At 37.8% G+C, this 72089-nt stretch overlaps 1 long non-coding RNA gene across 1 annotated transcript; it reads right to left on the minus strand.

Annotated features, from left to right (window-relative positions):
• Window positions 1-14825: 14825 nt before the first annotated feature.
• LOC139356076 (uncharacterized) lies at window positions 14826-39726 on the minus strand. The gene is made up of 4 exons (XR_011607455.1): window positions 39632-39726; window positions 36059-36161; window positions 17759-17831; window positions 14826-15071 (listed from the first exon to the last, which is right to left on the minus strand). It is a non-coding gene; the product is annotated as an uncharacterized lncRNA (long non-coding RNA).
• Between the last annotated feature and the right edge of the window lie 32363 nt (window positions 39727-72089).

The raw sequence follows: 72089 nt of genomic DNA on the forward strand, positions 1-72089 counted from the left end.
AGAAAGAGTCTTGCCCTATGGTCATCACTGCTGATAATGTGCTGAGTCTCATATGAAGCCAGCAAGTCTCAGAGGCTTACCAACGCTCTTGATGTAATACCTGGGTATTGCTGTTGATTATTCAGAGTCTGAGGGCTCTTTAGTTAGCAGATGATTAATGCAAGCAGAATTGGGTCCTTTCCTTCAAGGCAAGCAGATTCCTTTCTATCGCAGGGTGTGCCTAGAAATGTCATCTGGAAGCTAGGGCCTGAAATAGGGGCTTCATAACTCTGACCAGTGCCCTATCTTTATGTGACTGAGAGGGTATCCAAGACGCAAGACAAAGTTCTCCCCACTCTTCCCTCTTCAAGCAGAAGGAAGAGTTCTCTTTTGGAGCCATTAGCTGCACATCCTGAGGTTATTGAGGGGGGTGATGCCAGCACTCCCTTTGCTTCCCCAGCTGGTGTCTCAGTATGCTGCATGCCCGATTAGTCCACTGTCGCTGAGCCTAGTTCAGCCCTAGGACGTGCCTAAGAGTTGCAGTCCTTATACCCTAGACTGTCTTTCAAGTTTACTTAGAGATGAGAGCACTTTGGCTCTCGGTGGCGAGGTTTGCAGGCACTCAAGTTTGGATTGCTGGTATGGAAGATTCCCCTCTGGCTAGGGCTGGTTTAAATTCTCCCTCTGTGGGTGGGCATCAGCTGAATTTGATCCAGTTTTCCTTCCTGCTCTAACAGGACAGCACTGAGTTCAATGTCTCACAATTGCTGTGTACTCCTTGGCCCCATTGCCCAGAGATGCTCTCTGTATCTTGCTGCACAGCTGACGGGGAGTGGGGTAGGAGTGGTGGTTGGCAATTCAGGACTGTCTTTCCTGTCTCTTTAGTGCCTCTTTCAGTGATATGAAGTTAAAACGAGATACTAGGAATGTTTACCTGATTTTTGGTGCTTATGAAGATGTTTTTGCTGTGTAGATAGTTGATAACTTGGTGTCCTTGCTAGGGGGGACGATGGCTAGAGTTTTCTATTCTGTCATCTTGCTCCACCTCCCCAGAGTTGTTCTTTTTAAAAATAGTTTTTGTTTATTTGTCTATTTGCTTATTTCTTTATTTTTGTAGCTAAGCTGACATAATACCTAAATGCAACGTGGAATGCCGGATTGAGTCCTGAAACAAACAAAAGGGACATTATTTAAACATTCTGGAGAAATCTAAATAAAGTCTACAGTTTAGATAATAATGTTATACCAATGTTAATTTATTAGTTTGATAAATGGCTACATAAGATATTAATAAAGTCATATAAAATAGGTGATTCGTAATAGGAAATTCTTATCATTTATGCAACTCTTCTGTGAATTTTAAATTGTATCAAAATAATAAGATTTAAGAAACAATATTATATACTTAAAAGGCAGAGATTGGATCCAACTTTAGTAATTTAAATGTGGTACAAATTGTGGTCCCCATGATAGTCCCATTCAATTCAGTATCTTGCACTAACAAAAATCAGATTGATTGTTCCAGTTAATGATGCACTACTCTAAACATAACTAAATAGTAGCTCCAATTACAACTACTTTGCCAAACATGATGTCTTTACTAGAACTGATTAACACAATCACAGGTACATGGTATGTAGCCCTTGATTCAGGAAATGCATTAAATTTCCAACCTTTTGAGAATGAAGAATAAGAAGTAATTCATACCAATGTGGGATGAAAATAGTGTACCTTACAGTCTTGTCCTAAGTTATATATTAACTTTTCCACTTTCTGCCAAAAAATATTCTAGAGGGACACATTAATTAAATGCCTCAGTAGGAAAATCATAGTTAGACTTCCATGAAAGTTCCTGCCTTGCAGTGGGAAACTAGACACCATTTGACAAGCTGCTACTAATTTGCTGCTGCATTGTGATAGCGGATCTGGCCATGGACATTATTTGATCATCTGGCCATAGCTTCAGTTTTTTAAACTCATGAAATCATAGGTTGGGCCACTTCAACAATTCATTGTAATGTAGAAGTGGTAAGTCCAAGTATAACATAAGTATGGTGGCATAGCTGCATAAGCAGATAGCCCAGACCTCCACATCATTTATTAATGTTGTGTTGGTACCTTTCCCTCAGTTCACACCTATGGGGGGATTCCTTTTGACTAGCTGATAGAGGAGGAAAAGGCTAAGTTTCAGACATAGGGCTAATCCACTTTGTGTGAAAGGAGAAGCACTACAATATAAGAATGCAAATGGACAAATAAGCAATGGCAAATGATTGGCTGGCTTTCTGTGGGCCTAGAAACAGAATAGTTAAAACATTAATGATAAAGGGATATGGAAAAGATAAATATGGATACACCAATGGAATGTGTATTACTCTGTTCTTACACTGCTATAAAGAACTACCTGAAACTGGGTAATTTATAAAGAAAAGAAGTTTAATTGATCCACAATTCCACAGGCAGTACAGGAAGCATGGTTGGGGAGGCATCAGGAAACAATCATGGAGGAAGTTGAAGGGGAAGGAGGCACGTCTTCGCATGGCAGCAGGAGAGAGAGAGAGGAAAGGGGCCATGCTACACACTTTTAAACAATCAGATCTCTTGAGAACTCACTCACTAGCATGAGAACAGCAAAGGGGAAATCCGCCTCGATGAGCCATTCACCTCCCACCAGGTCCCTCCCCCAGCATTGGGGATTACAATTAAACATAAGATTTGGGTGGGGACACAGAGCCAAATCATATTAGAAATAGTCACAAAGTTTGAAGACTAATGTATATTAATGCCTATCAGAAAGCATGAACAATATAATGAATATTGAAATACACAGTAGTCCAAGTAACTCATTATTTGGCATCAGTCAACCTTTATGTTCTACCACCCATTTCTAATACGATGAACTCAGAAATGCAGTAGCTATGGTGTCAGAGATGGAAGCTGAGCATGGTCCCTAAAGCATGTGTTTCCATTCACTAAGACTGATCTAGCTACCACTTCTGCTGAAGGTCAGACTTGCCACAACACAAACTAACACTATATACTCCAAGAATGTTATTCACCAGAAATGGCAATCTTACTACATTAGATCTCTTCTACCTTAGAAAGCAGCTCTTCATCTTGACTGGAATTAACATATATTCTGCATATGAATTTTCCTTTCTTGCCCATAGGGCCTTGGCTAGCACACTTCTAAGAATATTCAGAATATTTGAGGTATCTGCATCAACAATAAATTGTCTATAACAACACAGCAGACCAAGGGATTAAATTTTACCAAAGGAGAGGTGTTGGTGGACATATGATCATGGGTGTCATATTACATATGATGCTATCCCAAAACTGCTGTCCTAATGCAGCAAGAGATAGCCTCTTAAAGAAACAGGTCAGGTACCAGCTTGGAAATGGTAGCATGTAAAATCTCTAGTAGGTGGAATAAATACATCCAGAAACTACAGAGATAGAAATGGTAGCAGCTTGTAATTATGGTTAATCCCAATAACCTAGCTAGGAAATTTGTGCTTCCATTCTCTACTACCTTAAGACTCTGGAGATCTAGAGATTCTTGTTCGCAGAGGAGTAACACTTCTGCCAGGGCCCAGAGATAGAATCTTCTTTAATTTTATTTTCAGGCTTTTTCTTGCTCAATTCAAGTTCTTTGTGCTAAGAGACCAGAGACAAAGAAAGAAGTAAACATTTGGCCTGGGGTGATTCACCCGGATCATCACTAGGTACTAGGGCTGACAGGAGTAGGAATGAATAAATTCAGTGCCCAGATGATCCATTTAGGAGTCTTTTGGTAATTCTTTACCCAATGTTTATGGTAACTGAACAAGTATAGCAAAGCCTAAAGTTTTCATTTTCTAAGTTACCCAAGGAAAAGTGATTCTGGAAGAACCTTTCTTAGATGAATGCGCTCACTACACAAACTCGAGTGACCCATGTTGTGGATGATAGTGTATGTCATATTCCACTGCCCTAATCTCTCCTTTCATGACTGAGATACTCATTCCTCTAGCTTCTGGGACTGCTGCCTACTAATGGCTCACAGCTGAGTACCTCCCTGGACATTACCTTTTGCTGAAGGAAACCACCTTCACCAAGGATACATCTAGTATTTTGATGATTAAACTGGCTGTTCAAAAGTAAGCCCTTATGTAAATGTTCTACCACGGCCTATTTTAAGGTATGAATAGTTTAACAACCAGATAGCAAAATTTGGGGTATTTAACAATTGGCTCTCTTGAGCCAGTATAAACAGGTTCCAGTACTCCACTGATGTACAGGCTTACATTACTCTCTTTGGGAGCAGTCTGTATCCAGTGACTCCTCAATTCAGGGGTAGTGGAACAAATATGAAGGTCTAATCCAGCTCTAGAACCCCTCTGCTACATTCCTTCAGTTTAATCTATTCTCTGCCCAGTCTTCCTTCCCTGCCTCTTACAAGTAATTTTGTGGAAAATCTTTATAAATGTATTGAGCATAAATCTTCATCTCTGAGTGGGTGTTCAGGTTCCCAGACCTAGGACACATAGTAACCACTGAATAAATCCCCACGATCTTCTCTTATTAAACATTTATTTCTAGCAATTAAATTTACATTTTAGGAAGCAAAAAGTGAATAATTGTAATAGATTTTCCACATGCTGAAAGTACCAGTAAAGAGTCAAACGGAATTAATTAAAAAGGCAACAGACAAAAATTTTATCCATGCAAATGCGCTGTGCCCATTTAGTAGACATGTACTCATTTAAAACTTGGGATGTGATATGGTTTGGCTCTGTGTCTCCACCCAAATCTCATCTAGAACTGTAATGGCCACAAAATCCAAGTGTTGAGGGAGGGACCTCGTAGGAGGTGATTGGATCCTCGGGGCAATTTCCCCCATGCTGTTCTCATGATAGTGCATGAGTTCTCACAAGATCTGATGGTCTTGTAAGTGTTTGACAGTTCCTCCTTCACACGCTCTTCTCTTTCCTGTCTCCATGTAAAGAAGGTCCTTGCTTCCCCTCTGCTTTCCATCATGATTGCAAGTTTCCTGAGGCCTCCCCAGCCATGCAGAACGGTGAGTCAATTAAACTTCTTTTCTTTATAAATTACCCAGTCTCAGGAAGTATCTTTATAGCAGTGTAGGAACAGACTAATACAGGATATTACCCTGACAAAGTTACATTTCCTTTTCTATGTGGGCTTACATAAAAATATATTTAAAAATGTATTTTGAACCTACAATTTTGGAAATGCAAGCAGCATAGTCTAAAATGGAATTTTTGATCTGGTCAGTATGTTTATTTCACAACAATGTAATAAACAGTTTCATAGATTCTTCATTCCAAAATTCTTAGGGAGTCAAACAAAATAGATAATTTTCCTGTGTTCTGTATCCATCAATAATAGCCTAATTTTTCAAGTATACTATGAAATAAGAGATTGTTAAGTCTTTTTCAAAGCATTTCACTGTCAAGTAAGGAAGAATATTGTCAAATGCTCGATTACTAATCTCAAATTTCAGCTACATAGTATTTCTAAATGTGACATTAAATAATTTCTGAGGAAAATACATTTTATACTCATTGGCTTTGAATAGATACTTTCTAACTTCTCATTATTTAAAAATATCCCCAGGATGTTATATTCAGAAAAAAATGTACTGTTGAAAAAATTTTCACAACATCCAGATATATAAAATAAGTTTTGAAAAACATGAAAAACACTAAAAGTAAAATTTAAATTATTCTTAAATTATAGCCCCTACTATGCCCATTCCTCACAAATATTTCTTGCATATACAGTAAATCCCCACTTAGCATTGTTCATACATCCTTGGATCCTGCATCTGTGGCTAAACGATGTATAATGGAACCAATTTATTTCTCATCAGTATTATAACAAAAAACAATTTTGAATGAAACAATATTAGAGAATCTGCTATAGTCATTTTGCTTAAACCTGCATTTTCCAAGAACCTATGAATGATGTTAAGTGCAGACTTACTGTAATTCTAAAGGCATAGGTGCATATTTTGATAAAATGATTTTACGGACCTTAGAAAACTGATTTTGTAATGCAGTAATTTGAAGAGAAAGGAATATGTCTTTAAAAATACGATAAACCTAGTTTTAAAATATTCTGAAAAATTTTTAACACTTCATAATGCTTATACAAGAATCTGAGATTCTTTCTTGTCAATGAGAATGAAAACCTAGAACTACTGCAAGTAGGGAATAAGGAAGAGGAAAAATAACACCAATTGAGACTCTATTACGTTGCAGACATCATATTGTATACATTACTGATGCGACTTCATTAATTTTCACCCATATCAGTGTAGGCTGCTCTTATCTCTAGTTGATGGACTGGGAAACTAAATGCCAGTAATTTGCCAAAGTCTTACAGTTGTATCTTCTCTTCCCCCACCTCCTCATACTTAAACACAGGCAGGCCATGGCTGTAAGTTTACTGACACCATGCTTCTCTATGTTCATTCATGCTCTAGAAGGTCACCCCAGACCAATGACTTTAAATATATTGCTTTAGTTTTCTATTGCTAAATAACAAATTGCCCAAAATTTAGCAGCTTAAACAAAATAAATAACGTATGTATTACGCCTTCTCTGAGGGTTAGGAATCCAGGAACAGATTAGCTGAGTAAATTTATTCTGGCTCTCTCATGTGGTTATAATCAAACTCTTGACTACAGCTGAAATCACCTGAAGGCTGCACTGGTATGAAGGACTTGCTTCCAAGATGACTCAGTTATGTGGCAGAAAACTGTTCCTTACCACAGGCACCTCTCCACAGGGCTGCCTGAGTATCCCCATGACATGCCAGCAGTCTTCTCCCAAAATAAATATTCCAAGAAACAGCAAGAATGAAGCCATATGTCTTCTAAAATTGACATGGATAGCTTTATGTGTCAGCTTAGCTGGACCACAATGTCCAGATATTTGGCCACCTGTTTTTCTGGATTTTTCTGTAAGAGTGTTTTTGGACAAGATTAACATTTTAATCTGTGAACTCTGAGTAAAGTAAACTGCCCTCTATTATATGACTTGATCTCATCCAATAAGTTGAAGACTTGAAGACAACAAAAAGACAGACCTGCCCTGAACAAGAACAAATTTTACCAACAAATGGCTTTTGGACATGATTCTTTCTGGGTCTCCATACTGATGGCCTACACTGCAGATCTTGGACTTTCCAGCCTCCATAATTGCATAAGCCAATTCCTTAAAATAAATATCTCTCTCTTTCTGTATGCTCACGCATGTGTGTGCACACGTGTGTGCGTGCACACACACACACGCATACGTCTTTTTGACTTTGTTTCTCTTGAGAACCCTGATGATACAATAACCTAATCTTGGAAGTGGCATGGCATCTCTCTCGGTATTTTCTATTAGTCACATGTACCAACTCGAGAAAATGAATGAGAAGACCAAACAAGGCTGTGAATATAAGTAAGCAGGAAACATTTGAGACCATTCTGGAGGCTATCACATCTACAATCTAATAATACCCAAATTTATGTCTTCAATTCCAACTTCTTTCTAAAAATATAGATTCCTAAATACAACTACCTACCTGACATCTAGACTTAGGTGTACATAAGCAATGCTAGCTTAATGAAACTCCCGAATCACTGCCCATCACCACCTGTCTATTAACCTGCTAGTGTTCTCACTTACAGTTACTAAGAGTACTGATTGTTCCATTCCTCAGGACAAACCTTGATTTTGATCATGGTTTATCACTCTATCTGTCACACACCCCACCTCTGACCCACGAGCCTCTCAACTCTATTTACAAAAATATCCTGGTCCCAGTGACTTTTTACTTTTCACAGCCTTCATAACTATCATTCTAGTTCAAGTCGCTATCATCACAGGCAAATGAAACATAGAAAAGAAAATATTTTTTTTCTGCTATCATCAGCTAAGATCTAAAATTTCCAGTATGCTTTGGAAGGCTTTTTTTCTTAAAATTAAAAAAAAATATTGACTATGACTACATATACAGAATGCATAAGGCCTGGCGTCCGGTTTTGCATGAAATACTAATTTTTGTACTTTAACAAAAATTTCCTCCAAGTATGACTTTAGTATGATCTGATAGGGGATCAAAATATTCACACAGATATTTTCCTTTTGTTTGTTTCAGTCCCTATTGAACTCTTTGTCAACTACTACTTGGCATTTTGAATGGGAAGGTATCGCCGTTCATCAAATTAAAATGCACATACAAATGCATTTTAATGTGCAACGTACATTAAAAAGCCTTCCCCAGAAATTATATGATCCAACTTTACAATGTAATTTTAGCATTAAGGCATTTTATCACAATAGAATTACCAGCTCTAATTTGTTTATTTCTTTTCCCCCTATGAATTAGTCTTCTGCCAGACCAGCAAGTACTTTTTCTTTTATTAATGGCACAATGGAAGAATAACTACTAAGATGGGCATGGTTTGGGCCTCTGAGTTTTCAATAAATAAAGAAAATGGGGTGGAAAAGTGCTTCTTAGGTGCCCATCTCAAGCTCTGTATGGGGCATGGGTAAAGACCCCCACAGCGGGTGTTTACATAACTCAGCTTGATAAAGGCCCCTTCTAAGAAGTGAATGTTCACACTTTATGTTATAGACTAAATATATCAAGAAGATTAAAGGTTAAAAATCAGAAAGAAGATTGCCTTATGTCAGCTCTTGCTCTATAGTTCCTTCTCTGGATAACTGAGGTCAGTATATTACTTATCTACAGATGTGCAAAAATTTATCCAAAACATAGCATTTTAAGACATTTATTATCTCTTTCTTCCTCTAGGGCAGGAGAAGTCCAAGAGTAGCCTAGATGGGTGGTTCTGGCTCAGGGTCTCTCACAAGGTTATAGTCAAGCTCTTGGCCAGGCTTGCGGTTATTCAGAACTGGAGGATGAGTTTCAAGCTCACTCAAGTGGTCATAGGCAGGCTTCAGCTCCTCAACTGGCTCTGGTTGAATACCTCAGTTTCTTGCCATGTAGGCCTCTCCATAGTGCAGTTCACAAAATGGCAGCTTTATTTCTTCAGAGGAAGCGATCAGGACAGAGATGGTATCCAAGACATAAGCCATGTCGTTCTGTAGGTTACGCTCACAGGTGACGACAGCAGATGTGCTGCATTCTATTCACTAGAAGTGAGTCACCAAGTCCAGCCGACACTCAAACTGAGGACAGTAAGGCTCAACCTCTTCAAGGGAAAAGTACCAAATAATCTGTGGTAATACAGTTAAAACCACCATGGGCAGATAATCAGACACTTTAGGTCATCCCTGGCCCAGATCTAGTACCAGTTCTGACTTGTTCGCCAAGTTTCCTCTAGGGACTGGCAGGCACCTCTCCCCTCTGGATATGGTGTCCATACATAATTGCAAACATAATATCATTCTGAAGCAACAATAAACTCACAGAAATAAAATGAACTGCAGACCTTATCTCATAGTCATTTTCGAGTGGTTTGGAGTGCAAACTCTAGCACCAGACTCTCTAGTTTGAATACTGGCTCTGCCATTCATTTGCTTTGAAACTTTGAAAAACGATTCAAACTGTGCATTCCTTAAATTTCTTATCTGTAAAATGCAGATGAAAACACCTACCTGGTAACTCTACTGAGATGATGAAATATTTTATTATATATAAAATGCTTAGGATATTGCCTGTGATGCAGTAAATCTTTATTAATTAATATCATTATCTTTATTATTATTATTATTTTTACAGAAGTCATGCCCACTCACTAGTCCCAATCATGGTATGGAATGTATTCCATAGATACAAGAAAACCATAATGAGTGGAGCTGTCTTAGACATTGGACACTGAATAGTGAACAAAGCTGTTGAAAACCTTGCCCTTCAGGAACATCTGTATTTATGAGTTTTGCTCACATCATTCACGATTTTCCCCATAGCTTTACTAAGAAAGATGAAATGAAGACAACTGAGTAGTCTTGATAGCAAAGCTGAACACAGAGAGGAGGTTCTGCCTGGAGTGTGTCTTAGTGATCAGAAGAGTATCCTGTTCACGGCTAGGTTCAGTGGCTCACACCTGTAATCCCAGCACTTTGGGAAGCCAAGGAGGGCAGATTGCCTGAGCCCAGGAATTCCAGACCAGCCTGGGCAACATGGTGAAACCCTGTCTCTACAAAAACTACTAAAGTAAGCTGGGCTTGGTGGTGTGTGCCTGTAGTCCCAGCTACTTAGGAGGCTAAGGTGGGAGGATCACTTGAGCCCAGGAGTTGGAGATTGCAGTAAACTGAGATCACACTCCTGCACTCCAGCCTGGGTAAACCAACCAGACCCTACATTAAAAAAAAAAAAAACAGAAAAAAAAAAAAAAAAGAGTATCCTGTTCCCTAGCTCTGTCTGTTCCCAAGAACAAAGGAGAACAAGTTGCAGCTTTGCCACTGACCTGATGTGTTCTGTTCATGTGAGCAAGTCATTTAATCTTTCTCAGGGTGTTTCTCATTTGCAAAATGAGAAGTGTAGGTATTACATTACATTCTTGTTTGATTTTTTAAAAAATTGTATTCTAGAAAAGATTGGAATTCCTCCGGAATTCTTCTCTGATTCTGTAAACGTTTTATTGGAATTTTACGTTATTTATTTATAAATACTTTATTTTCTAAAAAGTCAATAAAAAGCACATACCATAAAATGGACTATTTAGTACACTAAATGTTAATATATTAGAGACTATATGGGTTAAGATTTGTCCTTAATAATTTATTTAATTATAAGAAAAAAATGCCATACAGCTGAACTTACAAAATAGATACTAAGTTTTACTTTGCTCTGTTTCATACAATGCAGTTCCACATAAAAGTGGAAAATAGAGTCCCATAAAATGACTTTGCAATAGTATTTCATTTTAATATAAAAGTTTATAGTATTTAATTTTAATATAAAATCAATTATATGATGTTGGCATTCATATCTTACAGACAGAATGTAAAGAAACTGAGGTTAGAAAGGTACAGTAACTTGCTAAGGTCATCTGACTTATAATAGCAGATCCAAAATTTAAACTGAGATCTACAAATATATGCTTTTACTACCACACTAATTATTTGTAGGAGCTCTTATTAAGATAACCACTATATTAATCTCTTTTCATCTGTCGTATGTCACACTACCTCTTATTATTGAAGGGTGTCAGCTGAGAAGTTTGATGGTTGAATTCCAATGTAAATGACTTCTCAAGAGACAGGTCAAATAAACTGCCATGATTTTAAATAAAAATTTATTCATCTCTTCCTGTTTCAGGTCAATAATCAGTTGCAAAAACTACATTGCTTGTTGGATTCATCCACCTCCAATGATATGTTAGATGATCAATGGCCAGTCACTTTCTAGATCTCAGGCTCAGTCTGTCTCACATGGTGAGTTACCACACTGACCCCTCCTGACCTTGGAAAGAAATGTAGTATGAAGATGAAAGATCATGATATTTGAAAGGCTTGGAGAGGTGGTATCTAACACATGCCTTTCATGACATCTGGGGACTAACTTGGTTGCTCTCCCACCCTCCCTCACGTCACTCTTACACATTATAGCTTCAAGAAGATAAAGAATGCAGGACCTTGGGTTGGACCACAGACTGCTTGAGTCATCTCCCAGATCATTTATGATCGTGCTATCAGGACCATCTAAATGACTCAAGAGGTCCTGTTCTAGCTATAGGAGACAACTATTATTGGTAATTAATAAAATAATGATGCCATTATTGTCATGTAAGGCAACCCTGCATTGCCTCTATGCTAGTGATTGTACTTTCTGCTCTTCTTCCTCACAGTCACTACACACTCTATACTTTCGATGCAGTCCTGCACATTCTATACGTCTGCTCCTCTTGAACTAGGCCCCTCTCACAGATAAGCAATCATTTGCATTGTGACCACAATGACATTTCTAAAGAATAGACATGCTCTGCCACTCTCCTGGGGAATTTCTGCAGTGACTCCTTCTACATCTACATTCCTCAACCTTGCATTCAAGGTCTTCATAATCTAGTTCCAGTCTACTGTTCTAGAAAATTTTACCATTATACTGTTTGTATCTTAAATTCCAGTCTTGATTTAAAACTTAAGCACACAATTCTAAAATTACCATTTTTATACTCCATGGTGCCTAAAACAGTGCCTGATGTGGCATAAGCACAGATACTTAAGTGTTGACGAAAATGGTCGATGAATAGGTATGGTCATTGTTAACAGTAAATACCAATTCTTATTTAAACTTTTAAAACATTAAACTGTAGTAGAAAAACAGAACATGGAGTTATAGTGCCATAATAAATCTCAGTCTCAAACCTCCTTAGAATTTTACTTGATTGATATAACAATAAGTAAATATTCAGTAGATCAGGAGACTTAAAGGAATTTGGTAAATATTCTCAGGTCCAATATTTAAGCTGTGAATTCATGCCTGGAAATTTGAGAAAAGTGGCTTCCTAAATCGTAAATGCCACATTTGTTGTTTTCTGCAGCTTGATCAGCTTGCGGTTGAGCAGCACAATTAATAGCTACTATTTTCATAGTGCATGTGAAAAGTAATATTTTGTCTCGCTCTGTGGGTGGCATTAAGCTAGGAAAACACTCTACTTGGCATTATCCTGACACCAGTCAATGAAGTCATCAGGCAAATGAAACTACTTTTGTGATAAACAGCACAGTAATCGAAAATTGTCATTCTTTCTTTTCCCCAGGAAAACCTGAAACTTTCATTTCAACCTTTTTTATATCCCCAGGAAGAAATGAATATTTATAAAACAAGAAAAGGGCACCATCCAGGTGTCATTTTTCTCAATGAATTATACACAATGAAGGATAATAAAACAGTTTCAATGTAAACTCTAGTTGCTGCCATTTAGCACTAATTGTTTAGGCATTTATTCAGTTCTACAGGCAAATGTATAGGCAATAATGTCAGAGAGAAACGTATCTTGGTACATTTGGAGGCAATAAACTGGGCAAGTAAGAGCTTTCTTTTCATTAGAGTCCAGCAGTTAGTGGATAAAGATGATGACTGAGTGATCCAGGTTTGTGGGCTGGACCAAAGGGCTGGAATCACCAATCAATCGAGGATAAATCTGTGATACAAAGCAGGATTCATTTTACCCTAAAGGAGTTGAAAGCAGAACTCCAGATCAACATGGTCAAGTGAACATACAAGTTTAATGCTCTCTCGTAGAATCACACTGGATCACAAAAAAGTTAATGTGAAAAAGACAAAAAACAAAACAAAACAAAAAACCACATACACAACTGTGTCAAAAACAGAAAAAGATATCTGTGGAAGACCGCAACGGAAAATAACAAATTTCTAGATGATAGAAATTAAATAATATGTGATTAATGAAGAAACTCATCAAGGATCAATTGATATTAAAGAAAAACATCAATAAAAGAGAAGGACTGGCCGGGCGTGGTGGCTCACGCCTGTAATCCCAGCGCTTTGGGAGGCCGAGGCGGGAGGATCATGACGTCAGGAGATGGAGACCATCCTGGGTAACACGGTAAAACCCCGTCTCTACTAAAAATACAAAAAACTAGCCAGGCGTGATGGCAGGTGCCTGTAGTCCCAGCTACTCGGGAGGCTGAGGCAGGAGAATGGTGTGAGCCTGGGAGGCTGGACACTGCATTCCAGCCTGTGCGACAGAGCAAGGCTCCGTCTCAAAAAAAAAAAAAAAAAAAAAAATGAGAAGGACCAAAATGAACAAACTATCACCTGACACTGGAGGATACAAGAAATTCCCATAAGCTCAAATAGAATTTTAAATATTTCTAATTAGTATCATCAGAAAATTTACAAAGAGTATTATATTCACAAAATGCAATGATACTCTGTAAAGAAAAGTAAGTACTGATTGATTCAAAAAGCAAAAATTACAGTTCCTAAAATTTACAAAATATATACAAATTTTATATCAAAATATACAATTTTTAAATCAATAAAAGGATGAAATAATAGATTGAAAGTAAATATGTATCAGATCAAATTAGTATTTTAATATATAAATGTAGGAAAATTTTTACAATATGGATAAAAAATATATGAGAAAATATTAGAGATCTGGAAAACAGATCCAGAGTAGACTATTTATATTCTAGGCTAGAGTCCTATATTCAATTTGTTTTTACTTTAACAGGCAACGTGATGAAGATTAAATTTGTCAGTTTTGGTTTTTAGTTTTGGAATAGATTTTCTTTCTGAGCCAGTGAAATTCTCCTTTTGAATTCATGTATTAATTTTATTTTATTTTATGGTCAGATAATAATCTGTGAATATTTGCAATGTATATTCTGTTTTGTAGATATACACTTGGCTGATAGGTAGACAGAAAGATAAAACAAAACTCATGCTGTTTTATTAAAAAAAATTTATCAATTTTGAGAGTGTACTGTGTTTTGTTTAGGATAAGCTAGGATATGCTGAGGTAAAAACTTTTCAACATTTTCTCTCTCCTTTGTATCCCCTGTCTAATATGCTCTGTGTATAGGAAGGAACATGTCTAAGCTCCACCATAGCCACTCAAGACCCTGATGCAGAGGCCTGCCTTCTTGTGGCCACACCATGTGGAACGTGTGGCCCTCACAGTTGATGGGACTGGTAAGATGTTGCTGAAGGATGATGTGCCAGCTTCTTCCATACTTCAGCCTGGAGGTAAGGTCCCACATTTCTGCCTACTGGCAATTTGCCAAAACTAGTTATATGATCCTACTTAAGTTAAAAGGCATCTAAGAAAGGTGAAAAAATTGAAGGAAGATTTGTGATTTACACTCTCTACCATGGTGTTTTGAAGGGTTATGCTATGACTGGAGCACCACACAGTGGTTAAGACATCAGGTTCTGCAGTCACACTCCCTGGGTTTCATTTACTGTGTTAGCCAGCTTGGACTGCCATAACAGAATACCCTAGAATGGGCTGCTTAAACAACATAAATTTATTTTCTCATACTTCTGAAGGCTGAAAAGTCCAGAATCAAGGTGCCAGCAAATTCAGTCTCTGGTGAGTCCTCTCTTCCTGGCTTGCAGACAGCCACCTCTTTAGAGGCCTTATTTCCTACCTGCAAATACAGTCATATTGAGGTTTAGAGCTTCAGTATTTAAATTTTCAGGTGACACAATTCAGTAAATAGCACTTACATTACCTTCTCTATGCTGTAGCTACAGAATAGAAATAAGTGAGATACCTACTTTATGTGGTTGTTATAAGAACAAAATATTTTAATACAAATGTAGCACTTAGAATAGGGCCTAGCACTTAGTAAGTACCCAATAAATATTATCTATTAGCAAATTGTCATTTTTATGCATATGACATTTTAGACCTTCCATATTGTTGCAGTATGTTATTATTTACATGAAGTTTCCTAACCGTCATATTATTGGTGTGGATCATTAAAATAGCGATTTTAAATAAATCCCTTACATATTACTTGAACTGAGGGAGGAGAATGCCAGATAAATGCCTATGTGAATGAAAGAGTGAAGAGTTTGTTAAGAAACAACTTTAGCTAACAGTGGCAGGAGTAAGAGCCAGGCATGATAAGGCTGACACCATAACTAAGCCACAGGAGTAGACAGGAATTCTGCGTAGAGCATAACAATTCCCTTAGCTTTGCTTCTCACTAAGCTCCCCCAGATTTATGTACCAACCTTATGTATAAGGGTGATTTATTTTAACTTAAATATTAAAGTACTGGTTTAATAAATGTCTAATCTTGTGGTGCAATACCACTAAATATTTCCAAATACAGCACACACAAAATAGGGCATCAGATTACAAAACACCATAACCCAGTTTTGGGCTCTTGTTCCTTAGGAGACATTCCCAGTAGGGTACCATGGACCCCTCACAGAAACTTGCTGGATAGTGAAAAGGTTTTGTGTATTTACATCTCTTTGTCTGCTAAGTTACTTCTCTTGCAATTTTTTTTCTTTGGCTCTAATTTTTTACTGAAAACAATAATAAAAAAATCAGCATTTAGCATCATTTGGGTGCCGGGCATCTGGCTTGACATTCTTTATATGTGGCATCATTTTCAGACACTTTCATTCTACTCTATAAACTACTTTTTTTTTTTTTTTGAGATGGAGTTTTGCTCTTGTTGCCCAGACTGGAGTGCAATGGTGCGATCTTGGCTCGCTGCAACCTCTGCCTCCTGGGTTCAAGCAATTCGCCTGCCTCAGCCTCCTGAGTAGCTGGGATTATAGGCACTTGCCACCATGCCCAGCTAATTTTTGTATTTTTAGTAGAGACGGGTTTTTGCCATGTTGGTTAGGCTGGTCTCGAACTCCCGACCTCAGATGATCCACCTGTCTCGGCCTCTCAAAGTGCTGGGATTACAGGCATGAGCCACCGTGCCCGGCCTCTATAACGTAATTCTATTTCCATTTTAAGGATAAGAACGCCACTGAAACTTGGTTTTACTTTACTACACATTTTAGACTATGATTTGGACTAAGAACTGACCCCAAAGTCCATATCTTCCCCACTGGACTCCTGCCCCAGGTATATTCAGATAGCATATTAGTAAACAATAAGGTACAGTATATGAACAAAGTATTTTAATGTTTTGAACTCTGCTTATGAAATGCATTTTTTATAATTTTACTTGTTCTTAAGGGCTAAGTTAAAGTTTCAGGCCACTGAAAAAGGTTTCTAAACATTCAAGTCAGAAAACGAAATAAAACATGACTTAGATTATCTTGGTTGCATTGAATTTAGGGAAAATTCTCCTCGGAGCCATACCTATATTCAATCTATCTAGATTTCCTCAGTTAAATATCAATAAAAGTCCTCCCTGGTTTTCTTATTCTGGGTGATTTTCTTTGAGATTATGTTTCACCTTTGTTGGCAGCAAGCTGAACATTCCCACATTATCATACTGTTTATTTTACTTTGTTTGCTAATGCACTGTCACTGCTAGGAAAACTTCACAGCTTTGAATATGAATGTAACATCTGGTTTCGTTTCAATAACATTTCATGCTGCAAATGCAAATATGATTTTTTTTGTGTACTTCAACAAAAAAGTCTCATATAGTCATTCTAATTGAAGGCTGATTTCCACATTCCGGTTCCTGAATGCCATGGCTTTGCCCTACTTTTTTCTCTCGTTTTTTTTTTTTTTTTTTTCTTGAACATAGATGGAAGTATAAACATGTGCTCTAAATATGTCCCATATTGCTCCTTCCATTTTGTCAGAACTTTAATCTGTAAACGTGCCATGTCCTTCGTTTGTCAGATTTTGGGGACTCTGGGCAACAAGTAAAATATCTCTTTCTCTATGCTATCTGAGTTTATACATTAACACAATTTGTGACATATTATGGTATATGATTCCTCTCTCATCCAGAAAATCAAAATTACATATTCTGATAAAAGTCATACCGTGAAGACTTTTGATCACTCTTCTACACTATAAGATTTTAGCAGGCAGAGATTTTAAAGACACATCCTGTTATGATATTTACTGGAGCAAGTGTGGAAGGCAGAGTTGCTGTCCACATATGCAATTCATAGGTTATAGATTTCTGTTTTTAGGTAATGATGCCTGGATTCATAGAAATATCCCTCACACACAGCTACAAGTTTAAGATAGTGAGGTTCCATTTAAAATAAACTTCTCCAAAAACTTTTCATGTCTGTTATAAAATAAGCCATGTGAACCACTAAAGATGCATAAACACAAACTTTTCTTCCTTCTATGAGATTTGCTTAGTTAGGAGAATTAAAACTATGTACTTACAAAGAAGAAAAATGAAAACTGAAGTCAATATATGAGGGCTAATTAGTGAGATCTTTGCCAGTACTGTGGAAATCTAGAAAATAAATAAGTATATTTGGTTAAGTATTTAGGAAGAAACACAAAAGAATAAAAATTGGAGTTTAGCAATGGATATTACATTTGTAACTCATGAGTAGAGAGAAGCATTCTAGGCAAAGGGAATGGATTCATAAAATGTCTGAGGGGGAGAAATTCAAGGTGTTCAAGGATGCAGTCTTCTATCCAGCATGCTTCAGCATCCTGGCAGCCTGAGACTGGCTCACAATTGTGCCCAGATGCTGTTTAGCTACACTTGGGCATGGCCTAGGGTTTTCCGGCCCTAGGGCCCATAAGAAAACGGAGCTTTGTACATTGATTCTAAAGAGCCTTGGCTATTAGCTCTGCTCTATTTTCTAAGTATGCTGTGATTTGAATAATACTTTGAATAATGTTGAAGCTGTATCTAGGTCATTCTAACTAGATTAGAGATTCAAAAAAATAGAGAGCTTTCAAAGATGGAGTCAGTTCTTGTTGCACATGATGTATACACACACATTTATGTTAATACATATAAACACATTATGCATACACATACATACATACACTCATTTTATCCTCAGAGCAAGCCTATTGGGTAGCAGAGTACAAGCTATTTTCTCTTTTAGCAGCTATGAAATTGTTGATGAGGATTGAGCTGCTGGTAAGTAGCAGAATCTACATCAACTTCTCTAATTCTCCTTGCAAGGCAAGGAAATGCAACACCACCACCAACAAAAAAGCTTTATAATTACATAGACTTTCTCGACATGTCATTTCTGGAACCTTCTAGTGGTGAGCATGGGAACTCCAAACTCTTAGCCAAGACAGGTAAATACCAAGCGTGGCTTTAATGCAAATTAGGAAATTAAAAACTCAATTATAAAAAAGGTTTATTTTATTTATCTTTTCATATATCTATATTTAAACACACACATACTAACTATTTTAACAAACTATTCTTGGTCATCTTCATTTCTCTCTCTCAAATGCACAGGATTCACAAACTTTTTTTTTTTTTTTTTTTTTTTTTTTGAGAGAGAGGAGCTTGCTGTGCTGTCCAGGCTGGAGTGCAGTGTCACGATCACAGCTCACTGCAACTTTCACCTCCTGTGCTCAAGCCATCCTCCCACTTCAGCCTCCCAAGCAGCTGGGACTACAGGTACACACCACCACACCTGGATGATTTTTGCATGTTTTTAATAGAGACCAGGTTTTGCTGTTTCCCAGGTTGGTCTCAAACTTCCAGGCTCAAGAAGTCCTCCCACGTCAGCTTCCCAAAGTGCTGGGATTAAAGGCATGCTCCATCACACCTGGCCAAAACCTGCTTTTTAAAAGGGCTTCTTCTTTATGTTTTGGTATTTAAAAAAAAATACCTTGAATCTGGAAACATTTCTAATAATGTATTCTACCTCTCGCAATCAATTGTAAATATACTTTTTAAAACCTCTGTCATAAATTACAACAAACTGCTTGATATTGGAATATTTGAATGTTTGACATTTTGCATTTCTGTGCAAATTGACTACATTTCACTCTTATAGACTTTTTTTTGAAAAAAAGAATTTAAGGTTTACAATGTTAAAAGAAAACCTTAGCCAATTAAATTTAACAGTATTTAATTGAGCAAAGAACGATTTGTAAATCAGGCAGACTCCAGAGCCAGAGTCGGGCTCCAATGTAGTCCTGTAGTGGAAGGTTTATGGACAGAAAAAGGAAAGTGCTGTGCAGAAAATGGAAGTGAGATACAGAAACAGCCAGATTGGTTACAGCGTGGCACGCCTTATTTCAACAGGATTTGGACAGTTAGCCCCCTTTGATTGGCCAACCTCAGTGATTGGCACAAGAGTAGGTTGTAGTCTGTTTACATCTTTATTTAGGTTATAGTTCACTATGTACAGAGAAACCTTTAGGCTGAACTTAAAATATATAAGGAACAACTTTAGGCTAAACTTGATTAAACAACAGAAAAATTGAAAAGGTAGTACAGACAGTTTTCATATTCCCTGTACCCAGTTTCTCCTATTTTAACATCTTACTTTAGTATGGTGTGTGTCTTAGAGTTAATACACCAGTATTGATACTTTATTGTTAACTAAAATGTCTTTTATTTGTATTTCTTTTGTTTTTACCTAATGCCTTTCTTCTACTCCAGGACCCCATCCAAGACATCACATTATTAATACATTTACTTTTCATGTCTCTTTAGATTTCTCTAAATTGTGACAGTTTCCAGACTTTCTTTGTTCTAAATAAACTTGAAAATTTTGAGAAAATACTGGTAGGTATTGTGTAGAATGTCCTTCTCTTGGTATTTGTCTGATTCTCCTCTCATTATTAGATGAGGGTGGTGGTTTATCGTGAGAAAGAACACAGAGGTAAAGTTCCATTTTCATCACATTATATCTAGAGTACATATCAACATGGCTTATTGATATTGATGTGAACCTTGATTGCTTAGCTTGAGATAGTGTTTGTCAGTTTTATTCATTGTAAAGTCACTTTCTTTTTCCTCCCCTCTGTCTTGTACTCTTTGGAAGAATGTCACTACCACAGCCCACACTGAGGAGGGGGAAGTTAGGCTCCATTTTCTGGAGAATGCAGTATCTTAATAAATTATTTGGAATTCTCTTGCATGAAAAATTTGTCTTTTTTCTTTTCTTTTTAACCCACCCAAGCACTTATTTATAGCAATATGGACTCATAGATAAGTATTTTATACTTTGGGTTGTATCCAATACTACTTTCTAATTTTGTTGTTCAAATTGCTCTAGCTTTTCTATTGGGAGATCCATAATTTATCTTCTGTGTCCTTTTGAAAAATTATCATTATCATGGATTGTTATTTTCTCCTTGAAGACTTTCTTACTTTCTGGCACTATAAAATACTCAATATTCATCTTGTGTATTTCCTGCCCCAATGCCAGAATCAGCCATTTATCTAATGATCTTTGGATCCCTTTACTGAAAAACTGTATTAGAAGCCAAGATACGGGCATCAAGTATGTTTATTGCTATTGAGGTGCCATTTTATCTAAGTTCCCTCTATTGATAAAGCAAGGGAATATATATATGTATACTAACATGTTTATATATATATACACATACACACACACAGAGTATATGTAACCATCTGTATCTGTATTAAGTTTGAAGAAAATTAAAATATTTTACCCCAAAAGGTATTTCTATAACATTTCAAAATGGCTGGTGCTTGGCTAGCAGGCAGAAGTGGTCTTGCAAAGCTGTCTTAACTGGGGAAAATTTGAATCTGTAGAAAATCTCTAATGCAGCCACGAACCCTCTTTTTACTATGACTTTCCACAGATACAGGAGAAATTGACAGTCTGATACCTTTAAAAGTCTGAAAAGAAACATATACCACCTATTCTCTTTGAGGGAGTCTTCATGCACACAACATGGTCATCTTTGCTAGCCAAGCCTCTTTTCCTCCTTCCATAACCCATTTTACCAAACCTAAGACCTTATTCCTTCTGTAACTTCAAAATGATATATGCATTTCTGTAACTCATTGGGAAGTTGGGTTTTCATTATGAAGGCTCCTGAGTATACAAGTTAAGTAAATTTGATATTTTTTCTCCTATTAAATCAATCTGCCCCACGTCAGTGACTCTTTAGTGAACTTTTAGGGGGCCAAGAGCCTATAGCGCCCACAGGTTAAACATGAGTTCATACTGATCTTTGTAACTTTAACCTGTTACCACTTTGTAAACCAAAAATTCTAACCCTCCCAACCAACTGAATGGAACCCCGTTCCAGCCAAGAGTACCCAAAGAAACCTGAGAAATCAGTTCAGGTCATGACAGGAGGAAAGAAGTTTGGCATGTCTCATTATACTCTCCTCCTTTTGGAGTTCAGGTACAACTGACTAGCATTATTAACATTACTGGGAAATGGTGCTGCAAAGCTCTCTTCTGTGGAGAAAATTTACAGTCTATAAAGAATATCCTTACCTTTCCAGGTTTTCTCCCGATACAGGAGAGATTTAACTAAAAGTCTAACATCTTTTAAAGCCTAACAAAATACATTTACCATCTATTTTATCTGAAGCCTCTTACCTGAAGGCTCCATCTACACAGCGAGAACCTTGGCTTCCACAGTCCTCCTTATCTTAACTGAACTCCTTCAACCAATTGCCAATCAGGAAATCTTTGAATTCATCTATGACCTGAAAGCCCCCATTTTGAAACGTCCAGCCTTTTTATATCGATCCAATGTATACCTCATATGTATTGACCGATGTCATATGTCTCCTCCCCAAAATGTATAAAACCAAGCTGTACCCAACCACCTCGGGTAAATGTTCTCAGGACCTCTTGGTATTATGCTTCAAGCCATGGTCACTCATATTTGGCTCAGAATAAACCTCTTTAAATGTTTTAGAGTTTGACTTTTTTCATGAACAATTTGGATTAATCTAGGCTCCTCCTCTTGCTTATCTGTAAACATGCATTGCAATAATGAGAAGCTTGGCTCTGACTTCATCCCTCTATTTACTTAAGTGTTATATTACAGTACATGGTATACGAATACAGGAATATTATAACCCATATATGTGTAGAAAACAACTTTATTAACTAGAGTGCAAGGTTTATGTGCAGTGCATTTTTGACTTTAGTTTTATAAACTCCTCTAATTTCCAAAGTTACTGAGGTCAGCAACTTCCTGCCTACCTGTATACATCTCATTCAGTGAGGTTGCTTCATAATTGGATAGTAGAGTTAGGTTATTTTAGTACATTCTCCCTGATCTCCTCTCTCTCTCTATATATATATATAAATATATATATACACACACACACATACACACACACATACATACACACACACACATATATGTATGTTTAATTTGTATACATAAAGGTTCACACTTTGTACTAGAAAATTATATGGAATTTTACAAATGCATAAGATTATATATTCACAATTACAGTATTACACAGAATAGCTTCCTTGCCCTAAAACAAAATTCACCACGATTCTCCTATTCAATCTTTATTCCAACCCCCAAATGCCTGGCAACCACTGATCATTTTACTGCATCCAAAGTTTTATGTCTTCCAAAAGATCACATAAATGGAAACATATAATACGTAGCTATTTCAAAGTGGCTTTTTTCACTTAGCAATACATATTGACCCTTATCGGCCAGGCGCAGTGGCTCACGCCTGAAATCCCAGCACTTTTGGAGCCCAAGGTGGGAGGATCATGAGGTCAGGTGATCGAGGCCATCCTGGCTAACGCAGTGAAACCCCATCTCTACTAAAAATACAAAAAATGCCATCCCCATCAAGCTACCAATGACTTCCTTCACAGAATTGGAAAAAACTACTTTAAAGTTCATATGGAACCAAAAAAGAGCCCGCATTGCCAAGACAATCCTTAGACAAAAGAACAAAGCTGGAGGCATCACACTACCTGACTTCAAGCTATACTACAAGGCTACAGTAACCAAAAAAGCATGGTACTGGTACCAAAACAGAGATACAGACCAATGGAACAGAACAGGGCACTCAGAAATAATACCACACATCTACAACCATCTGATCTTTGACAAACCTGACAAAAACAAGCAAGGGGGAAAGGATTCCCTACTTAATAAATGGTGCTGGGAAATATGGCTAGCCATTTGTAGAAAGCTGAAACTGGATCCTTTCCTTACACCTTATAGACAAATTAATTCAAGATGGATTAAAGACTTAAATGTCAGACCTAAAACCATAAAAACCCTAGAAGAAAACCCAGGCAATACCATTCAGGACATAGGTATGGGCAAGGACTTCATGTATAAAACACCAAAAGCAATGACAACAAAAGCCAAAATTGAGAAATGGGATCTAATTAAACTAAAGAGCTTCTACAAAGCAAAAGAAACTATCATCAGAGTGAACAGGCAACCTACAGGATGGGAGAAAATTTTTTAAATCTACCCATCTGACAAGGGCTAATATCCAGAATCTAGAAAGAACTTAAACACATTTACAAGAAAAAAAAAATCAAACAACCCTATCAAAAAGTGGGAGAAGGATACAAACAGACACTTCTCAAAAGAAGACATTTATGCAGCCAACAGACACATGAAAAAATGCTCATCATTACTGGCCATCAGAGAAACGCAAATCAAAACCACAGTGAGATACCATCTCACACCAGTTAGAATGGCAATCATTAAAAAGTCAGGAAACAACAGGTGCTGGAGAGGATGTGGAGAAATAGGAACACTTTTACACTGTTGGTGGGACTGTAAAACTAGTTCAACCATTGTGGAAGACAGTGCGGTGATTCCTCAAGGATCTAGAACTAGAAATACCATTCGACCCAGCCATCCCATTACTGGGTATATACCCAAAGGATTATAAATCATGCTACTACAAAGACACATGCACATGTATGTTTATTGAGGCACTATTCACAATAGCAATGACTTGGAAACAACCCAAATGTCCATCAATGATAGACTGGATTAAGAAAATGTGGCACATATACACCATGGAATACTATGCAGCCACAAAAAAGGATGAGAAGGGACATGAATGAAGCTGGAAACCATCATTCTGAGTAAACTATCACAAGGACAGAAAACCAAACACCGCATGTTCTCACTCATAGGTGGGAACTGAACAACGAGAAGAGCTGGACAAAGAGTGGGGAACACCACACACCGGGGCCTGTGGTGGGGTGGGGGGAGGGGGGAGGGATAGCATTAGGAGATATACTTAATGTAAATGATGAGTTAATGGGTGTAGCACACCAACATGGCACATGTACACCTATGTAACAAACTTGCACATTGTGCACATGTACCCCAGAACTTAAAGTATAATAATAAAAAAATACAAAAAAAATAGCTGGGTGTGGTGGCCGGTGCTTGTAGTCCCAGCTACTCAGGAGGCTGGGGCAGGAGAATCGCGTGAACCCAAGAGGCAGAGCTTGCAGTGAGCCAAGATCATGCCACTACACTCCAGCCTGGGTGACAGAGTGAGACTCTGCCTGGAAAAAAAAAAAAAAAAGAAATTGACTCATCTTTTTGTAGCTTCATACGTCATCTCATTTTATTGCTGAATAATATTTTATTATATGAATTTACAACAGTTTTGTTTTTCAATTCACCAATTGAAGGACATCTTGGTTGCTTTGAGTTTTTGACAATTATAAATAAAGCTATTATAAACACACATTTATAAATTTGTGTGTGATCATACATTTTCAAATCGTTTGTGGAAATTTCTAAAAGTGCAATTCGTGTTGCAGCATATGGCAGTGTTGTATTTTGCTGTGTATTTTGACTGCTGCTATGGTCTGAATGTGTCCCCTCCAAAACTCACATGCTGACAATATAAAAGCATTAAGAGGTGGGGCCTTTAAGATGTTATTCAAACATGAGGGCCTCTTCCTCATAAGTGGGATTAAGGCTTTAAAAAGAAGACACCAGGTGTTTGGCCCCACTTTCCTTTCTACCTTCTGCCATGTGAAGACGCAGCAAGAAGGCCCTCCCCAGACACCAAATGCTGACATCTTGATCTTGGACTTCCCAGTCTCCAGAACTGTGGGAAATAAATTCTTGTTCCTTGCAAACTACGTCAACAAATGAGTTAGAAACTGTTGCCTTTGCTTCTATTTTCTGAACAACATTGTAGAGAATTAGCACCTCTTCTTTATTTTAAAGTTTAACAGAAATTTCCAGTGAAACCATTTGGGCCTGGTGATTTGTTTTTGGAAGGCTATTATTAATTGATTAATTACAATAAATAGATATATACCTATTGAGACATTTACTGGTCTTTGAATGGGTTTGGTAGGTTGTGTCTTTCAAGGAATTGGATTGTTTCATCTAATTGTCAAATTTGTGGGCATAGCATTCTTCATCATATTCCTTTATTAGCCTTTTGTCATTCACAGAATCAGTAATAATGCCCCTTTTAAATGTGACACTGATGGTTGCTTTTTCTTTCCTTTTTTCCTAGTTAGCCTGACTTAAGATTTATCAATTGTATTTAGTCTTTTCAAAGAGTCAACATTTGGTTTTGATGTATTTGCTATTGTTTTCCTGTTTGCTAATTTATTGATTTCTGTTCTAATATTTGTTATTTCTTTTTATCAGTATGCTATATGCTTTAATTTCTCTTCTTTCTTTTGTTTCCAAAGATGAACATTTAGAATTCTGATATTAGTTTTCTTTTTTCCTAATATATGTATTTAATACATGTAATTACTAAGCCAATGTTTTTGCAACAGCCCACAAATTTAGATAAATTTCACAGTTATTTTCATTTGGCTCAAAATATTATTTAAATTTACCTTGAGATTACTCCTTGTCCTATTTTTTATTTATAAGCGTGCTGTTTAATTTGGGCATTTCACAACTATATTTCTGTCATTGATTTCTAGTTTAATTTCATTGTTTTTTGTAAGCATACTTTGTAGACATCTTATTCTAATAAAACATTTCAAAATATTTTTTAGCTCAGATTCTGGTCTATCTCAGTGAATACTCTATGGGAGCTTGAAAAAATGTGTATTCTGCTATTGTTGGTAGGATATTCCATAAATATCAATTCGATCATATTGACTGATAGTGTTGCTTAGGTGAAGCATATCCTTACTAATTTTTGCTGCTTGAACTATCATTACTGAAAGAGGATTACTGATGTCTCCAGCTATGCGAGAACATTTGCCTATTCTCCTTGTACTTCTTTCACTTTTTTCTTCATGAATTTCAGTGCTTCTTTGTGAGGTGTATACATATTAAGAACCGTTATGTCCTGTAGCACTGAGCACTTTATTATCACATAATACCACTTTTTAACTCTGGTCTTTTTTTGTTCTGAAGTCTATTTTGTGTGTAAATAATATACCTATTTCCTTTGATTAGTATGTCTTTTTCCATCCCTTTACTTTTAACCTATATGGGTCTTTATATTTAAATTAAGTTTCTTGTAAACATCATAGGATTTGTTCTTAGTTGTTGTTGTTTTTTTAAAAATCCATTCTGACAATCCCTTTAATTATTTTTTCAATTTACATTTAAAGTAGTTATTGATATTGTTGGATTAATGTCTACTGTATTTGCAACTGTTTTCCATGTATTGCACATGTTCTTTATTCTGCTTATTTTTTCTGCATTCTCTGTCTTACATTCATCACTTTATATGATTATATTTTATTCACTCTCTTAGCATATCCATTATGCTTTTAAAAAAATTTAGTTGTCAAAAAGTTTTCAATGGACATTTATAGCTAATATAAGACCAGCTTCAACAAACACTTTACCACTTCACATATAGTGCAGTTCCCTTATATCAAAGTACTCTTAATGTGCTCCTCCTTCCTTTAGGACACTGCTGTCATTCATTTCACCTATCCATGTACTATATTTACTCAATACATTGTTGGGTGTTATTATTTTTGAGATCAATTATAAATAATAAAATAAAATATTTTTATAACCTTATGTATTCATTTCCAATGTCCTTAATCTCTTTATGTGGATTCAAGTTTTTGACATACCATTTTTCTTCTCTCTAAAGAAGTTTATTTAATTCTTCTTCAGTGCAGATCTGCTGCCAATAAATTCAGTCAGGATTTGTTTTTCTCAGAATGTACTTGTTCAGTCTTCACTTTTGAAGGATAATTTTGTTGAATATAGAATTCTAAGGTTTTTTTCTTTCAACACTTCAAATATTTTACTCTATTCTGTTAGCATAGTTTCTGATGAAAAGTCCTCTATAATTCTTAGATTTGTTCCTCTATAAGTAAGACACTTTTCTTCTTCTAGTTTCATTTTAAAAATCTTCTCTGTCTTTAGTTTTTCAGTTTGAATATGATAAGCCTAAGTGTAGATATTTTGTTATTTATCCCAGTTGGTATTCTCTGAGCTTCTTGGATCTGTGGTTTGGTTTCTGTTATTTATTTTGGAAAGTTCTCAGCTATTATTTCTTCCTGGTTTTTGTTTGTTTTCTTGCTTTTTCCTCTTTTTCTTTCCATTCCATCCTTCCAGTTACATGTGGTTACATTCTGTATAACGGTCTCACAATTCTCAGATATTCTGTTTTATTTCCTTTCTTTTTTCTTTTCCTATTGTTTTCTCTCATTGTATTCATGTTTTGGAAGTTTCCAGTAAACCCATTATTAAGTTCTGTGATTTTTTTTCTCTACTGTATCCAGTCCTATAATGAACTCATTTAAGACAGTTTTAAATTTACAGTATAGTATATTTTATTTCTAGAATTTGCATTTCATCTTTTCTTAAACCTTCCATTACTCTGTTTATACTATCCATCTGTCCTATATGTTGTCTTCTTTTTTATTAGAGCCCATAAGATAGTAATCATAATTATTCTAAATTCTCTATCTGATTATCTCAATAATCTGTGTCAGATCTGAATTTAGTTCTGATGCTTACTTTTTCTTGACTTTCAGCATGCTTTCTAAATTTTGGTTGAAAGCCAGATGTATTAGGTAATAGAAACTGAGATAGATAGGCTGCTAGTAAGAGGCTTTATATTAATCTGTTTAAGAGTTGGATTATGTTTAGTGCTTCCTGTATCTGTAGAAACTAGAGTATTCAAATTCCCCTAGTGTCCTTGCTACTGTCCCCCTGGTATCGTTAAGCTTCCTTAATAACTTTCTTTACATAATTTGCACCTGGCAACTCTTCAGTTATAATCAACCTTTATTAGACTGGAGCCTTCTGTGGCGGTTGCTAAGTGGATGCGGAAAAAAAGCGTTCTATAACTTTGTAATTTAAACACAGTCTTTAGTATGCTTGTGTTTCTGGGCTGTAACCTTTGTAAGTGTATTTCCCCTGTCGCCTCTTAGGTGCCATAGGAAGGCTGCAGTTGCGTAAATGTCCTTCCCTCTGGTGGGGTAAGATCTGTGAAGTTTTTTCCCCTGAAAAGTAGGCCTGTGTTGTGGAGAATGCTCTGGGCTTATTAAGATTACTCACTCTTCTCCTCATCCTTCCAGATCCAGGAGGGTATCTTCTTCAGATCTTCACAGTGAGAATCTGGTGGTATTCCTGGAGGTAAAACCCACAAAATCATGGGGCCTCTCTTAGGAGTATAGTCCCCAAGGAGTTTCTCACTCTCTTACTTGTTCATATTCAGCATCCAGGATTTCATTAAAACTAACATTTAAGTGTTTGTAACATGGAGTTATGGCTTCAGCAGCTTCTTCTCAAGGTACATAGATCTAAACTGTGTCTCTCTGGGTAAGCCTGTCTCTCCAGATTTTAGGGTAGTCATCTGCCCTGAAACTTCAGTTCTCAGATGGGTCTAAGATAAAAATCACTGGTTTTCAGTTTGTCCAGCCTTTTGCTTCCAAGTATGGGAATGACAAGTTCTAAGCTCCTTGAAAGTCAGAGATAAAATCGAAAGTCTTCAATAAAAAATACATGTTTTTAAATATTTAAATTCAGGGGACATATGCAGGTTTGATACATAGGTAAACTTGTGTCATGGGATTTGTTGTTCAAATTATTTCATCACCTAGGTATTAAGCCTAGTACCCATCAGTTATTTTTCCTGGTCCTCTCCCTCTTACAATCCCTTACCCCATGATAGGCCCCAGTGTGTCTTGTTCCCCTTTATGTGTCTATGTGCGTTCTCATCATTTAGTTCCCATTTATAAGTGAGAACATGCAGTGTTTGGTTTTCTGCTACTGTGTTAGTTTGCTAAGGATAATGACCTCCAGCTCTGTCCATGTTCTTGTAAAGGACATAATCCCATTATTTTTATGACTGCATAGTATTCCATGTTATACATTTACCACATTTTCTGTATGAAGTCTGTAATTGATGGGCATTCAGATTGATTCTATATGTCTTTGCTATTGTGAATAATGCTGCAGTGAATATATGCATACATTTGTCTTTATAATAAAACAACTTACATTCCTTTGGGTATATACTCAGAAATGGGATTGCTTGGTTGAACGGTATTTCTGTCTTTGGGTCTTTGAGGAATCACCACACTGTCTTCAACAGTGGTTGAACTAATTTACACTCCCACTAACAGTGTATACGTTTTCCTTTTTCTCCACAACCTTGCCAGCATCTGTTACTTATTGACTTTTAGGTAATAGTTATTTTGACTGATGTGAGATGATATTGATTTGTGTTTCTCTAATGATCAGTGATGTTGAGTTTTTTTCAAATAATTGTTGGCTGCATAGTATGTTTTCTTTTGAAAACTGTTCATGTCCTTTGCCCACTTTTTAATGATGTTGTTTGTTTTTATCTTACAAATTTATTTCAGTTATTTATATATGCTGAATATTAGACCTTCATCAGATGCATAGTTTGCAAAAATTTTCTCCCATTCTGTAGGTTGTCTGTTTACTCTGTTGATAGTTTATTTTGCTGTGTAGAAGCTCTTTAGTTTAATTAGATCCCATTTGTCAATTTTTGTTTTTGTTACAATTGCTTTTGGCATCTTCATCATGAAATATTTGCCTGTGCCTATGTACTGAATGATATTGTCAAGTTGTCTTCTAGGGTTTTTATAGTTTTGGGTTTTACATTTAAGTCTTTAATCCACCTTGAGTTAATTTTTTTATAATTTGTTTAAGGAAGGAGTCCAATTTTAATCTTGTGCAATATGACTTGCTAGTTATCCCAGCATCATTTATTGAATAGGAAATCATTTCCCCATTGCTTGTTTTAGTTGGGTTTGTTGAATATCAGCTAGTTGTAGGTGTGTGGCCTTATTTCTGGATTCTGTATTATGTTTCATTTGTCTATGTGTCTGTTTTTTGTACCAGTACCATGCTGTTTTGGTTACTGTAGCTCTGTAGTATAGTTTGTAGTCAGGTAGTGTGATGCCTCCAGCTTTGTTCTTTTTTCTTAGGATTGCCTTGGCTATTTTGGCTGTTTTTTAGTTCCATTTGAATTTTAAAATATTTTTTCCTAGTTCATTGATGAATGTCAATAGTTTAATAAGAATAGCATTGAATCTATAAATTTGTTTGGGCAATATGGACATTTTAATGATGTTAATTCTTCCTAGTAATGGGCATGGAATGTTTTTCCATTTGTTTTTTCATCTTTGATTTCTTTGAGCAGTACTTTGTAGTTCTCCTTGTACAGATCTTTCACCTCCCTAGTTAGCTGTATTCCTAAGTATTTTCTTGTTTTTGTGGCAATTGTGAATGGGACTGTGTTACCGGTTCAGCTCTCAGCTTGACTGTTCGTAGTGTATAGGAATGCTAGTGGTTTTTACACATTGATTTTATATCTTGAGACTTCGCTGAAGTTATCAGTTTAAGGAGTTTTGCCTGAGACTATGGGGTTTTCTAGATATGGGATCATATCATCTGCAAACAGGGATAGTTTGACTTTCTCTCTTATCTGGATGCCCTTTATTTCTTTCTCTTGTCTGATTGCCCTGGCCAGGATTTCCAATACAATGTTGAATAAGAGGGGTAAGAGAGGGTATTCTTGTCTTGTGTCAGTTTTCAAGAGGATTTTTCCAGCTTTTGTCCATTCCGTATGATGTTGGCTGTGAGTTTGCCATAGACGGCCCTTATTATTTTGAGGTATGTTCCTTCAATATCTACTTTATTGAGAGTTTTTTTTAAAAACATGAATGGATGCTGAATTTTATTGAAAAACTTTTCTGCATCTATTGAAATAATCATGTTTTTTGTATTTAGTTATTTAGTTCTGTTTATGTGATGAATCACATTTATTGATTTGTTTATGTTGAAACAACCTGCATCCTAGGGATAAAGCCTACTTTATCATGGTGGACTAGCTTTTTGATGTACTGCTGGATTCTCTTTGCCAGTATTTTTTGAGAATTTTTGCATTACTATTCATCAAAGATATTGGCCCGAAGTTTTCTTTTTTATTGTTGTATATCTGCCAGGTTTTGGTATCGGGATGATGATGCTGGCTTCGTAGAATGAGTTTGGGGGATGCCCGTCCTCTCAATTTTTTGGAATAGTTTAAGTAGGAACGGAACCAGCTATTCTTCATACATCTCTTATACATCTGGTAGACTTCATCTGTGAATCCCTCTTGTTTTCGGCTTTTTCTGGTTGGTAGGGGATTACTGCCTTAATTTCAGCGCTTATTACATGTCTGTTCAGGGATTTAATTTCTTCCTGGATCAGTTTTGGGAGGGTGTACGTGTCCAGGAATCTATCCATTCCTTCTAGATTTTCTAGTTTATGTGCATAGAGGTGTTCATAACATTCTCTGGTCTGTATTTTTATTTGTTTGGGTCAGTGGTTGTATCCCCTTTGTCATTTCTGATTGTGCTTCTTTGATTCTTCTCTGTTTTCTTCTTTATTAGTCTAGTTTATGGTCTATTTTATTATTATTTTTTAAAAATCCGGGCTGGGTTTGTTGATCTTTTGAATGGTTTTATGTGTCTCAATCTCCTTCAGTTCAGCTCTGATTTTGATTATTTCCTGTCTTTTGTTAGCTTTGAGATTTGTTTCCTCTTGGTTCTCTAGTTCTTTTAGTTGTGATGTTAGGTTGTTAAATTGAGATCTTTCTAACTTTTTTTTTTTTTTTTGAGATGGAGTTTTGCTCGGTCGCCCAGGCTGGAGTGCAGAGGCGTGATCTCGGCTCACCGCAAGCTCTGTCTCCCGGGTTCATGCCATTCTCCTGCCTCAGCCTTCTGACTAGCTGGCACTACAGGTGCCCACCACCACGCCCAGTTAATTTTTTTTTTATTTTTAGTAGAGATGGGGTTTCACCATGTTAGTCAGGATGGTCTCGATCTCCTGACCTCGTGATCCTCCCACCTCGGCTACCCAAAGTGCTGGGATTACAGGCGTGAGCCCCCACGCCCAGTCTCTTTCTAACTTTTGATGCGGGCATTTAGTGCTATAAATTTCCCCTTTAACACTGCCTTATCTCTGTCCCAGAGATTCTGGCATGTTGTATCTTTGTTCTCTTTCATTTCAACAAATTTCTTGTTTTCTGCCTTAATTTTATTATTTCATTATCATTTCAGTTCTTTCGCAGTTGCTGAGCAGTGTTTTACTTCTGATTCTGTGGTCAATTTTAGAGTAAGTGCCATATGGTGATGAGAAGAATGTACATTCTGTTGTTTTTGGGTGGAGGGTTATGCAGATATCTATTTGATCCATTTGATTCAGTGCTGAGTTCAGGTTCTGAATATCTTTGTGAATTTTCTGTCTCAGTGATCTGCCTAATTTCAGTGTGGTGTTAAAGTCTCTCACTACCATCGTTTGGGAGTCTAAATCTCTTCAAAGTTCTCTAAAATCTTGTTTTATGAACCTGGGTGCTCCTGTGTTGGGTGCATATATATTAAGGTGGTTAGATCTTCTTGTTAATGGAACCCTTTACCATAATGTAATGTCCTTTTTTTGTCTTTTTTGATCTTTGTTGGTATAAAGTTTGTTTTGTCAGATACTAGCATTGCAATCCCTGTTTTTTTTCTATGTTCCATTTGCTTGTCAGATTTCCCCCACCCCTTTATTTTGAGCCTATGTGTGTCACTGCATGTGAGATGGGTCATTTGAAGACAGCATACTGATGGGTCTTGGTTCTTTATTCAGCTTTCCACTCTGTGTCTTTAATTGGGACATTTAGCTTATTTACATTTAAGGTTATGTTCTCATTCATATGTGTGGATTTGAACCAGTCATCATGATAAGCCATTGTTATAGGCGGTCTAAAAGTCAGACAAATAAAGTGTCATTATGTTACATAATCAAAATAATGCCTCTGGAAGTCAGCTGAGGTACCACAAAGATATAATGGAATCATGCAGGAAGAATGTTCTCTGAGAGCTGATGGAATTTGACCATGATCACACTTATATTGAGCACTAAATAGCTAGCCTGATGTCACTTAAGAGATTCTTATAATTTTCAATTTCACCTAGTACACCATATACAAAACTACTACCTCCACACTTTCTTCTGGGTTGGAATCTAGTCCTATTAGATGTATTATTCAGTATTAAAAATTATTACATTGGGTCAAGTACCTGAGGCAGATTTAGATTCTGACATTGCTCTTTCATAAGGCTCATAAGCATCATTGTCTGTGCTTTGAATAAGTACAAAATCTAAACTTCATGTTAGAAAGAACGGGGTATTCTGTTTTGGATGAAGTCTGAGTCACATTGAGTTTTAGGTAAAGGCATATTATTTGTAATTAATGGCCCAACTTAGCACCCAGAACAGGCCCACTTTAGAAAGTTCAGACATATTATGCACACTATGAGTATAAGATTGTAAATGAGGATTTGGTTCATTCTTTCTTCCATTTTATTGGACTAGGGCAATTTTTCTTCTATTTTATTGGACAGTGGCAACTGTCTTAAATGGTTCCTCCTCTTATAATTGTCACTAGGACGTTGCAAAGATTCTTGAGCATGTCTGCACTGTCAGAAATGGAGTTTTCCATCTCTTCTGATGTTCCTGCTACCTACGTGATCAAAGAAAATTATACCCTGCCACATAAAGTTCTCCTCTCCAATTGCTAGTTCTTAAACATAATTGAGACAGGGGAATGGATCTCCTCTGAAGCACTTCTAATTTTTAGGTATAGGAAGAGGGCCCCAAAGACAGTTTTTTTCCTTGATGCACTTTTTGAGAATTAGGGACTCACCTTCCTTAAATTAAGACCCTTACTCAAAGAGCAAGGTCATTGCTTACTGGGAAGAATTCAATCACCAGTTACATCTGGTGAAATAATTTTATGAGCAAGACAAAGTGGCAGCAAGGTCAGGGGACTTCAGTCATACAAGTAGAGATACCTGCCAGGATGTCAACCCCTGATTATGCCAGTAATGGCATATGCTCTATAGTTAGCTGTTTGCCCTATCATTTCTTTCTAACCTATAATTATATTACCAGGAGCAATCTCATCCTGGCAATAAATTTCTATGGTGAAACACACTACACTTGGGAGCACCATTTATAAATTGTCTCCTCCTGTTTGACTCCATGAACCACGTACTTAACCTGCAAGTGATGGGGAGTATGTATTTAATTATAACTTGCCTGGTGTGCATCACTAATTAAGGAGCAGGATGAGTTCTCAGTCCAGGCTGGAGATTTCTATAAGAAAGATATATTTCACTGTGGAGGAGACCTGCTCCTGATTTGATTTAAAAAGGAAAGGAAAGAAAAGAAAAAAAAGAAGAAGAATTAAAAAATAATAGTATTTATTGCATATGTGGGTCTTCAAATGTTGCTGAGAACTTGTTTAATGAATCTGGGTGCTCCTGTGTTGGGTGCATAGATGTTTATGGTAGCTAGAGCTTTTTATTGAATTGAACTCTTTACCATAATGTAATGTCTTTGTTTGTCTTTTTTTTATCTTTGTTGGTTTAAAGTCTGTTTATGTGGTTTAAAGTTGGTTTAAAGTCTGTTGGTTTAAAGTCTGTAATATGTGGACAATAACACATACTTGAGAATATTTTTGTGATGCATCAATATTCTGAAGCATCACAAAAATATTCTCAAGTATGTGTTATTGTCCACATATTAAATATTTTAAAAATGAGCCAAAGGAAAGTAGTAAATATATCAATGATAAGACCAATGTAATTAGAAAGACTCTAATTATGATGTCACCATCTCAAAGTGATCCTCTGAATGTGAGATTCCTATATCTGATGCCTATGACATACTCATTTGGGTAGGTAACAGACATCTCATATTCAGTAGATGTAAAGTAAAATTCAGATTTTTCTTCAAAACCTGCTTTCTTTTATCTCTCACTGTCTCACTTATTGGTAATGACATTTTTCTACTTCCTCAGGAAAATATAATTTTAGATTTATCATTAATCTTTTATCTCAGAATTTAAAGACAATTTACCAAGGTCCCTTTTGGGCCCTACCTCTAAAACATACATTCTAAATATTCTTTCCAATTACTCCTGAGTGATCTGTTTGTAGCCAGGACCCTGGCTCATTCAACTTCATATATTCATATAATAAAATTGACAATTCTGAATATTTCAGGGGTCATGGAGAAAAAAATGTAAAATTTAAAAATATTTAGAATTTAATAAAATTAAAATAACCTCAATTTTTCATGTATTTGTACATTTCTAATATTAAACTTGTCAATAGCCCATACAGTCTTCTGTAAAAGACAGTGACTGTTGTATGTTTTCCACAACATTCTACAGTTCCTTCTCTTATTTATCATTTAATATGTCTCTTTGGTTTAAAATTTCATCCAATACCTCCAGAGATTTGATAGTTTTTCAGTCTTTAGTTGCATACTTACTTTTCATTAGTCATCGTCTGCATGCATCTCAGGAACAAAAGTATTACAGCTTCTTCTGCTAGTGGGCAGCTTCCTTTCTTATTTGCTGTAAAGTCCTTGCTTGCTGCTTTGAAACAGGAACATATGAGAGTGTTGTCAATCTTCCAGTGAGGAATATTTGCTTTAACAATGTCCAATTTATAAACTAATGCTGTATTTCTATGCCTTTCTGAGTACATGACATATTTTCATTAAGACTTAAAATCATGTTAATCCATTTAGAAGCCATTTTAAACAACAGTTTAACTTTGCATGTGTAACATTAACAATGCACATAGTTAAACTGATATGACGATGGCATGAAGAGCTACATCCAAGCTGAGCATAAGCTCAGTGACAATTACATAATGGCTTGTTCCTGGATTAAAGCAATTATGACACTTACTAAAATTTCAGAAACTTTGATATGTGAAAAACATTTTAATCTTACACTTTCTGAAATATGGTACATTTTCATTTCTCTCCTTGTAATTTTGAAAGTAAAAAATAAAATTTACTATTATTTCATTATCATTAATTTACAAATCTTTCCTAGAACTAGTAATTTATATCTCTTGTTATTAGAGTCAGCCACCTGATAACGCCTTTAATTTTCTTTGTGGCAAAAATCTATGTGACATTTTATGCATGCAGAATATGTTTCTTGTCCCCCATATTTAGATGATAGGTGTTTTAAATGTATAATTGTGGGTGTTTAAATTTCACTGCAACGTATCTCTGTCTCGATTTTTTTCTTAATTATACTGTGTGGCATTCCAAATAAGGAAAATCACACAATTTGTCTTCCACAACAGGGTACTTTAGGAATAAGAGAGAGTATGAAAACAATTTGAATGATTTAGTTTCTTGAAATGTATATTTATTACATGGCAAACTAGTCTTTGTTAGTGTAATTCTCTATTCCTATTCAAAAGCTATCTTTAAGAATAAAATTCTTTATAAGTTAAAGCAATATTTTAAAGATTTTTATATTGATTAAGTAAAAATAAAAATAACAGGCAGATGCACACCTACAGCCATCTGATCTTTGAAAAAGCTGTCAAAAACAAGCAATAGGGAAAGGATGCCCTATTTAATAAATAGTGCTGGTACAATCGGCTAGGCATATGCAGAAGATTGAAACAAGACCCTTTCCTTATACCATATACAAAAATCAACTCAAGATGCATTAAAGACTTCAATGTAAAACCCCAAACTATAAAAACCCTGGAAGACAAACTAGGCAACACCATTTTGGATGCAGGAATGGGCAAAGATTTCATGATGAAGATGCCAAAAGCAATCACAACAAAAGCAAAAATTGACAAATGGAACGTAAGTAAACAATAGAGGTTGTGCACAGCAAAAGAAACTATTAACAGAGTAAACAGACAACCTACAGAATGGAAGAAAATATTTGCAAATTATGCATCTGACAGAGGTCTAATATCCAGTGTCTATAGGAACTTAAACAAACTTACAATTTAAAAAAAGTTTTTAAAAGTCAGCAAAAAACATGAGCAGACATATTCAAAAGGACACCTTTACTTGTGTAACAAACAAGCATATGTACCCCGAATTTGAAATAAAAGTGAAAATTAAAAATTAAAAAAAACTTTTAATAATGTATATCATATATTTTATGATGTATCCATCTTTAATATTATGTTAATTATGTGTCGTGAAAAATACCTTACTGTAATAATTATTATTAAATTTTAAATAAATTTTCTGAAATCATTGAGGTTTTACTTTATTGTTAATAAATGTAAAATTGTCAGCACCTTTAATAACAACCTGTCTGAAAATTATTTGAGTTGAGAAAACATCCTACATAGTTGCTGAGAAATCTTGTAAGTTCAAATGAAATTTCATTAAGCAAAAAATATTTTTAATTTTATTTTCATATGAAAATGTAAAACATCTCCCTAAGTATTTTGAAAGGCAATTACTTTTTTCCTCCATTCAGAGTTGCTTTCTTCAACAATCTCAATAATTATATTACAGTGTTGATATAAACTATTATTTTGAATATTTCATCAAATGTAAGTGCATGTAAAATTGTACCACTCTCAATTCATTTAAATGATACAAAATAAAAATTAATCCAATTAAAATAGAAATGCAATAAAAGATTTACATTAATACAATGTTTAATGATAGAATTTCAAAATCTTGTGAACTGTTTGAGCTTTCATTGTTTCACGCCTTCATTTTCTCCTTAGTGTTTTAAGGGAGATACATTGTAGTTTGTCAGCTATATTTCCAACAATTATTTTCAGCATTTTTTGAATAATGCTTTCAATAGATTTAAAGGAAAATGCTATCAAAGTGTAGCTGGTTCACCAAAAAAATTAGTTTAGTACCAATTTAAGAAACTTAGTTTGCTTTACAAAGTAGATTTTTAAAGCTTCTGACAATTTTAACATCCCAGGGATAATAGGCAGCAAAGACAGAAATCATGTACTAAGCTGCTCACATATGTTTGTGTATTCAAATTTGTATCATCATAAAAGTTTTACAGTTACTCTAAATGTGTCTATATAGAATACATGTAAATTTCTACAATTACAACTCCTATTTGGATTGGTACAAGTTTGAAGCTTGTTTGGATGAAATGATGAATTATATGTGTACCATAGCCAATTCCAAATACGTTTTCAATCCAAAAGTTTCCTAATTAGGTAAGAGCTTTGTTTGTACCATAATATTGTGCTCTGCCAAGATTTGTATTTACATATCAACACAAACCAATCACCTTGTCTTCAGTGTAGGACTTTTTAACCTGCATTTTTAATAATATAAACTGTGATGTCAGATGTTTCATATTCAACAGAATAAAATTTCCATCTTTCCTGTAATACCATATACTGAATAAGAAAATTAAGCCATCATTAGAATTAACAAATTTTGTATTTGAAGCAACTGCTTGCAGTGCTATAAAACTGGCACCATTATTCCCCAATTCTCATTCTGCTAATGGAACCAACTCCCAAGAGCCACTCCTGTTTATTGGCATCTTACTAGTACCTCACCATTTGGGAATCTCCTTTACTCTCTTTAATCAAAATAGCACTGGAGATAATCTATTTAAATCGTGGTTTATTAGCCCTTAAAATGCAGGTAGGAGGGACAAGTAGAGGGTGTGCTCCAGCAGTCTATTCACCTGCCTGTTTCTGCTGTAATAATGATAGAGGGCATCCCTGTCTGAAGTTGATTCTAGTAGGAATTCATGAAATATTTTACCATTAAAAATGTTATTGATTATTGGCATGAATTCTGTGTCTTTTACTATTTTACAAAAATACTTCTTTTGCTATCTCACTAAGCATTTTTCTCTTCATATGGACATTGAATTTCATGAAAATCTTATCAGAATACATGGATATGATAGAGTATTTTACTTGGCTCTTGTGCTAGTTAGCTTGCATAAAAGAAGGATGCCTGTGATTATCACAACCTCGCCCTTCCCCCCCTCCACCCCCTCCTCCACCCCCTCATTATGGATCCCTCTTTACAATGTAACTTTTTAGAGCACAAGAAAGACAATCTTACACCAGTCTGCAGCCAAGCAATCCTCCAACATGTGTCCAGGAGGAAATAGAATTTCTCTTCAACCCTCATAAATTTGCAGTTAGGAGAGACCCCTGTAACAAAAGACATATTAACAAGAGAAAAACAGACACATTTATTTATGTGTGCAGTGCATATTACATAGGAGAACCCTCAAAGGAGGGTAACTCAAAACTGTGACTGAGAAACTTGGCTTGTGTAGCACTGTCAACAAAGAACAATAAATGAATGGAGAAATGACAGGACAAAGAAAAGCAGCTTGGGGCCTCCCAGAGCAGGAAACTGTGGAACGTAAATGCTTGGGAAGAAACTAATGGGGTAAGATTTGTTTGTAGATTCCTCTGTTGCCACCTCTGAGCTGATGAGCTGTCTACAGTAAAGGAAAATTTATATTCTGTCTTCAGGCAGAAAAGGGGGAAGGCTTCTTAATTGCCTCTAGCTCAAAAGTAATTTTTATGTCAATAAGACATATTTTACGGTGACATCTTCTGGTTTCCTTCATATGCAGGAAAGCTTCAGTAAGTTCAGCAGTGCCATCTCCCCTGCTTTCCACGGACCTGTTGACTCTTGAGCAATAATAAATGTATATTATATTTGAAAAACAAAGTTTGGGAATTTTCGTAAGATAATAAAAGCTAAATAATACATAAAAATTGACCAGATTTGTTACAGGTACATGTACATGTGTGAATGTACAGATGTATGTTGCACAAAAAAAAAAAAATATGCACAGCAAACTGATATTGATGGTTACTACAGGAAAATATATGGCTGTTTTAAATTTGTATGTAGTCAAGTCTGTCAATATCTTCAAGGGTCATGTATTTTTTAACGTAATGCTTATTTAGTTCTGAGATTGGGATTACATTAATAATTTTAGGTTCTTTAACCCATAACTGTGATTAGATATATTAACAGGCTACTCAGTATCAAACCATATGTGCATTCTCTGAATAAACCATATTTGTCATTGTTCTTTAAACAAAATGCTGGATAATATTTGATATTTTATTATTTAGAAATTTGTGTCTTGATATAAAAGAAAACTGGTTTTGTATTTTCTTACTTTGCCCTGTCTTCATCCCATTTACAATTTTAGTGTTTTTTTGAAAGGAATTTGGAAATGCTGTATCTTTATTTCATGTTGGTTACTCATTCCTCCTTAGAGCATTTATATTTCTTGTTTTTGTTTGTTTGCTTAAAATAGTTGCCATAGATCTATTTTATTCAGTTTTGCAAATGAGTAGTAATTATATTTATCTATAACTTTTACTATGTTTTTCTTGAATGATATTCTGCATCCAAATTGTATTATTTCTTCCTGTTTACTTTGTTAGGCCAATCTTATTGTCCTCAGATTCATGAAGGTGCATTGCAATTTTGAGTTCAGAGAGAAGTTGAGAGTAGGAAAGCTTGAAATTTGGAGCAGAATTAATACTTTAAAATCTTCATGAACATAAGACATTAGATGACCCAGGAAGATGTAATCAGAATTCCTCGTAATTTAAGCAGATGGTGTTGTGTAGAAGTAATATTCTGGGGGTGGTTATTAACACCAAGAACAGCTATATATTTGTAAAATGACCAAGTACACTCATTAAACAAATATATACCAAGGACCTAATATGTTTCAGTCTTTGAGGTAGCACCAATGAAAAAATTCAAAGCCATATAAGAAAGAGTCTTTTTTCAAGAAATGTATTTTTAATAAGGAAATTTAAAACTATATCATTAAAAATGTATTAATTTGTATTTTATTTATACATAGCTAACATTATAGCATGGAATGTATATAAATACACTCTAATAGGAGTTAGCATCTGCATACACTCAAGTGTAAACAGCCTGCCTCTGTTTAAATAACAAAGCCTTAACATCAGGCACTGATCTTTGGGAATGCCGTATGAAGTTTTGATCTCTAAAACTACACTATTTAGAGGTTGATGGGGTCAGCAGGAATCTTAAGACTCGAGTAAGCAATTTGTCTTGAAGAGGAAAGACTCAGAGGCAGGACATAGGCTTCAAATCAGCAAGATCCATGCCTGCAGAATCAGAGTCAGGGTGGGAGCAAGTGCTCCAAGCAGGTAGAAAGTGAGTGATTCATCACCAAGGTCGTGCTGTCTGTCATGTTGTGACTTTTTTGCTGACTTTTACTGCATCAACAATGGAGTGTAATGGTTAACCTGTGTGCCAACTTGACTGGGTTAAGGGGTGCCCAAATAGTTGATAAAACATGATTTATGTGTCTCTGAGAGTTTTCCTGAAGAGATTGGGATTAGAATCAGTAGACTAAATCAAGAAGACCCAGAGTCCACAATGTCGGTGGACATTATCCAGTCCCTTGAAGGCCTGAATAGAACAAAACAGTAAAGGTAGGACACACTTTGTCTCTGAGCTGGGATATTCATCTCCTCCTGCCTTTGGACACCAGGGCTCCTGGTTCTTAGGCCTTCAGATGCAATCCTAGACTTATATTAGCGGTACCTCCCTCCCCTTCATTTTCAGGCTTTCAGATGCAGACTACATTGTACCACTGGCCTTTTTTATTTTCTAGCTGGCATATGGCAGATCACGGGACTTCCTGGCCTCCATAATCATGTGAGCCAATTCCCATAATAAATCTTTATATAGAGTGATATAGACACATAACCTTCATATATATCCATATATTTATATCTATATAATTTATTTATCCACTGCTCTATATCTATGTGCATGTGTGTGTGTCTGTGTGTGTATGAGATTTATTATGAGAATTGGCTCATGGGATTATGTAGGCTTATGGGGTTATGGAAATTTTTATGTAGTTATCTCTATATATGTCTATATCAACTTCATATGTGCATATATATATCACCATATCAAATCTTCTTTTTACAATATGATATACATATGTACACATCCTATACATAACCTATTGGAGATACACACACACATACAGAGAAAGAGAGAGAGAGGATGTGTGTGTGTGTAGGGGGTGTGTGTATACAGGATGTGTGTGTGTGTGTGTGTGTATCCTATTGGTTCTGTTTCTCTGGACAGTCCTAATACAGGGAGGTATCATGACTGGTCCAAGGACTGACATCACCAAGATCTGATGCCAAGCTCCACCAGGGTTCCATACATGCATCACATGGATCCTTTGGCGTTTGCTCATTTGCAGCTTAGTGTGCTGACTTCCCGCCAGCAGAAACTGCACTGCCAGCCTCCCAAAGTGAAGTGTGAATGTGTATCTCACAGAGCATCCTCAAAGTGTAAACCAGGTAAATACAAACATCTAAATTGCCCACCACTGCCTAACCAGCAGAAGGAGGCTAGAAGACTTATTCAGTGAGTTCGGAATAGGCCTCATGGGGAACAATACCTAATATTTATAGCTCCAATTTCTGTGCCAAGTGCTTTGTATACATTATTTCGTATAAACTGTATACCAATTTCCTTTCACAGATGAGTAAACTTTATCTCAGAGAGGTGGAGTGACATGTTAGTAGCTGACAGATTTGAACTATGGCTGATCTACTTTCTAATTTTCCCTATATCGTGTTACCTTGCCAGAAGTCAGTGAGTATTTCCTTAGTCATGAAATTAATTCCAAACTGAACTGGCATTGCTCAGCCAGGCCCCAGAGGCCTGGAGACACGTGTGATGGGACGATTCTTTTAAAACCATTGCAAATTTTCCAAATAGCTCCCTAAGCTCTGAAGAAGTCATCACTCAACCACTTCCTGAGCAAAACCTTTTGTGGTCATTGAAAGATTTTTAAAGATTTAAACTCAATATAAAAAGCACCTTATTACCAGTTTCCAGAGAAAAAGAAAATTGAATTACTAGTATATTGAATAGTCCACACAACGCAGTGTATTCCGTACCCCCAGTCTCCTTCTAAACAGAATGTGCCAGAGTGATCCTTGCACATGATTCCCCATGCTTTCTATAAGGCAAACCTGTGAACCTGGCTAGAATGCATTGCACCGGGAGTCTACACTTGGGTCAAAGAGAAGTAGTGATTGGTTAGTTTTCAGGGCCAATTTAAGGAGTAACTTGGCACAGGAATGTTCAGTCAGTGTGCTCTAACAATGAAGAGTGAATGATATATCTCATCAAATTCTATCTCTTGATGAGTTTTGGTTGTAAAGGAAAGAGGGGATGGGTAAAGAGTGAAGGGAAGAAAACCAAAGGGAACACCAAGATAGGGTCAAAAAATAGAGTTAGGAGTATGGGAAAATTATTAGAGGAATATAGGCACATCTATGTAATAGTATGCAAAATGATCAGGTCAATAAAACTTCCATTAAATTCCTAGAATTTCTGTTGTTAGCAGTATAATGTCAACTATGGTTCGCTGAGCTATTTCTGTGTGCCAGGCAGAGCACTATGCTTCGTCAAACATCAGATTTTATTGTGTTTACCAGTTTTGCTGAGTGTCCTTGGTGCTGTTTTGGTATCTGAATGGTGATGGTCACCCTTTCCATTGATTTAAGGCCCTGACATTGACAGTACTGGGAGAGATCCCTGTACTTGCTGACTTCCTGAAGCATCCTGATAAATCTTCACAATTTGAAGCATAGAAGCACATTTACATTCCTATAATCTGTAATCTCCTAACACACTGGGAATTGACAACCTAAAAGAAAAGTAAGTCAAAGCATATGATGCCAAATTGGTTGTTACCACTGTTCCCCACATGAGTAATGAATCAGTTAAATCCTTCACTGTCTCAAGAAATCACCATCTGTTCTTTAGTCTTTAATTGATGTAAGAGATGTTTGAAGAAATCTCCAATGGGAAACAATTCTGGTGTTCACGAAAACCGGCTGGCAGATTAGTGGGTCAGCCAAGCAGATGGTGTCAGGGTGATTCGCCATCCTGGGCAGCTGCTGTCCTACCTGGGAAAGATGGCCACTTCCTCCTCTGCACGAATCACAGGTCTGCCAGCACCACTCAAGCTCCTAGCGTCTTTGCATCAAATAAAGAGTTTATTCTGGAGACAGGACTTGGGACCTGGGAAGTGAAGGCAGCAGAAGGCACAATACATTCTTCAACTTCAGCAATACACAGAGGGCACAGGCCAGGGTGGAAAAAGTTTTTTGGTAAAGCAAAATAAAACTTCATCAACTACATCAACTAGACAAAAATTCCAGATGGTAAATTTATACCTCTTTTTAGGCATTGGGATACTATTGAAAAAAGTCAAGGACTTGATTCCCATGTAAGCAAATGTTGCAGGAAATTCCCATGTTAGAAAATTTTGCAGTATCTATGCCATATTTATTTCATCTCAATTCTTGTCTCTACGGAGTAAGTGAAAGACATTTTCTGATCCCCTACTGATTATAACTTACATACAGTCATGGGGTGTTCAGTGACAAAAATGGATTGTAAGAAATGCATCATTAGGTGATTTCATTGTATGGACATGACAGAGTGTACTTAAACAAACCTAGGTGGTATAAAGTACTATACACTTAGGCTATATGGTATATAGGCTGTTGCTCCTAGGCTACAAACCTGAACAGCATGTTACCATACTGAATATTGTAAGCAATTGTAACACAATGGTAAGTATGTATCTAAACATAGAAAAGGCACAGTAAAAATACGACATCATGACCTTAATCTTATGGGACCACTGTCATGTATGTGGTACCTTGTTGACCAAAATATCATTATATGACACATGACCATATATCAAAAGTCTACCTGGAAAGTAGGGGGACATCTTTAGCATTTCTTACAGTAGTTTTGACTCCAGGCAAAATTGTTCTAGGTTTCGAGGATAAAGGTGGGGAGAAAACAGAGTCTATCCCTGTTCTTACAAAGTTTATATTCCAGTGTGAGAACAAAAATTAAATAACTGATCCTGCAAAGAACAGATAATTCCAAACTAAAAAACAAAGTCCTCTGGAAAAATCAATCACAGTTAAGGAAAGCACAGAACACTGGGAATTGCCGTCTGGCAACATGGAAGGGTGAGAGGGGGCATGGCATGGGCAAAGTGGACACTCAGGGAAGGTTTACCTGAAGACGTGAGAAAGTTACACAGGAGCTGAAATAATGCAAGATAAACAGAAGAAAACCAGGCAAAGCCTTATGGAAAATGCCATTCCAAGCAAAGAGAATGACATTTACAAAGAGAGTAAGAAAAGGATCCAGAAGCCTGTACCCTTCAGAGTAACAGAATTATAAACACCTCCTTTTCTGCTTCATTCTTCTTCAGAACATTACACTATTAACATATTACATTTATTATTGAATTGTGTGTTTTCTACTTGTCTATCCTCTCTATGTTTAAGATCTATCTGGAAATTGATTTCTCTGCTGCACATACTTCTACATTCAATTTGTGAAACATTTTCTCTGTTTTTGCTTGTTTAAGAGAAAGGGGTCTCATTATGTTTCCCAGGCTGGTCTTGAACTCCTGGCCTTTAATGATCCTCCAGTCTCAGCCTCCAAGTAGCTGGGAATACAAGTGTATGCCACCGCACCCAGCCCCGAAACATTTTCTGACATGCAGTAGGTGCTTGAGAAATATTTATTAGCTGGCTGATGGAATAAATAAATAGTACAAGGTAATCTGGGAGGTGCCAGGGCCCCAACAACTCAGGATCTTGTAGGCTGTGTTAGAAACTTGTTTTACCCTTAGTGATAAGAAGACGCTGAAGGATTCTACATGGAGTGATAGGGCATAGCCATGTATACATTCATGTATTAGATACACTTACTGAGCACTTCTTCTGGTACAAGTATCTTACTAGGCAGGTTTGCACTCAAAGGCAAACTAATTTTTGCATCTCTGAATTGTCGAGGTACCAGGCACACTGGTAAATCTGAAAAAGTAAAGTTTTCTAAGTAGGGATATGAGTAACAGGTGGAGAAGAGAGGAACTTTTAGACACCAAGCACAAAAAGAATGGGAGGGCCCAAGGAAGTTATTGACCTTCACATACTGTTCAAGCCTTAACAATGGCAGTAATCAAAGCACTTAGGAGACAATAGTGGTAGGGCAAAAGACTGTCTAATTGGAAGGAAAGTGATTTGGGAACTAGAAAGTGGAGACCCCAGGAAATATTCCCATGAACGTATACTATATCCTTAAAGAGCAAGCATGCCCAAGAGCTACCTAGCTGTGTTCACATATTAATGTGCAAAGCACTTTTATATACTAATATCATTTATTATATGTGTTGCTGGTCAGAAAGGAAAGAAAGCAGTATTTATTCAGGAACTTCTAGATACAAGAAATTATCTACATATTATCTCATTTAATCTTCACAGCAATGTGAGAGTTGTATGCTTATACTATCTTCATTTCCAGATGGAAGACATAGACCAGGCAATGTTCCCAAGGCCTTGTTTAGTAAGTGATTGAATGAAAATGTATATTCATATCTATTTTATGGAAAAATCCATGAATTTCCTGCTATTCCTAGTTTTTGCATGGAGGAGGAAGAGTAGAGGGAAGAAAAGAGGAAGAAGAAAAAGAAGAAAGAAGTGGGGGAGGAGGAAGACATGTAGCAGAGAGAACACATTAGTGAGACTGAGAAATTATGCCATTAGTTTGAGTGAGATCCTCTACTTTAATCACGGTTAAAAGAAAGGTAAGAAACAACAAAATAGTATATTTATATTAGACTGTGTGTCCAATACATAGAAACACAGAAGCTAGTGACACAACATGTTCCAGGAAATGAAAATAAAATAAAAGAAAGAAAGAAACAAACAAACACAAACCTTTGAGCAGCAAGGACAGATGACAATAGAATGAAGAAACCTCCAATTTTACAGCTATTCTGAGCTGAGGTAGCTGACAGGCAAGTCACAGGTGCTCACTGCGATCCAGCCTCTGCCCTGTGAGTTCAGAATTGACATTGGGACCCTAACACATTACACATTCCAAGGTGTGTAACTGAAGGTGACGTTGGAGCATGTCTGTTTGGGCTGCTGTAACAAAACACCACACACTGGGTGACATATAAACAACAGAAATTTAGTTCTTGCAGTTCCAGAAGCTGGAAATGTAAAATCAAAGCACTGGCAGATTCAATGCCTGGTGAGGACCCATTTCCTGATTCATAGACGGTGCCTTCTTGCTGTGTCCTCACATGGTGGTGAATAAGCTTCCTCCGGTATCTTTTATAAGGGTCCTAACTCCATTCATGAGGAATCTGCCCTCATGACTCGATCACCTCCCAGAGGCTCTACCTTCACCCAATACCATCACCTTGAAGGTTAGGATTTCAATATATGAATGTGGGAGGGGGAGGAATAAACATTTAGAACGTAACAGATAGTATGACGGTACACTGAAATAAGTTTAGAGTAAACATATTCTGTGCAATGGGGCAGATGTTTACAGGGAGGTATCAAATATATTAACATTTTTTTCTGAGAAAAATCCAGAAAGGTTGATGACAATTCCTCATAAACCATGCTACAGCCCATAAACAGGGACTCAACCTCTGCCAGTCCCAATGACCTGCGGTGTGGAATCAATAGACTTGCATTTCCTTAGTTTCCAGATCTCAGAGAAAATTTGGGAGAGCAGTAGCTAGTGCTATCAAAAGCGGGATATTTTATAGTTAGGATTGCCAGATTCAGCAAGTGAAAATATAGTTAAATTCGAAATTTGAGTAAATGTCTAATAATTTTTTAGTTAAACAGTGAATAATTTAGAAAATATTTTAAATCTGAAATTCAAATTTGACTGGCATCCTGATTTTATCTAGCAGCCCTATTTATTGTTCATTTGAATTTTGGGCATCTGCAGTCAGACTGAGAAACCTCCGCATGAGGGGGAAACCTGACATGGAACGTTGTGAAATGCAGAATGGCAGGGGCCTCTGCAGATTATCAGGGTAGAAGAGAATGCCAGCAGAAGGCCTAGCCCTGTGCGGTGGCTTTCAGAGAAGAGATCACAGAGAGGAGTTAGACACATTATTGAACATACCACAAAGGTCTGAAGGCTGCATCCAGGCCTCAAGTTGGCCAGCTGGCCTGCAAAACTTCCTCAGTAAGATTGAGGGGGCAGGGAGAGAACAAGAAAACAGTCTGAAGATGGGTCAGGGCCTTTGGGAGGCAGAATCTTGGAAGTATACGGAAGTAAAGGGACATGTTCGATGGGAAACATTAAAGAAAAGCCTGGTGATTGGGTCTTCAATCATGGTGGTCTTAAAAGTCACTGAGGAACCAGTTTTAAAGTGAAGACCCAAATATGATTATTATAGTGGAATTTCCCTCAGGTACAGCAGGCTCAGAATTCCCACAGTCCCCCAAAGAAGTGGGGTTGGAGTTAACATTAGAGTCACATTGCATTTTAGTTATACATTGTTTAAGTAGAAAATAACTGAAATAGATTATGTCTATTTCATTCCAGTACTTTCCAGGCAGGTGTTAACACCTGAGGCCTGGTTTGTCATTATTGTTTCCAGGTAAAGACTGTCTTCTGGTGGTGTTAAAGAAAACTACCTAAAACATCTGCAACTCACAGGGCAATTGCAGCCAAAATTATTTTGCCAAGTTGCCTGAAATGAGTGCTCCTCTCTGGTGTCTCCCCCACCAATTTCCCTGCTTCCCTGTTCATTTAATGTGGCCTGAGCAAAGTCAGCTTTGTTTGATTTGTACTTAACATCTAGATGACCAGCAAAATGTGTGTGAGACGGAAAACTTGGAATCTTAAGTGACCCCTAATTGTGGGATTTTTTTTAAAGTAAAATTTACATGTGGATAACAAGAACTTGTCGAATGTTTAGGGAACTTTGATATGAGGCAAAACCATAATAAATATTATGATTCATCAACAGTTATGCTGCTCACAATTCGCCTGGTACAGGCAAAAAAATTTTTTCCTCTTCTGATGCTGGATTACTTTAACTTGATGCCTATCTGTTAGCTAAGGTTTTAAAACCACTGGAGAATAACTGTTAGGAAATTTGCTGAGAAATCCTGCTAGGAGATGTGAAGACATCTCCATAGTAGCAGAAGTGATATTCAGAGCCAACTAAACCAGAGACTGTCAAAGTTTCTGAAGAGGACAAAGGCTGCCTTTAAAGGGCTTTATTTTTATGAAAGTGTCTTATTTAAATAAAAAAATTTTGATTCTAAAATGAATTCTACAAGATTAAAAATTTATATGGGTAGAGTAGGGTCTAAATAAATGTGATAACAGCAAAGATGCCACTAACCTACCTTCAACGTTTACCAGTATAGGACACTTCGTAATTTAACATGTTACCTATTCCCATTCACTTCCAAAGTGAGGTAAGAGGTTAGCAGAAGAGAACCAGATTTGGAATCAGAATCTGATGCTAAGATGCCCTTGCCTGGCAATAACTGTTAAGGTGAATTGAACAATTGTTATGTGGCCAGGCAGTTCCTATGCATTGCATGCAACTCCAGCGATGTAATTCATCTCACTATGCTATGGGTTAGGCAGGATTATTTTCTCATTTCAGAGTCAAAAAAAGAAAGCCACTTTTCCAAGGCAAATGATGCTGGTAAGTAAGAAAACAGGAGGGTCTCTCATCCTCTTTGGACCTTAGTTCCTTTATCTACATAATCTAGATAAGAATAATGTAACTAATAATAATGGACACTGTTGCATAGCAAGTTGAAAGTTTCAATCTCCTTTTGATTTCAAAACTGACTTGAGATAGGTATTATCCGTTTAATATGAGAAAATTGAACTGAAGTCACAAGGTCATTAGGTAAAAGGCACAGCTTAAAGTTAACTGCAAGAGACTCAGATGTAGAGAAATAAACGAAGAAGAAGTTGTGCTCAGAGACCACCACTGAAGCACCATCTTTGTTGCCACACAGAGTTTTTATGAAGCTCAAAGAAACCAAAAGGAAATACCAAGAAGAGTTACTGACATGCACTCTCTGTCTTCCTGTAGCTTTTTTCCACCATCATGTTATAGAATACACATTTCTAAAATGTGTTGGATTCTTGGAATCTTTCATCATAGTGAAACAGGATCTTTCCATGACTCCTTCGCAGGACTCACAAGGGGGTGCCTCATTTACCCAACCCACAGCTTTCAGCTTTTTGCCAGAGGGAGTGTGTGCGCAAACAAGGCGGGAACTGGAGTGCATGAATGCTGGAACCAGCCAGTCACTTTGATGCCAGCAGAAGCAAATTCCACTCACTCAGATCCACTGCACTCCACCCTTCAAGGAGGGAGTGCACAGGTGAGTGGGTGCAGGAGCCAGGGCGAGTGCTTTTGGGTGCTGGCAAGAGCAAACTCGATGCAGTCCCTGCAGCAGCCTCTGGGTGGGGTGCCCCCAGCACTTGAAGCCCAGAGTGAGCGTTACAGTGCTCTTTTAGCTCTGCAATCTGTGGATGGCTTAAGTATTAACAGGTCAGTGGGCCCTCTGCCTTTTCACGTGAGCAGCTGCCCTCTGCCAGCGACGGGAAAGGGTCAGTGTGACTGTCTTTTGTATCTGCACTCGTGTCTCCCAAACTCTTGTCTGGCATCTGGGAAAAATGAAGTTGCATGAACAAATTGAAGGATGATAAATGTGGGGAATTTTATTTCAAATGAAAGGGGCTCTCAGCAGGAAGAGGAGCTAAACAGGGGACAAGGCGGGAAGGTAATCTTCCCCTGAAGTCTGGCCACCTCCAGCCAGATTCTTCTCTGAAGTAATGCTGTCAAGCTGTCCCTCTGAAGTTAAGCTGCTTCTCTCTGACCTCCAGCTATAGTCTCCAACATCCAGCTGCTTCTCTTCTCTGCTGGCGGAGTCTGGCATCTTTATAGGCACAGATTGGGAGGGGTGGGAGTGCGCCAGCAACATTCAAGCAGGAAAACAGGGATATAAGCTCTCACATTGGGCCGATGTCTCAGGGTTTTTGGTTTGAGGGTGGGGCTTCACCAGGGACCCGAATTTTTCCACCTCCTATCCCTATCATTTCCCCACCCTGAGGAGGCACATCTCGCTGCTGTTAGAATATGGACAATGACCAATCTTAGCTACTTCCTGCTGACAGGAGGCATTGTTTTGGTGAGGACAGCAGTCAGATTTCTCCCAAACATCTACCTAAGAGTCCCAGCAAGATGGAACCATTGTCCAAGGCTCCAGTTGCCTGAACGTTTAGAGTGTGTTGGCCTCTAGACAAGAAAAAACAAGTTTTACAAGATTAGGTATGCACAGATCAAGTATGTGTATTATACCAAAAAAAAGGGGGTTAAAAGGAAAGACTATAGTGCCAAAGATTACAGAAATAGAAGTGAAATATGTTAATCATCCTGAAAACAATATTATACCCTGTGGTGTAGAACAGAATGAAGATAAAACAGCAAGTATAGGTAAGGCTATAAAGAGGATATCCATGGGAGGTTAATTATTAACACTTATCTTTTGTGATTTTTAGCTTGAGGTCCCCAATCTCTTCACAGTGGTACTTTGGATGCTCTTTTGGGTTGATAGAGGTAACTCTGCCAATTTCCTAGGCCTCTACTCAGTTATAATGAATCCAAGAATCTATTCCAGTAACCTTTACTGCCATAAGAATAGAAAGAAGAACAGTATAAGGTCCCTCCCAATCCAGATTTATAGAGGTAGAAAGGGGAGGAAGTACCTTTACTGGTACTTCCCCTGGGGTTGAAGAGTGGTGGTCCTAGTTCATGGGGCTGGGCCTCCAAAAGTTGTTTCAATTTCTATTGAAAATGGCCCAAATAAGTTACATGTTTAATCAAATCACAAGTTTCTTGGTTTAGCAAGAAATCATTGGCGAGAAAAGGCCATCCATACCTTGTTCAAAGAGATTCAAATACAGCCTTGAAGGAGTGCTTCTGATACATAGCAGGGTTATGGAGAGAAGAGTAGTCCAGGGGAGATGAGTCTCCTGAGACAGTTTCCTGAGGTGCCTTTTGATAATATCATCTGTCTTCTCTAACTTTCCTAAGCATTGTGGTCTCTAGGCACAATGAAGATGGTACTGCATGCCTAGTGCCTTTGAGACCCCTGGGTGACAGCTGTCCTGAATGAGGGGTCATTATTGCTCTGGAGGTACTTAGGGACTCCAAAGCAAGGAATTATCTCATCAACTAGTATTTTTATCACCTCAGAAGCTTTCTCTGTTCAACATGGAAATGTTTCTACCCAGTTAGTGAAGGTATCTATCCATACGAGGAAATACTGGATGCCCCTTGACTTTGGCATAAAATCCATTTGCCAGTCTTCCCCTGGGTAGCCTCCTGTCCTTTGTATTCCCAGGGAAATAAGCCATTGGTTGAGCAGATTATTTTTAAGGCAGGTCTCACAAGCATTGACGACCTGTTTAACCATTTGTATCAGGTTTTTACCTGAGAACAATCTTCGGGCCAATCGATAGGTTTTATCTTTACCTAGGTGGAAGGCCTGGTGAAGACTTTTAAGAACTTTCCATTGGTTGGCAGCTGGTAGATGAAGCTTGCTGTCCTCTGATTGCAGCTATCCTGAGGACTAAAAGATGTATTCCTGAGAGGTGGTCCATTCTATTTCTGCAGGAGAATATTGAGGTTTTATTTCTCTTATGGGGCCCTCTCAGATCAGTGGGGCTTCAAGTGGATCAGAAATCTGGGATCCTCTCACTGTTGACTTAGCTGCTTTGTCTGCCAACCTATTTCCTTCAGCTATTTCATCTGTCCCCTTTTGGTGGCCTTTACAATGTATTATTGCCACTCCCGATGGGTGAAAACCGAAGATAATAGTCTGTCAATTTTCTGATGGTATTTGATGGGAGACCCATTATCTGTGATGAAGTTCCTCTTTTCCCAGATAATGGGATGGGCATAGAGGACTAGGAAAGTGTACTTAGAATCAATATAAGTGTTAACTGCTTTCCCTTTGCTTAATTCAAGTTCCCTTGTGGGGGCAATTAGCTCGGTTACTCGAGCACTTGTGCCCAAGGAAAGAGATGCATTCCCAACAATATCACTCAGAGTAACTATTGATACCTTGATTTATGGATCCCTTGTTCTACAAAAGAACTTCTGTCTATAAAGAGAATCCAGTGTGGATTCTCTAAGGGGGTTTCCTTGAGGTCCTCTCTGGCCATGTTTGTACTACTATCTGTTCACAGTCATGTAGAAACTCCCCAGCTTCCTCTGGGAGGAAGGTGACTGGGGGAAGGACACACTCTTAGTTAGACTGCAGATTCCTCTAGTAGCATAGCTTGATACCTGAGGAGATGGTTTTCCATTAGCCAGAGACTCCCCTTGGAAGAGAGTAGTCCTGCCACATTATACAGAGTGTAAATGGTTAAGTTATTCCCCATGATTAACTTAGTAGCCTCTGGTACCAGCAAGGCTACTGTTACAACTGCCTGGAGGCAGGCTGGCCATCCTTTGGCTACCAAATCAAGCTCCTTTCTTAGGTAGCCTACGGGCGATTGGGTTGGACCATGGGCCTGGGCTATAATTCCCAGGACCATTCCCCTCCTTTCTGACACATAAAGGTTAAACACCTTCCCTATGGGAACACTAAGGGCTGGTGCCTTAAGCAAAGCTTGTTTTCCTTCGTCAAAGGCCTTTCTAGCCTCAGGTTCCCAAATTAGAGGTAAGTTTTATCTTCCTGAGTCTCCTTTACAAGGTGATTTAAGGGACAAGCTATTTCACCATACCCAGGTATCCATAATCTGCAGAATCCTGTAATGCCTAAGAATCCCCTCAATTGCTTGGAGGTTTTGGGGAGGTAAAAGAAGGAGATGGATTTAATCCTTTGTTCACCCAATGCCCTGGTCCACTCTGACAAGACCAGACCTAGATACTTCACTGAAGTCTGAGAGAACTGAGCTTTAGATTTTGAAACCTTATATCCTCTGTTAGCCAGAAAATTAAGAAGAGACTTACTGCCCTCCTGAGGGATTTCTTCAGTGGCAGCACCGAGGAGAATGTCATCGATGTATTATAAAACTTTAACTTGAGGAGAAAGGAACTTGGAGAGGTCTCTTGACAATGCCTGCCCATACAAGTGGGGGCTGTCTTGGAATCCCTGACATAACAGCATTCAGGTTAACTGGGTGGTTTGGTTAGCGGGATCAGGTCCAGGACTATGAACTATTCAGTCCCCTCAGGTATTTGAGCTAGCAGGGTATACAGATTGGGAACTACCACATGTACTGGAACCCCAGCCTCATTAACAAGGTGGAGGTCCTGAACTAGTCTCCATTCCCCACTGGGTTTTTGTACCCGCAATATCAGGGTATTACAAGGGCTGCTGCAGGGTTTAAGGAAGCCCTGCAACCTTAAGTTATCAATGATGGCTTCTAGTCTTTTCCTAACTTCTGGTTTCAGTGGATATTGTTTCTGGTTAGGAAATGAGGTTGGATCTGGACTGGTATGGTGGTTGTGGCTCAGCCAATTTTCCCTTGAATTGCCCAAACTTCAGTCTCCACTAGAGAGAGACAAAGAGTTTGTCCTGGGGCCATCAGGATGGTGGTCCCCATAAGCGCCAGAATATCCCTGCCCAACAGAGGAGTTGGGCTTTCAGGTATAATTAGAAAGGCATGGGGAACAAGTGGTCTCCCCACCTATAGTTAAGGGGTTGGGAAAATTATTGGGTTAAAGGCCTTCCTGAGATGCTCCTTACAGTCATGCTAAGAGAGAAAAGGGGACCTGGATTGGAAAGGAGAACTGACTGACTAGCCCTGGCGTCCAGAAGGAGATTCACTTTCTCCACTTCAATTTACAGAACTACCCAGGGCTCCTGGATGGTAATGGTGGTCTGGATCACCAAAGCCAGACAGAGGAGCTCCTGAACCCCTCAGTACTGCTAGACCATTTGGGAGATTGGCTCTAGACCCAGTAACCAGTGTCCTTAGGAACAGTCCACCTTCCGATGGTCCCCACTGCAGACTGGATAGGGTCAAGGTGGGTTCCTAATGCTGCCTGGGCAATCCTTCCTAAAATGCCCTGGCTTACCACATCTGTAGCAGTTAACAGGTGCATCTCAGGGATTCCAGGGTTTGTGGGCTTGAGGCCATTAAAGCCTCTGCCTCTTTCCCATGTCTCCTCTCTCTCTCAGTTCTCCCTATTTCTATTGTAAAAGACCAAGGTTCTTTAAAGTACTACCTGGTTCCAGGGCCTGTTTCTGTAGCTTCCTCCTGATATCAGGTGCTGCCTGAGAAATAAATTTATCCTCTAGGATTAGTTGTCCCTCAACTGAATCAGAAGATAAAGAGGTGTGCTTTACCAAGGCCTCTCTTTGCCTTTCCAGGAAGGAAATGAGATTCTCATAAAATCCCTGGTCTATCATGGATAGCTTGGTATAATTGAGAGGGTTAGTTCTAGTCCTACATAGGCCCTCCATTATGTGCACCTGAAAGTATCTCCTGTTCCATTTTCCATTCTTGTCATTGGGATCCCATTTAGGGTCATCTAATGGTACTGCTTCTTTTCCAGATGGATAAAGTTTGACCCTTTCCCTGACACTACATGTGATACAAAGCTCATCCCAAAATCTCTCTGCTGCTTGCAGGGCAGCCTCTTCTCAATATTAGTCAGGGTCTGATATAAAAAATAACATAACTTCTTTCCAGGAGAGTTGAAATACTTGGGTTAAATTCTGGAAAGCCTCTATATACCTGTTAGGGTCATTTGAAAACTTGCCAAAATCCCTCTCAATCTGCTTTAAGTCCTGTAGAGAGAAGGGAGCCTGGACCTTACTAGGGCCAAATTCACCAGGCATCTGTTGGAAGGGCAAGAGTGAGACTGGGCCTTGTCTAGGGTGAGAATTTCTATGGGGGGAAAGCAACTGAGAGAAACTGGATAGGGAGGTCAAGGTGGACCCAGAGGAGCAGGGTTGGAGAGAGCTGGCTCCCCTGGTGGAGGTACATCTGGGATTTGTTTATTTAGTTCCCTGGGATTACTCCTTCCAACCTCTGTTGAGGTGGCAAACAAGGGGGGTGGATCAATCCTACACTGTTGGCAAAAACTTGGATTACCATGCAGGGTAAAGAAAACCTGCATATATGGGGCCTCAGACCATTTGCCCTCATGTTTACAGAAAAGGTTCAATTGGAGGATGGTATCAAAATGAATGGTTCCTTTTTGAGGCCAAGTCAGTCCTTCCTGCAGATCATAATTTGGCCAAAACTTTATGCAAAAGGCTATGAGGCTTCTTTCCTCCAAAATGTGAGGGTCAAAGCAGTCCCAGTGATTCAGGATACACTTCAGAAGGGTATAGACTGAGAATGGTGAAGATAGTTGGTTGCCCGTTCTGAAGGAGAGGGAAATAGGCATCCCTCAGTTACCTTTCCTCTTTCAGTGAAAACTTGGCTTGTGAAGGCGAGAGAAAATGGGTGGCCCCTTTTCTCTTCTACCTTTTTATCTCCTAGTCCTGGTGACCTTAAATGGACACCACCCATGGAAACCATTGTGGCCTGCACCCATGAAGAAGGGAGGCCCTAGAGAATAGGAATTATCCATGCTCACTTATGCCTCTGTCCCCACTACTGTTGGCAATCTTTGTGTTCCCTGGGCCTTATCTTTGCCATGGAGCATGGTCTCCTTACTTGAAGCAAGGGCTTAATCAGAAGGAATTACTTCTGCCCATTGACACTGTGCCTGTTGCCTCTCTTTGGATCCTTTAGATCTGTTTTTTCTTCCTAGGGTTTCAACTTGAAGTTTGGAATTGAATTTGGGACAAAAGATGTCTTGGGGGTGCACGGATTCATTTAGATGAAAGCCCTTGTAGGCCTTGCCAAATTTTCAGTTATTAGCCAGTGGGCTCATGCCTCTGCTGCTTTCCTATCATAAGCAGAGTGCTGAGGGAGAAAAAGAACTCTCTTACAGAGAAAAGGAAATAAGAAGAAAACAGCTTCAGGAAGAGAAGAACATCTCGCTCTATGCAAAAGGGTTTCTGTATTCACTGCATCCTTCCTCTGATTTGGATTGAACTGGACCCCTCAACCAGGGGAATAAAGACTTTATGGGCACGTGGTGGGAGGGAATGACAAGCAGGAAACGCTGGCCAACTGGCCACATGAGGTCTTGGTGCCCGAGACTGCTCTGGGGCCTGGACAGCAGCTGTGGTTCTCTTCCTCCCCACATGGACACTGGGTGTGGCAAATGCATGCTGTGGACATGCTCAAGTGCCCCAGCTAGGAAGAGAGGGGAGGGAAGCTGCTGTGTGCTGTGCACCTGTGGCTGTTGGGGTGGGGGTGGGTATGGCACCTCTAAGAACGGATGGAAATCACATTGTTCTGAATTGTATATCTGATGGCTGGGCCAAATGCTCATTCTATCTAGTGACATTTCTACAGTTTGCAGCAATACTCTTCACATTATAAAAGAAGAAATAGGATACATTTCAAACTGTAAATGAAGAAACAGAAAGGTACCATAGAAAAGTCTAGGGGTTTTGGCTGACACTATAATGTGAGATCAGGGACAGGGTCCAGTCTAAGCACCTTCTGGCAACACTGAGGAGGGGTCTCGGCCAGATGCCTTCAGTTGCCCCAGCACTTTATTCCAGTCCCAGGTGATGGCTAGACCTCTGCATCGGAAACAGAGCCAACATTCCTTTCACTTGAAAGAAAGAGAGAGGTGGCAGGATTGCATCCTGACCTCTGCAAGTGGCATAGCTCAGAGGAAAGCCTGAGGACAAGAAGTCTTGGGAAAAATGAAGGGACAGATACAGCAGATCTGCATTTACTCACCCTTCCAACATATCTCAGACAGGACCCCAGATGAAGCAGGATATTTCCCTGACCCCTTTGCTGGACTCACGAAAGGGGTGCCTCATTTACTCAGCCTGCAGCTCTCACCTCTTCGCGAGAGGGAGCGCGCAAGTGAATGAGGCAGGAAGTGGAGTGCACAAGTGCTGGAATGAACTGGCCACTTCGGCGCTAGCAGGAGCTAACTGCACTCACTTCGACCCGCTGCACTCCACCCCTCATGGGAGGAAACGCACAGGTGAGTGGGTGCGGGAGCTGAGGAGAGCGTTTTGGGGCACTGGCAGAAGCAAACTCCATGTGGGCCCTGCAGCAGCATCTAGGGGGAATGCCCGCAATCCTCGAAGCCCCAGAGGGTGTGTTACAGCGCTCTTTTAGCTCTGCCGTCTGCGGAGGGCTTAAGTGTTAACAGCTCAGTGGGCCCTCTTGTCTTTACACGTGAGGCGGCTGACCTCTGCCAGCGAGGGCGACGGGTCAGTGTGACAGCATTTTGTATCCACACTCGTGGCTCCTGAACTGTTGTCTGGCGTCCAGGAGAAATGAGGTCACACGAATGAACGGAAAAATTATAAATGTGGGGGATTTTATTGCCATGAAAGTGGCGCTCTTCGCCGGAAGAGGAAAAAAAGCAGACGGGGCAGGAAGGTAACCTTCCGCTGAAGTCCGGCCGTTTCTGGCCGGATTCTTCTCAAAGTTAGGCCGGCAAGCTGTCCCTGTGAAGTCAAGCTGCTTCTCTCTGATGTCCAGCCACATTCCCTGACATCCAACTGCTCCTCGCTGCCTTCAGGATGAGTAGAGAGTCTTTATAGGCACACAATGGAGGACGGGGCAGGTCACAGGTAGTTGAGGAAGAGGCAACATTCAAATGGCAAAACGGGTAAGTTCTCACTTTGGGCCGTGGTCTCAGGGTTTTTGGCTCGAGGCTGCGGCTTTGCCAGGGATTTGCCCTTTTCTGCCTAGGATTTTTTCTGCCTTCTCTCCCTACCAATAGTTAGTACCTGTTCAGATTTATTTATATTTCTACGTTTTGTAATAATTTTATCATATGTAATTTCAGTACTTTTGTGGAATAACGAGTGATAAATCCATCACAGAAAGAGCACCAAGAGCAGACGTGTAGTTAAATAAGTTGGGTTTATTAAGTTGCTGTGACAAGGTAGGATGGACAAAGAGAATCATGGTGCATTTCAGTAGGAAGGGGATTTTCATGGAGTTTGAGCTCACGCTGGGTGATTCTGAAATAGAGATGGGAGGATCAGCTTTGAATTGTGTACATTAATGAAGCAATTTTGCAGCTGTAGCATGGCTTTAGAAGTAGTATTGTTTTATGTTGGCTTTGCCAGCGGCTTTGTCTGTGTCTGCTGTGTCGGCTACAATCTGATTCTCAACAGGGCTGATTTTTTTCTTTCTCGATTCTGGATAATTTTTACATTTTCACGTAAGAAGATTATTATTCAAATTCCCGTGTTGCTCATAAATCCACCTTTTGTGGCTATTTCAGTCCAGTTGCTAATACAACACCACCAATTCTATATTAAGACATAAACAAAGTCTTAATTAGTATAATTAAATTTTAAAGCCATATTGAATGATAAAAATGTAATAAAGCTAAGAATCAGCATAAGAATTTAAATAAGTTTTGAATGCTGTAATATTGTCTAAGATGTTCTATAAACAAAGTTTAGGAAAAAAAGATGATCAAAACAGGAACTATAATACAGTTACAAAATAAAGACAATAAAAACACTTTCTACCAAAATGTAAGATATGTAGCCCAACTTTTCATTAGTGGATAATGCATACTTATAAATTATTTAGGATTAAATGTGAAAAATAAAGTTAAATGAACAAGGAATTTAATGTAAAGCTTTTGTAAAATAAAATTAAGACTTTTATGAAAATCAGAAGAAACCATTAAGAGCAGAGCACAGTTAGCAAAGAGATATTGAATAGAATTTATAAAAATTCCCAGAGCATGTTCTTTAGAAAACGAATCCAATAAAAATTTATTACTTGCAAGCCTAATTAAGAGAAAAGATGAGATTACTTTTAACATTAAGCATTTAAAAGTTTATTTAACTAATAATGAGAGAATGCATGCTTAATATCCTAGGGAATATTCAAATATCTCATAACATGGAGGAAACCTTGAGCTCTTTAGCACTGCCTTGAATTCAGGGTACTATTCTGGAAAGTTCATTTGCATTTTGTAGTTCAAGTTTATTATTTAGAAATTAAACTTTATTATTTATGTAATTTTATACAACACATCCACGCATATCTGTATTATATGCATTTTTAAATATTTTACATCCTGCTTTTAAACCCAATGAATATTTTTTATATGTATAGCATGAGTAGTTTATAAAGTATACAGTTTAATTTCGCATATATACATGCACATATGTATTTGTTAAAATAGGTAATCACAAAATGATAAAGCGAGTGCTTGTGCAAAGTTATATTTATTTTTCTACAAGGTATGTAGAGACCTCTGAAGATGATTGTATTATCATCTTTTGCCTTCATTTTACAGTGTGATTTCCTTTAACAGCAACATCAATAAACGAGTTGCATGGAGGTTGAGTTTGTTGTTGACGTACCTACAATTTGCTTTTTTGGTGGAAAATCATCCTTTCTTTAAATGTACACTTAGCATTTTCTGTTTTTAAAAGAATGCAGTCACATTTCACATAATGAGGGATTATGTGCTGAGAAATGAGTCATTAGTTGATTTCCTTGTTGTGCAAGGGTGTACTTACACAAACCTAAATGGTACAGTCTATGTACCCCTAGGTTGTACAGTATAGTCTGTTACTCCTAGGCTATAAACGTGTACAATGTCTTACTGCACTGAATACTGAGGCAGTTGTAAGAAAACAGTAAGTATTTATCTAAACTATGTAAACATAGAAAATGTACAGTAAATATAGGGTAGTAGAATCTTATGGGACCACTGTCATATACAAGGTCTCTATTGATGGAAAAGTCATTATGTGGCCCATGACTATGCATGTGACTTTGAAGTAGCCCCACTCCCAACCTTTAACCAGTTAACAGCTTCTATACAGAAATTTTACCTTTGTGTTTTGGTTTTTTTTTGTTGTTTGTTTTTATTTCAGGGTATTACACATAATCAACACACTGTATGTAGTTCATTGAGAATGAACTACAATTAGAATGTAAATAAAAATGTAAATTATGATTAACGTAATTACATTAGTAGCAAATAAAATATTGGTGATTTTTCTGTAGTAGAGATGCCTGTTTTTCCTCCTACCTCCACTGTATTCATTTTGCTGAGTATTTCCACGTCCTCTCCCCATGGCAGTCTGCAACTACAGCCAAAGCTGCACCTACAGTTATACAATGCAACTACCTAGGCTAATATTAATTGGTTTAGTCATGGGCGTCTGATCCAAATGAAATCAATCAGATGTACCAGATAATTCAGACTTCTTACAGAGGCTGGTGAGTTTCTCTTTGGTGGGTAGATTAAAGAGATATTTTGATGCAGCTGAAAAATTCATTCTACTAAAAGTGCTAAGAGAAATGCATTGAAGTAGGAGCTTAGAGAAACAGACAGACTATGCAACCCCAGAAAAAAAAAAAAAAAAAAAAAAAAAGACGGAAAGGAGGAGATGCTTTGTTCTATTTCGCATAAAGTATGTCTTTCTATTTTTGTTTCAATCCCTGCTGATCTCAGCTACATTTCCTGCTTTGGGGTGATGGAGAACCCTGTGTTGTAAATTTTTTAAGCTTCATATTTTTTTGATGCCGGAACATCCTGATGAACTGACCATTGAGCACCTTGGCCAAGTAACCATTTGCACCAGTGTTATAAGGCTGGTCCCTGCCACAAATTCTCCTTCTTGCCGTCACTTGACTGTGACCCAGTGACATTCTAGTGCAACAATAAAATGCTCTCATGCCTTTTGCTTGTGTACTCTACTCTAACCCCAATAAAGGCACTTGGTCACAGGTCCTTACTCTCTCCACCTGCTTGGTTGAGCTGCTCCCTGGGACACGCTGCTTCTGTCTCTACAACCTATGACATAATAAATCCTTTACTTTGATTTACCTCCCCAAGAATAATTTCCACAACTGGCCATGTTGGAGTGATCCTTGAGACCCCACAAAGTCAATTTAGTCCCCCATTTAGAACACAGTATCCCTATGTGAAGCTTATACAGTATTTCCCTGTCATCTATGGTTTCACTTTGTACTCAATCACTTAAAAATATTAAATGAAAACTCCAGAAATAAGCAGTTTATAAATTTAAAATTGCGTACCATGTATTCTGAGTATCCCACCCAGGATGTGAATCATTTCTTTGTCCAGATCTCCTCATTATATATGCTATGTGCCCGTGAGGCAGTAGCTGTCTCATCTGTCAGATTAACTATCATGGTATCACAGTGCTCCTGTTTTAAGTAACCCTTATTTGACTCCATAATGGCCTCAAAGCACAAGAGTAATGATGTTGACAATTCGAATATGCCAAAGATAAGCCATAAAATGTTTCCTTTAAGTGAAAAGATGAAAATTCTCAACTTAATAAGGAAAGAAAAATTCATATGTTCGGGTTGCTAAGATCTACAGTAAAAATAATTCTTCTATCCCTGAAATTCTGAACAATATATTGCTTTACTGGTGCTATTTTGTCATTAATGTTGTTAATCTCTTACTGTGCCTAATTTATAAATTAAACCTTATCATAACTTTGTGTGTATAGGAAAAACACAATGTACAGAGACTGCGGTACTTTCCATGGTTTCAGGCATCCGCAGGCGGTTTTGGCAAGTATCCTTCATTGATAAGGGGAGACTTGTACATTTCCATTGAGAGTTTCCAGATAAACTGAGCTTCTTCGGCTGCCTCTGCCAATGACCAGCCCTTCCGTATCTATTATAGGGGCCAAGGAAAAACTTCCTCTTCACCCTCTGAAGGTTAACTAAAAATCACTGACCAGGGGCAGAGCAATAAAAGAAAATGCATACAAATTTATTTGATCATAGTTTTATGTGACATGGTAGCCTTCAGAATTAAGACCCAAAATACAGGGAAATTGTCCTATTTTCCTGCTTAGGTTCATAAAAGTATGGACAACTCTGTAGAAATATGATTGGACAAAAGGGGTATGATCTAATCTGAGTAGACTTAATGGGGAAATCGAGCAAGGCCTCTCTGTTTATTCTTGGCCTCCCTGTGTAGCATTCCTTCTTTTTGAGGATGGGGCAGGATCCTCTCTGGGTACTATGACAGTCAAACATAGTAGGTCAGATCATTTCTTTCTGGCCAGTTTTACACAGAAAGGCATGGGGAAAATTAGAGTAATATTTTTAGATTTTATGCCTGGCTTTGAGGGAAAGGAGTTCTGCTTTCTATGAGCCACTTGGAGAAGAGAGATTCTGGCTTCCATGACTAGCCTCAGGGGAGAGTGGGGGGCCAGAGGCAGAAGGACAGGAGGAACTCGGAGAGAAACTTTTGCTTCTCAAGCTGCTTCTAAGGTCTTTGTTTTGGGGTGTCATTTTTTGAGCCTCATCTCTACTTTTCTCTGAGGAGGGGAAGGTAACCTTTTCTTGTTGAATATCTGTTCTGTGACAATTAGGGGACTAGGACCTTTAAATACATGAACTTCTTTAATCATCAGTAACCCTGCCTGGTAGGTACTGTGTGCATTCTTCTTGTTATAGAAATGAAGACTTGCAGCTATGAAACAATAATTTGCCTTTGTCACATCGTTACACAGAGACAGAGCTGGGAGTTTAGTTTGGGTATGCTTGACTTTTAAACCAACGATCTGTCCTTAACAAATTCTTAATCTTGTAACAAAAACTATAGAACATTCACTATCTACATGCAGATAATCACCACCCCAGTCGTCCTAATCTTTGAATTTGTCTCAGGTCTAGGCAATTAATAAAATTGTCAGTCTTTCTGTGGTTGCTTTGATTTCTCAGCTCAGAGCTAGACCCAGAGGGGCCAAAGCCCCTTCCAATTGAAAGCCCAGAGCACCCTGCAGCCACCACTCATCTTCTATGTGATAGTAGATGACACTTTAGGGTCATTTGTATAGGTGTAGACAAAGCAAATGCCATTTTATAAGCCTGGTATTGCACAGTACTACTTCTCTCTTTTCTGATACTCACCTCCTCATTATTATTGCTAGTACTGGGTAATTGAACTTGTTTTTTTCTGCAACCTCCTTCTGAATGAGAAGAGTATGCCTTTGGATAGGGTTGAACTTTGAGGAACCCCGGATGAGAACTTTCACTATATCCAAACAATGCAGACATAAAGGTATAAAGATAGAGCCGAGACTACGTGGATTGGTGGACAGTGGTAACTGGCTGATTTCCATGCCACCCTTGTGGGCCACCTGAGTGGTCTCATATACTGGGACCAGTTGACCCAAGACTTGATTCAGGCAGGTGCTGGTCACTGAAAAGATACTACTGTTTGCTTGAGGGAGCCTTGGCCTCACACTCCTGAACATTGTCAGCATCAGCAGAACTGGAGAGGCTATTAGGTATTGGAATGGTCAATGAAAGCCACAACAAGCCACAATGAAGGTAACTGTGAAGCCTTTCATCACTCACCGTGAGTGTGTAAGCAAGAGGCTAAAACTGGGAAAGGCACCCACTCCCCCGACTCTGCCTCCATTTCATTTTTCTTCTTGAAAAGGCTCTCATCAAAAACCAGGAGAGAGTTGTCTAACTGTTGAAGGAATCCTAAACAAAAGTTCTTGCAATTGTATGGATGAGGGGCCAGGAAGGAGGGAAAGGGGAGAAGAGTAGGTTTTAAAAAATATTAGGTACTGAGTCAGAGTGATGTCTTCAAGATTCCCCTGCCCTCCCATAAGGCAGTCTCAGCAGAGGCGCCTTGCGAGGACCTCTGTTTAAGGCCTCCCGTGATGAGACCTAGGAATAAAGGTGCTGAGGCTCAGGATGCTAACACGCAAAGGGCATGAGTAGCCCAAAGGCCCTGTGCTCTCACCTACAGCTTGCTTCAGAGACTGCAGCGCTCTGGCTGTGAGCAAGTCTAATGCAGGGAGAGGAGGTCAGTTTCCCTCGTGAGGCCTGATGGATAAGTCTTTGTAATTGCTAATGGTCAGGCTTTAAACACATCATGCAAAGGTTTTCAGCAATCAGGGTTGGGACAAAAAAAAAAAAAAAAAAAGAAACCAATTTGCCATCCTGTCCCAGGGAAAAGTTATATGTGAAGGAACTTATATTCTTCACAGTCTCATATTTTGTCTTATACCCACATTAGTGTGTGCCTTTGTGAAATTCTTCTTTCCTCATAGGCATTCTGTCATGGTTTTAAACTTATTTAATTATTAGGTACTGACTATATAAAATTCATTTTTAAAATTAATCTGTGTTGCTTGTAAAGTCCTTGATGATTCTAGTTACTAAGTTCTGATGATTGGCAGAAGTAAATAAACTGTATGAGGCTGTGCAATAATTGGGATGTTTTTGTTTTTTTTCTAGTTCAGAGTGATTGAATTTTCATAAGGTTCAATTGGTCTGCATCAGACTGTAATACTATGTTCCCACATGAGTGAACTGTAGAAACAGCTTGCACAATAATGTAGGATTATCACCAGCTCCAATACTAAAAGTATTATGTGTTCATTTTGTTTATTTTCTGTCCCCTACCATTAGAATTTAAGTTCCTTAGCTCTAATTCCATTAGAATTTAAGTTCCCTAGAAGTAGAGGGTTTTGTTGTTGTTGTTGTTGTTTTGTTTTGTTTTTGGTCTTGTTTTAATCATTGTAGTATCTCTAGCACCTAAAATAGTGTTTGGCACATAGATGTGCCATTCATGTTTAGTGCAAGAATCAATGAACAAAATTGGCATTATATGAAATAGAATTTTTTTTTTGCTTTTAGTAAATATCTAAAATACTTTTCTAAATAAATGCCACAATATAAAATGACAAATGTGTATTCCATATTCACATCGTATAGTCATGTTTCAATGCAAGGGAAACAAAATCAAATGCTTTCATACGTCAAGGCATGTATTATGACCTATGGTCATGAAATCCTCAGATAATCACTTGTAGTCACCTAATAGCCGCTGATACAGGGTTAGCCCAGGAACCTGCACTGGGTGTCCTAATTATTACTGCAACTCTTCTATCCTGTCGACCAAAATACTTTCCTGTATTTTGAATTCAGACTCCCTTGAACGTTTCAAATAGGTTCAGCTTTTGGACTTCTGTGTTCATGTAAACATTGGCCAATTTTAACTAAAATTGTTCTAAGTCAGTTTAACCAGGGCTGCCCTACCCCCACCTCCCTGATATCCCATCACGTTTCTCATCCTCTACCATCCTCCAGGTGATGTCTGACCACTCTGGTCTGCCTTTGGCAAGAATCATGTTAGGTGAGTTTAGCCAAAATCCCTCTTCCCCGTGAGATTTCCTTTTGGTAATTTTTTATCAGCTGACCCTCACCCTGCTCCTTGGCTGTGAGTATGCACTTCTCTGTGCTTTTTTCAGAATTGGGTCTGGTTCTATACTGAGATTTCTTTCCCCCCATTGCAATAGTGCTGAGTAAAATCTGTTTTTACCACTTTAACCACTGTCTCGCTCTGTTTTTTCTTTGACACTGTAGCTACTCAGAAGGAAGACACAGCTCTTCTCACTTCCAGGGGTAATAATTGCTCAAGTCATTGATTTCATTAAAAGAACACATACTCAAAGAGAGTAACATTTGAAGATGATAAGGAGAAATCGTACAAGTTATTCTTGGACTGAATCTTGGATGCCTCACATAATCTGAATCATATATTCTAATTTCCTTTTTAAATTTTGTATTCAAGGATACTCACGCTAAAAGGACAGAAGTAGCAACACCTCATTTTGATTTTATCACTGTACCCTTATGGGGGCTGTGATCTCTGAGTGGCTCTTATTACTGAGCTCTGTGAATAGTAATAATATGTCATCAGACTACACACTGGATGATTCTGAAACTTAATCTTTCAAATCTCAACACCACAGTATTTCCCTGCCACAGTTATTAACAGATGGGCATAGTTATTAACATTACTAGATGATATCAAACAGAATTCACGATTTCAATAATAGTACATTTTAGTAATGAACAAAGTATTGAAAAATTATTTCTATTTCTTGCTTTTGTAACTATAAAATTGATTTTGATATGACTTTCAACCTACAAATATGCTAAATTCACTAATTAATTGTAATAGATTATATGTGTATATAAATTATTTTGGATTTCCTCTGTATAATAAATTGTATAGTCTAGAAGTAATGATTTCTATTTCTTCCTTTTTAGTTTTTAAGTAGTTCTAGTTCTAATCCTTGTCTTGTCTTAATGTACCAGCTGTATTCTCTAAGAGGATGTTGATTTAACATGATAGCATGGATATTCTGCCTTATTTCTGGACTCAGAAAAGAAGTTTTCAACATTTTAAACTTAAGGATGATATTGTCTGTGCATACTTTTTTTAAAAACCAGATTAGGAAAGTTCTGTTCTAGTCCTGATTTCCTTATTTTCTAAGATTTCACATTATGAATGGGAGCTGAATTTTAACAAAAAAATTGGGTTTTTTAAATCAGCTAATGAGCTTATGCTATTTTCTATGTGTCCTGTTAATGCAGTGAATTTTTGTGATTTACTTTTAAGTGTTAAATCGACCTTGCTGTACCAGAATCAACTTAACTTGGTTGTCATATAGAGTCATTTTACTAGAATTATTATATTAAATATTTAGAAATAAATATAAAATGTTTTTTGTACTGTTACTGGACTTAGTGGAATAATAATATTGCTGTAGTGTTTACATGTAGTTCAGGGTGGGAATTCATTCAATTTTCCTTGGTTGCAATGTTATCAAGATTAGCCCGACTTCATACAATTAATTGAAGAACTTTTCCTGGTTCTTTTCTTTAGAAGAGTTTGTGTGATATTAGCATTATTTCAAGTTTGAAATTTCTTGGTAAGACCACATATATAGAGAATATTCCTTAGAAGAAAGTTATAGATTCAATATCTTATTGGATATAGGCTTATTCTTTTTTTACCTTCCTTCTTGAGAGTGTTTGAATACACAGGATCTGTGTGAGAGAATTTTAAGGGATGATGAATATTTTCTTTATTCTAACTTTGGTGTCGGTCATCCTATTTCCTGAGTGGTAAAATTTATAGACTTGTGTGACAATATACTATTTCAAATTATGAAGAAGCTTTGTCAGTGAGGGTTTCAGGTCTTCTCTGATAAAGATTCATTTCTGAAACTCACTCTGAACATACCTGGTTCTCTCAGGTTTTTAGTGGGTTTTCTTGTCTTAGGTCTCAGCTTTGGAATATGCTCATAAAATTACTAGGGTAGGTCCTATTGTAATTAAACTTTTGAAAATTTTGTTTGGTTTTATAGTTAAACCTCTTTCCCTTCATCATTTTCTGCTGAAAATTTTGTTTGGTTTTATGGTTAAACCTCTTTCCCTTCATTATTTTCTGCTGAACTCCATCTTTAGCCTAAACTATTCAGTACTCAGCATCCAGAAGCTCGGTCTCTGAATCCAGGCTCTCAGTCCTGCTTGAAGTTGGCTCCTTTCCTGAATTTGGACATCCTTACCTGACCATACACCTAGGCATAGCACAAGATTCCTTCCTTCCACAATATAGAGAACCGTATTTTTCTTAGAAATTTAACCTCCTTCCAACTAGTGAGCACCAAATGTGATAATAAGATACCTTGCAGGCCGGGCGCGGTGGCTCAAGCCTGTAATCCCAGCACTTTGGGAGGCCGAGACGGGCGGATCACGAGGTCAGGAGATCGAGACCATCCTGGCTAACACGGTGAAACCCCATCTCTACTAAAAAATACAAAAAAAAAACTAGCCGGGCGAGGTGGCGGGCGCCTGTAGTCCCAGCTACTCGGGAGGCTGAGGCAGGAGAATGGCGTAAACCCGGGAGGCGGAGCTTGCAGTGAGCTGAGATCCGGCCACTGCACTCCAGCCTGGGCGACAGAGCCAGACTCCCTCTCAAAAAAAAAAAAAAAAAAAAAAAAAAAAAAAAAAAAAAAAAAAAAAAAAAAGATACCTTGCAACAAGTTTATGAAATTTTTACATGTTTTGAATAATATAAAATTGAATATTGATATAGGTTATATTAGAGATGATAGATAATTTTTAATAGAATTGAGAACCCATGAACCTGTGAAACAAGAATTTTATTAGGGTCATTATGCAGCTCCATCTGTTTTAAAATTTGAGATTCACGTCATAAAAAAATCCATAAAAATGATAATGAGAAACAATAAAACAGACATTTAGTTATCCTAAAATTGTTTACCTCTTTTCTTAAAAGCCTCTTGCTATAAATCTCAAACACTTTTCTAGGTGAAAAATACTTAGTCAGGTACTTGTAACATGGAGAGAAAGAATGCTTTCAGTTATAATTTGGTAAACTTGGCAGTCTACAAAAATGTGAAAAAATACCTGTGTTCTATTCAGCATAGATACGTGAGAAAAGTACAGAGATTTATCCAGAATAACATGGATATTGTAGCACATAAATCTTCTTGGTTTACCGGTTCTATGTTTTATCTTTCTATTGCAAAAAAAAATGTTTTAACTTCCCATCAGTGAAAATTGCCAAGAGGCAAAAACTTGCTAACCAAAAAAGTTTTCCTTTTGAAATCTACACAGAAAGATATGTATCTGCTTGGACACATATTGACTTATGTAAGATAGGGACACATCATCCCATCCTCAAACTCAAACCTGAATGCATTTGCCTGCCCCATGAGAACTGCAAGTTTCTTTTCATTAGCTATCAAAAAGGTGTCTTCTAGGCTTTAGCTGTTTCTGCACTGTTTAATAAACTTGACAGTAAATAAAGAGTTGACCTAAATATTTACTATTCAGTCATGTGGTATAAATAAAAAATACTTGATCTTTGTCTCTGGTTCCTGTCACAGAGAACCTAAAACCCCAGAAATTTCCTGAGTGACAAGTGTTGTGTGTTATTAGTAATGAGTTAATGAGGTGACTCTAGGTGGGCCCCTAGATAGCTTCAGGATGGGGACTGGTAGCCAGAGGAACATACTACATGATTAGAGGTTTGGAACTTTCAGCCCCTGCCACCCCAAATTCCAGAGGAAAAAGAGGCTTGGGGTTAGTTTAATCACCAATGACCAGTGATTTAAACAATTGTGCCTACATAATGAAACTTTCATAAAAACCCCTAAACAATGACGTTTGGAGAGCTTCCAAGTTGGGGAACACATGAAGGTGCTGGGAAGGGAGTGCATCTGGAGAGGGCATGGAAGCTCCACACCCTCTAACACCATACCTGGCTCTGTGCATCCCTGTTGATATGGTTTGGTTCTGTGTCCCCACCCAAATCTCATCTTGAATTGTAATCCTCACATTTCAGAGGATGGGCCTGGTGAAAGGTAATTGGATCAAGGGGGTGGTTTCCCCTGTGCTGTTCTCCTGATAGTGAGTGAGTTCTCAGGAGATCTGATGTTTTAAAAAGTGTTTGGCAGTTCCCTGGTCACTCTTCATCTTTCTTGCCACCTTGTGAAGAAGGTGCTTGCTTCCCCTTAGGCTTCTGCCATGATTCTAAGTTTCCTGAGGGCTCCCCAGCCATGCGGGAACTGTAAGTCAATTACACCTCTTTTCTTTATAAATTACGTAGTCTCAAGTAGTTCCTTATAGAGTGCAAAAACGGACTAATACACCTTCCATCAGGCTGTTCTTGAGTTGTATCTTTTATAATACACTGGCAATGGTAGTTAAATGCTTTCCTGAATTCTATGAGCTGTGCTAGAAATCACTGACACTGATAAGGGATATTATGAGAATCCCTGAATTTATGGTTGTTCCAGCAGAATTGTGGGTAGCTTGGGAACCCCATTTTTGACTTGCATCTGAAGTCAGGGCAGTCTTGAGGGACTCAGGCCTTAACCTGTGGGGTCTTTTCTAACTCTGGATAGCTAGGGCCAGATTTGAATTACATTTGTGGATATCCAGATGATACTGGAGAATCAGAGAATCCATTGATGTGGGGAAAAAATAAGTCAGCAAATACTAAACATTTCCTGAACACATGGCTGAATAGCAACATTATTCTCTACTCTTTCCAAAGGGACAATTTTCTACTATTTAATTGAACGTCAAGCATTTTGTTTACTTTGCTTCTGCTCAAATTCTATATCTGTTGACATAGCAAAGAGAAGTGATGTGAAATTTTTATTCTAAGAGGGCAATTTGTATAATGTCCTAAATGAACACACAACATTTATTTTATTTCCAACCAAGTTGATTTATCATGCTCTGAATTATCCATTGTCTGTGTTTATTGTTTTTTTCTTACCAGATTGTATATACACTCCTTGAGTTAGAGGCAGTGTTTACCTATCTAAGCTGAAGCCTAACATTGTCCTAGAATATAGTGGTAATGCAGCATTATTTATTGATTGACTTGATATGAGATTTACATAATGAAGAATGTGACTTTTTAATTCTTGTCTTATTTTTTATGGAGTTTTAAGTTGCACTTTGTCTCCCGGTCCACAATGCACTAAAACTCTTGAGTTTCATTTCCATCTTTATAGCTCCAATTATGTGCAGAACATTTTGCTGATGCTGAGTTGAGAAGAGAGAAAAGTCTGGGGCAGAGAGGCCTCAGTTAAGTTACTTAACCTCCCAGAAACTCAGTTTCTTCAGCTGTCAGATATGGTATACCTTAATAATGCCAATTTCATGAGCTGTCATTAGGGCAAGTGAGAATCCA

This window comes from Macaca nemestrina, chromosome 9 (genome assembly GCF_043159975.1).
Source record: "Macaca nemestrina isolate mMacNem1 chromosome 9, mMacNem.hap1, whole genome shotgun sequence".
Taxonomy (NCBI): domain Eukaryota; kingdom Metazoa; phylum Chordata; class Mammalia; order Primates; family Cercopithecidae; genus Macaca; species Macaca nemestrina.